The sequence below is a fragment of the Anser anser genome (genome assembly GCF_964211835.1).
Source record: "Anser anser genome assembly, chromosome: 5".
Classification (NCBI taxonomy): Eukaryota; Metazoa; Chordata; class Aves; order Anseriformes; family Anatidae; genus Anser; species Anser anser.
This window is the reverse complement of record NC_139725.1, coordinates 4,432,148-4,493,095: the sequence shown is the minus strand read 5'-3', so window position 1 is coordinate 4,493,095 and position 60,948 is coordinate 4,432,148. Positions and strand designations below refer to the sequence as shown.

The 60,948-nt window shown below is 43.9% G+C and overlaps 2 protein-coding genes and 1 long non-coding RNA gene across 10 annotated transcripts in view; 2 read left to right on the top strand and 1 right to left on the bottom strand.

The window, feature by feature from the left end:
- The first annotated feature begins 3,487 nt into the window (after positions 1 to 3,487).
- Positions 3,488 to 45,326, top strand: RRAS2 (RAS related 2). Of its 2 annotated transcripts, none has more exons than XM_083838198.1 (6): positions 3,488 to 3,839; positions 32,115 to 32,202; positions 32,922 to 33,024; positions 35,359 to 35,467; positions 43,286 to 43,404; positions 43,872 to 45,326. In XM_083838198.1, exons 1-6 carry the CDS (start codon positions 3,735 to 3,737, stop codon positions 43,957 to 43,959), a joined length of 612 nt encoding a protein of 203 aa, XP_083694324.1. In that variant the 5' UTR covers positions 3,488 to 3,734; the 3' UTR covers positions 43,960 to 45,326. The 2 variants fall into 2 exon arrangements, with proteins under 2 accessions (XP_083694324.1, XP_083694325.1); XM_083838199.1 differs by lacking the exon at positions 3,488 to 3,839 and adding an exon at positions 16,755 to 20,882.
- A 7,155-nt stretch (positions 45,327 to 52,481) lies between these two features.
- LOC310900356 overlaps positions 52,482 to 60,948 on the bottom strand; it is an 82,716-nt gene continuing 74,249 nt past the window's right edge. For 2 of the 3 annotated variants that reach the window (XR_014585083.1, XR_014585084.1), the window contains one exon: positions 60,308 to 60,948. This exon is cut by the window's right edge and continues 3,205 nt beyond it. This is a non-coding gene — a long non-coding RNA (uncharacterized lncRNA). Of the gene's footprint in view, positions 55,294 to 60,307 lie in introns of those variants that run through there. The other variant, XR_014585082.1, reaches the window with a different exon arrangement.
- TUB (TUB bipartite transcription factor) overlaps positions 56,300 to 60,948 on the top strand; it is a 142,198-nt gene continuing 137,549 nt past the window's right edge. For 2 of the 5 annotated variants that reach the window (XM_083838194.1, XM_083838181.1), the window contains exon 1: positions 56,301 to 57,352. In XM_083838194.1, the coding sequence (XP_083694320.1) occupies positions 57,297 to 57,352 (56 nt within the window). In that variant the 5' untranslated portion in view covers positions 56,301 to 57,296. Of the gene's footprint in view, positions 57,353 to 60,948 lie in introns of all 5 variants that reach the window. The other 3 variants (XM_083838193.1, XM_083838182.1, XM_083838189.1) reach the window with 3 other exon arrangements.

Genomic DNA, 60,948 nt, shown 5'->3' with positions numbered 1-60,948 from the left:
TAAATGTATATGTAAATATACGTTGGTTTGTTTTGGACAAACTGGTTTTGGACTGGTTGTTTTGCTACAGGATTGCCTGGACATCTGAGCGTGCCAGACCTGACCTGCTCACTAAATGACTGTTGTTGCATTTTCCACTGAAGAAAATTCTCCCACTTGTTCCTTACTCTGTGCAGTTATGTAAGTGTCAGGGAAAACATACAGCATCTCAAATTCCTTGTCTAAAATCCTGGTCTTACTCAGTTACTGTGGGAGACTTTTACTCATTTTTCCTTGGGATGCCATTGTTTTATAATTACCATTGGGTATAGCACATCTGAAGTTCTAAAGGAATCATGTAATTAATAACAATTGTCAAGCCAAACTTACAGAACTTACAGAAAATAAAAAAAAAAAAAAAAAGAAAAAAGACAATTTCAAACCTCAAAGAAAATGACGTATTTTGAAGTGTCTGTGCATGTATATGAGTATTTATACAGAGTTCTTTACTGGAATAGGTAGATACAAAAATACACGAACATTTTATAAAAAGCTGCAGTTACTTGGCTGAAAATAGTTTTACGTCTTACTCAGATAGAAACTGGTATGTGTGCCTGAGAAGAAATACCTTGTCTTTTCTTTTAGTTTCTGGTTGCTGGTAAGTGTAACAAATAGTTCAAGGTTTTTTTTTGTTTGTTTTATTTTGGTTTTGTCTGTTTTTTTTTTAATGCAGGAAAAATATTGCACATTTTATTTTGAATTAAGCCTTCCATTTTTATCCCAAGGAAAATCACATTGTAACACTTGCCCCTAGCTTCTTGTTTTATGACTTTGTGAAGTCCCATCACCTGCCCTTGTATGCTCAGCAGTGGAGTTCTTGATGCGAATTGCAGCACATGGGTTTCATTAGGTTGCGGTGTCCGTACGGTATGAGGGGTGATGCTCAACGCCTGTTTGCACGGGGTAAATAAACAATGCCACCTGTAGGAATGTATGTAATGCTACGCTAATGGTATAACTCAGCGTTACAGTAACCTACCGTGCTGACTCATGTCCCAGAGATTTTGTAACTTTTTTCTGCGGTAAGTCTGTGAACAAGTTCTCTCTTAATTAAGCTGTCATGTTCTCACAGAGCACTTTTTAGCTCTCACTATGTCACTTACTGCATAGATGTCAGCTTGGGAGGTTAGAAGACATCTTTGCCAGGCTGCCAACGTACAATGAAGTTCTGGATTTTCCCCCCAAGCACTTCCTGAAACCTTTTTTTCTGTCATTATATAAAGCACTGTGGTGCTCTATCTTTTAAGCTTGCCATCTGGATGCCATTCTTGATTTTTGTCTCTCTTTAAATACACATATTCAGGCTAGATCTGAAATGATGCAGCTTCTTTCTATGTAACGGTTCTAAAAGCTGTACTTTCTTTCCCAGTCACTTTACTAAAACTTTGGCTACATCTTTGCCATCTCACATCTTGATAGTTCAAGTGCTTCCTCTCTAGTATGAAACTCTGCACTTTCCACCTCCCTATGGATACACTGCTGTTCCCTATGGAGCTGCAAAATTTATTTTCCTGATCTCATGGACCACACAAAACCCTTTTCTAATCATCTTCCCCTGGCACCTTTTATCAGTTACAAGTTTACTGTCTTCACCTTCTACGCACCTCATTTTTCAGCCATTCCTAGGTTAGCCAATCCTGAAATGAATCCTGACTTGTGCTGTGTCCTCATCTCCATGTCTATTCACAGGTAAGCTCTGTGTTTCCGAAAACTAGAGCTCATAGCAAGGGCTGCCAGAGGGAAGACAAGGCACTGAGTCTGTCCCAGGGATCTTTGGATACAGTTACACCCCACAAAAACGTGCTGTTCTTCTGTTGCTGCCCAGCTCTTGTTCTGCGATCGCTGCCTTGTGCTTTGCAAGAATATTGCTTTATTTGTGAAACTGGATTTCATTCCCCAAAATAACAAACACAAAGGATTTAACAGTAATAAGTTTTCACAATAGAGCCTTTGTTAAAGTAATGGATGATTGTGTTAATTGTTTTAATCCTTTATCTGTCAGTGTTAAGGAACTCTTGTTGTTTCTTTAGTGAAATTCACAAGACCGGATAGCCACACCAGCAAAAATAGCTATTTAAAGTGACGTATGATGAAACTGAAACCTTAAAAAAAAAGATAAGGGAAAAATAAAATGTTTGTTTCTATGTATCTCTAGACCAAAGGAACCAAATATCCTGTTGCAATAGTTGGCGTAGAGATTACGGCGTTCTTAGAACTCGTCTGGGCTCGAGTCGGCCTCCACGTCAGTGAGCTGCGAGCAGCCTGCTGGTTCCTGTGCTAGCAGCCAACCACGAAATCCTAACGGGGCTTTTATTGAAAACAAACAAACCCCCCGGTTAAACTAATGCCTAGTAAACTAGCAGCAGTTCAGTTTCTTCTTTTACTTCACGGAGCCAGCACTTTTTTCCTGCAGCTAGGAGCGCAGGAGGAGAGGACTCGGCCTGCTGGCCTCATGTGCTCACCGGCTCCTGGGCCTGGCGGAGGCCAGCGAGTGACTGGTCGGGGAGAGCTCCAGGACCGGGGCACGTGCAAGGTGACTTGTTCCTCCCAGCCAGCCATCTTCAGGCTGCCAGCGTGTTAGAAACCTCCTCAGTCACAGCCATGTCCCTGATCTCTGTGTTTGGTATCTGCTCTATGCCGAATGACTTGGTCTAACCTTCTGTCAGCTCAGTTACAGTTTTGCCTTCCATAGCACCTTGTGGCAGAGTGTTCCTTGCTCCTGTTGTTGTGTCTGTGGGGAAAAAAAACATCCTTTTGTTTCTGTCTGAACTTGTTTCTTCATACTGTCACTGGGTGTCCCTCAATTCTCCCGCTTTGAAACTTTCCCTGTCCGACTTCTCTGTGCTGCTTAGGACTTTACGGACCTCTGCTAGACCGCTCTCTCACTTCTCTTTTCCGAGGTGGGAAATCCTAGGCTATTTGATCTCTCCTGTGCGAGCCGTTCCTTGTTTCTGATCAGCCAGGGCAATAAGGAAATGGACGTGGAGCACTGGCTGATCACTGCAGGAGCACCAAGCCCAGGGTCCTGCCTTTCCTCCTGAGAGCACAGGAGTGACCCCAACACCTCTCACCTCCTTCTTGCAGCTACCCCGTTACCTCACCGGCTGTATTTTTTCTCTGTGTCAAACCCTCTCCCTGCCACCGAGCCAGGACAGCGCCGAGCTGTTACTCGCCGTGCTTTGCTTTCCCTTATTTCTTCCAGCAGGGCTGTCGGGCACGCGAATGGCATGGTTCAGGAGGGCAGCTCGGGGAACGGCACGGCTCGGACAACACACACGCCGCTGCCTGCCCCGGCTGGATGTGGCCTTGGGGGGCTCCCCCTTGGCCCCGCGGTGCCTCCCTGCCCCCAAGGTGCCTCATTGCCCCCGGGGTTAATTGCCCCGCCCCTCCATGCATATGCAGAGCGGCATTACCGTGCCGGCCGGCTGGGCCCGCCCCCCGGCGGCCATTTGTAGCCGCGGCGCCCTGGCTGCGGGGGCGGGCGGCGCTCGCTCGGCTCCCTTCGGCTCGGCTCGGCGCCGCCGCACCGCCCGGCGGGGCACTGCGCGGGGCAGCGGGGCCTGCGGCTGCTCGGCCGGGAGGAGCAGCAGCAGCAGCAGGAGGAAGAGGAGGAAGAGGAGGAAGAGGAAGGCAGGAGGCAGGCGCCGGACCCGGACCCGGCGGCGCTGCCGCGCTCGGCGCCCCCCGGCTCCCCCATGGCCGCGGGCTGCAGGGACGGCCCGGGGCAGGAGAAGTACCGGCTGGTGGTGGTGGGCGGCGGCGGCGTGGGCAAGTCGGCGCTCACCATCCAGTTCATCCAGGTGAGGGCCGGCCGCGACGGGGAGGCTCCGCTCCGCTGCGCGCCGCCCCGCTCCGTGCCGCCCGGCCGGGGCCTGGGCGCTGCCCGCCGTGCGGCGCGGGGGGGCCGGGCCGGGCCGGGCCGTTCGGTGCGGGCAGCCCCGCCGGGGCGGCGCCGTGACCTTGGGGTCCCGCTGGGCGCCCCCCCCCCCCCCCCCCGGGAGGGAGCAGGGAGGGGGCGGCGGCGGCCGCCTCCGTCCCGGCGGTGCCCGCGGCGCCGGGGTGGGGCCGCGCCGGGCCCGGCTCCCGCGGCGCCCCCGCGGGAAGGGGAAAGGGAAGGGGAAGGTGCCGGCCTCGCCCCGCCGGGTCCGGGCCCGCACCCCGGGGAGCCGAGCCGAGCCTCTGCCCGGCCTCCCCCGGAGCGGGGGGCGGCTCGTGCGGCACCCCGCGAGCAGCGCTCCTCGCCCCGGCCCCCGTCCCTTGCCCGCGCCCTCCTGCGTGGGGCCGGCTGGCTCCCGGGGCCGGCCCAGGCTGGCCCCAGCGCCGCTCGCTCGGACGCGGTCCTGTCGCTCGGGGGGCACTGCCCGCCCGGCCCTGCGGGGGCAGCGCTGCGCGCAGCCCGGCGGGGCTCGAGTTCGGCTCCGAAGTGCTGCTGCGTTGGGAAACGTCACCCAGTGGGCTTGTGCTGGCTGCGGGAAAGGCTTTTGGATAATTTTAACATCGCGGCAAAGATGATGCAGATGCTTCTATGAAAGGCAGAAGGAAGGATAGAAAAAAACAAAGTTCATGCTTAATGCCTTGTTACGTGCGTTTGTTTTAATAGCAGTAAGGCTCTGCGGGGTACTGCGTCGTTTCAGTATTTGAGTGCCTGTAGAAATTATTCTTTAAGCTAAGAGCTTGAGTTGCACGCATGTAGAAAGTTTTGGCTCAGGAGCTTCTGCCGACGCTGGTCTTCCAGAGAAGACTTCCAAAAGAGGAGCCTAAGCCTGCTTTGTATCATTTAACAATTTCTTCCAAGTAGTAGCAGTAAAAGAAATGTTTTACTTTAGAAGAGTGGTGTCGGAATAGCAATGTAGCGCTGAGCTGATGTGCAGAAGGTGAATTTTTCAAAATAACTTGTAGTCAGTTTGTATTCAACTACCTGCATCGTTTTGCCCTCTTAGTTGCTTTATCTTGAGATGAAATCTTGCCACCACGGAGTGATCTTTAGCAGACGATTCAGCCTTCTGAACAACCTGAGAAATGGCAGAGAAATCAAGATGTTTTGAGCAGAACCTTAGGTGCCTGGGAGATGAGTTCTGTATTACTACATAGCTACAGACAGCGGGAGGTGAGGCTTGAAGGATTATTTGTACACCACAGAATCTGGAGCGTCTTATGCTCATGATGTTATCAAGTGTGCGTGATGCCATACAACTGCTTCTGTCATTTTTGTGTGGCAAATATATTGCCAAGTATGTTGTTTGTCTTTTAAGACTGCGTAGAAGCCGCTCTGAAGTGTTTTAAAATTGATTACGAGTAAGTCACGTGCTTCATTTTTGGAATTGTTTAGGATTAAGTGACAAACTTGTAGTTGCCTCACTAAAACATGGCTCGGTACGAGATTTGGCCTCATGACAAATCTTGATGTCAGTGAGGGATTTCAATTCTGTTTTGCTTCTCTATTGCTTGTGATAGTGTGGTTGTTGCTGTCTCAGTTCTGAAGCTTAAAAAGGAAAGTTTTTTTTCTTACTGGCACTAGTGAATATTTCCACACTTGGACTTGCTTCCCTATAGCCCTGTGTTTAACTTCCTGTAAAGGAGTACTTCAGTACAGTTACTCTTGCTTCTGCTTCAGTGCTGCTAATGATTTCCCAGTAAACAAGAGTGTTGTGGTGCCGGGCACGCACCTTTATTCACGGTGTCCCTTTGAAAGACTAAAGGGTTTTCATATTTGGAAAGAGGGAGAACTGTTCGTTCATTTCAGCTGGAATAAACGAAGAGGGAACTGGGGATGTAGGGAGGACCAGGTCAGCTGCGTTCTCTTGGCAGCTTTCGGGGATGTGCAGGCAGTGCGTCGCCCTCAGCCTTGCTCAGGTGTTGGCGGGGAAGCCGGAGGCACTCATCCTGATATCGGGACCTGCTGCGGGGGCCAGGCTCTTACTGTGGCACTGATCAGCAGGCAAAGCGCTCCTCTGTGTGAGACTATCGGTTGTGCTAAAATCCGAGCTGAAACAACAATGTCCTTGTAAAGGGGCTGGGTGAACGAACTGGTGTCACGCAAGAAGGCTCTTCCCCGTACTGGGTTTGGCGTCTTCGTGCTGACCAGCGCAGCGGGAGCGGTACATGGGATGCAGCTCTTCGCCTGTGTGGAGCTGCGTGTGAGGCTGGGTTTGCTCTTCAGAGGCTCCTCTTACAACTTGGAGAAATTTTAGCGTACACAGTAACAGATCAAAGCTTTCGGCAGGGAGATGACTACTGTGCTCCTCAAAATCCTTCCTCTGAGGAGATAAACAGAGCTTGATATTAGCGTTGGTGGGACAGGATTTCATCCTGGAAATTTAAAATCATTTCCTTTAAATCAGGATGTGATATATGAACTTCGTGCTCCCTAGTCTGTGCGCTGTTAGACAGGAAGTGGAGAAGTTTTAATAGTAGAGTAGATGGGATCCGTCACAGCTATAAACTTTAGGAAAGCCCCAGCAAATGATAGTTAGATTTTATACCGTGGTCTTTTTAAAACTGTAAGTGCTGGAGCTAAGCATTCCTCCTCTTATTTAAAAAATAAACAAATAATCCATCATGCTGAGATCCCAAAAGAGGCAGAAAACTTTTAAAATAAATTGCAGGCAGTTAACTGGCCTTGTAGCAGGCTGAGGTATTTGGGAGTATGAGCTGTGCAGAGCACACAGCTGTTGCCACAATAGCTTTTCTCCAGCTGTCATGCAGAGGTCTGTCACAAAATACCCCACATTCCCTTCTAACTCAGCCCTTTGTAATGTTCAGGTTTCCTTACTCAAAGGGAGTACAGCCTAGCAAATACTTAATCACCCTCTGCATATTTTGTCCTGCAGTTGCCATTTACTTCATGCTTTTTTTTGATTAAACTGAACTGTGCATAGCTGGTTTCAGCACCGTACAGCAAGAAACCCCCTAACGTTCTGTTCTTTCAAGTATCTGCCCTGCAAAATTGTGGATGCTTTTGATCCAAGTTGTTAAAATTATTTGTTCTGCCCCTTCGTAAAACTAAAGATTCTGCTTTGTGACAAATGCACATGTATGTTTGCATACTGAATAAGACTCTAGTGGGTTACACGGATGTATTAGTTTATAAATGTCACTGGAGGTGGTCTTGAGTGGATGTAGTTCAGTGGGACTGAGTTGAGCTTAGTTTGTTGGTCAACTTAATGTTGAGTGTGGTAATGCACAAACAAGTTTGAGGCTGCTAAAGCACTTAATGTGATACAGAATGTACGTAGGGATTTTTGTGTGTACATACTGAATTCATGCTGTATTTACAAGTGGAAATTTGCTACATAAATATGTCTTCTCCTGCTCTTCCAACTGTCAGTAATGAGTTCTGGTGGGACCCGAGCTGGCTGTGTTACTGAGCAAGTGAGTAAAGCAAATAGGATGTAAATTTGTTGACTCTTTAAGCCTAATATCAGATGTTTCTCTGAAAGCAAGCATATATTACTTAGAGGTGGGTGGTGAGCAACTGATCAGCTATTTTTCTTTTTCCTTTCTTTTCCCCTGCTGCTGCTTTCACCAGGATGTTAGTTCTCACTAACTAGAAATACAGCTGAAGGTGGGTTACTCCAAGCACCTTTTATATCTGATATAGCTGTTGGGCCAGAAAATGGCCTTTCCGAATTTAATGGTACAGCTCTAAAACAGAGTGGTAAAGCAGATGGAAAAGCAACAACTGAAATGCAGCTGGTGTTTGTGCCGGCGCACTGGCTGTTTGGCAGCCCCTGGTGTCTGTCTGTCCGGTACCGCTCCTGCGTGCTGCACTTGGAGGGGCTGCAAATCCCTCTCTTGTTCCTGGGTGCTCTGACGAACCACTGCTGGCCCTCAGAAAGCGCTCTTCAAGTGAGACCATTTTAAAAAAAAAAGGAATAAAATGCCATGAATTCCAGGCTGTGGATTCATGTAGGGCTATGCTTCGAGTGGCGTGCTTACATTTTGATAAAGAGTGGGGCCTTTTTGTGGTAAGTAGTGCGGTGTAACAAAAGATGGCAAAATACAGTTGAGGAGCGTGAGCGGCTTAGCGCCGGCTGGCATCTATCAGGGTTAAAGGTGGCGTGTGCGTATGTTGGGAGAAGGTGGGAAATAAAAATCCTAATCCAAACAAGGCACTTGTGATGCAGTCACCTGGAATAATAAGGGCTGGTTGTTTCACTTCTTGTGAAACTTGAACCCCTTGGCTCCTGGCTTTCCGGAGTACTGCCACCGAGGGAGACTTACGTTGCTCAGTTGTAACCGCCGCAGCTGCCAGGCTGCAGAGCTAACTTCTGGCCTAACTCGCAGGCGAGAAGGAAGGGCTGAAAACGTGCCAAGAGCTGCCAAGAACCTGGTGTGCTACCCTGATGTTGCGCATGTGTGGCAGCTCCTCGCGGCATCCCAGCGGTGCAGCTTTCCAGCCGTGCAGCCGCCTGGTGCCACTGTCAAGGTGTGGTGAGGAGCAGCCCCAGCTGCTGGGCGGTGTGTGGGCCTGGCAGTCTGGAGGCGTGTAGGGACGGCGTTTTAGGCTTTGGGGCTCCAGGGGTGTGCTGCAATGTAACCTGCCCGGCAGGGACGCCGCACGTTAATGGATGCCAGGGGCACGCTGCGAGAACAGCTCTGTAAGAAGCGCCCCGGGTTCAAAAGCGGGCACACGTTTGGAGTAGCACTCCAGTGTTAAGATACTGATCGTTCCAGTTCTGTGGAATTCATGCTCCTTTCCCGAAGTGAAATTCCTTTGAGATAACTTAGAGCACCTTGCCATGTATTAATCCCCGCAGCAGTCGCTGGCGCGGCGAGTCAATATTGACGTACCTTCGGTTATCTGCTGGCTGGTAGCGCCGCTTGCACAAGGAGTGCTGGCACGGCTTCCCGCGCTGCAGGCGGCTGCCCTTTGCGCTGCCTGGGATGTGCGGGCACGGCTGGCACGGAGCCGCATCCCTCCAACTGCAGCCCTGTGCCATGCCGCTGTGGGGAGCCTGGCTGGTGAGCCCTTCTGCAGAGGGAATTTGGGAGGGCCGAGGTGCTCGGGTTTACCCCTAACCTGTTCGTGTTTACCAGGAGCGTTACCCACACTGCAAATGTTGGGGCTGAGCTCCTTGAACTGCTCTGAGATGAATACCAGCTTCCTCAGGGGAAATAGAGCGGCTGTCTGGCAGGCTGGTAGGAAGCTAGGTTTCTGCAGACCTTCCAAAATTAGTCTTTTTTTCAGGTCTAGACTGTGTGACACAGACAGGTAACTTCTCACTTGCTCCTGATGATGAGGCAGTTTAGCTCGCTGCGTTGGTAGTCCTGTGCTCGAATATGGCCATGAGCATGGTTGAAGTAAAAGATAACATCCAGGTAAATGCACCACGCATTATAAATGCGCTCTGTTTCAAGAAATATGTTAAACCAATACTAACTGAAATCACATTTGGAATTGCTCCTCACATCTGGACTTTTCCCTCTGGCTTTGCGTATAACATGTCCAAAAATTTCTGGATGTAACTCAAATCAGCCTAGACAAATTTTTACCAAAAGGGGTGGAGCAAATGGGATACAGATTAGGTAGTTTAATTATAAATAACACCTGTAGGCAATGTTTGCCTGGCAAATGGTTTGCCATATAGAGTTGGTGGAGTTCTGTTTAAAAATGCTGAAAGATAGTAGTGGTAACCCATTGCTAGAAATCTGGGGAATGGAGCTGAATCCTAGATGAATGAATTCTGTATGAGCACTGGCTGAGGCCCTACCTGCTTGTCTTGAACTGTATTTTTCTTTACTAAATGCTGCATGCCCTATGATCTCAAATTTATTTATTTATTTTTTCTCAGTTCTTTTTTACCTTCTCCTCTTTGCTAGTTGTGTGTTCTGTCTCACAGCTTCGTTGTGGTTGCAGCTTGGGTCCAGAATAGCCTCTAAGCCCCTCTGGAGGAATAGGTGATGCGAAAGAAAATATTTCTTTCCTATCTTTATAACTTAATTACTTGGAGTAGATAGCAGAGAAAAAGATGTTTACTTCATCTCTTTGCTTTGCCTTTTCTTACTCGTTTCCGAGGATCCACCATGTATATACCTAAACTAGTCACCTACCAGCGTTGGTGCCAAAGTCAAATGGGTAAACTCCTTGATACGTAGCTCTGTTTCTAGATGGAGCTTCCACAGGGTTTTTTAACCTTTTTTCATAGGTTGCTTGCTTTTGTTAGGTTGCTTTTAAGAGGGCTGGGGTGGAATGCCGTGCAAGGACTGCTCACGGCTCAGTTAAGGAAGGCCAGGTGTTCACGTTTGAAGCACTTGATCTTGTGACGAACTGAGCACCATGTGCAGTGCTGCCCGTCATGAAAGTGGGCTCCCAGTTTCTTATCTGCTGCCAGCGAAGGAAAAGCTTTGGAGCTTGCGCTGTGGCTGTCCTGAAGTGTATGCAGAGCCTTGACCTGAGCTGGGTGGAGGTGGTTGGGGAGGGTTGCAACGTGCTTCTCTAATTACATGGGGAAGTGCCGTAAGGTCTGGTTATGTGTTGAGATCCTGGGTGAGGGTAAGTTCCCTGGTAAACTTTGTGCAACCTACAGATGAGCTGACACGTGGCAAAACCGCTCAAGGAGCTGGTCACTTGGTGCGGATAGAGCAAGGAAGATGTCAGTGACATGAAGTCTTACCTTCGTGCTGATGGAAGCAACAGTAAAAACTTACACAGGACTTGAAAAGAGAAGTTACTCCCCAGAAATGCGGTGGGGAGCGAGCGGTGCATATGTGGACATGAGGGACATACTGAAGACTTCAGCAGGTCGGAGCAGCGTGCTGGTGGTGCAGCTGGAGAGATGGAAGGGCCTTGAAAGTGAGGACAAGTTGTTGTTTGCTTTTTAAAAAGGGACAGGCAGTGGGGAGGAGCAGGGCTGGGAGAACTGTTTTTACTCTTCGAGCCTGAAGAACAGGGTTTTGCTGTAGCTGAGCATTTAATTTGGTAAGCTAGTACTACTGTGAAGGAAAAGCATTCAACGGGTCCCCGTGCTGCCGCAGCGATTGTGCCACTAAGGCTATTTTCTCCATCAAGTTCTCTGAAACTCCTTAAGCGATCAGAGTTAAAAATAACCGGGGAATGTTTCTACCCGGGATCAGTTACCTTGTCTGGTTCGCTGTGCAGCTCTGCAAACAACTTCATCTGGCCGTGGAGCCAGCTTACCCAGACCTGCACCGGCTCGCCAGCTCTGTCAAGGCAGTAAGCTGTAATTTGTGGTGAATGGGGATAGAGCAGTGTGTTAGCGCTTCGGGTGGTGAGAGACTACATAAAAGGACCCCATTAAGCACAGGATAAAGTATTAGCTGCTAGGACCAGCGGGCATTAATAATTAACTAGATGTGAACCCCACACAACAAAATGCTCCGGAGTTACTGTCACACTTCTTTTTTCTTGAACTGAAGATCTTTATGCAGAAGACCTATGCGTAGCTGTACTTCTGAGCAGATAAACCTAAGTCATACATGTTCATGACTGTCTTGTGCGTCACTTTCCTCAACTCTTTCAAGCCAGAAAATAAACTTGAGCTTCCCTAAAACTTACAAGGAAATTACTTTTCCAGTGCTGGTCTGAGTATTCTGCAACTGTAGTGATTTAACATGTTGATTCATTAGTTATATTTGCTAGAAAAAGATGAAATTTTGATTTTAAGATCTCTCCAGTTTCAGGTTTTTCTGGCAAAACTAACTTGCTCAGGTCATGCCACAGAGTGTCTTCAGCATTTCTAATTTAAGCAAATAAGAAATTTGAAAACCTTTAAGTGAAGCTGAATGTTGTGCTTCTTATGTAGTATGTAGACCATGAAATGGTAGGATGTTGGTGGTAAATCTGTGTGAAAAATCTGGAATCTTTGGATGGAAAAGCGATCTGTTAATTATCTTCTGTTATTAGACTTATGTAAGGAAAGTAAATGGGATTACGTTAATATGTGCTGCTTGTAGTAGGATGTTTCCAAACTGCATGTTCCTAGTAGTTTTTCTGTTTGCCTTTCCTTTTAAGAAGGTTCTTTGTAATCATGCAGAAAAAGTAGTTGTTGATAATACACTTGAGTATGTGCTGCCAGCACTACTGCTAAAGAAGGAGATGCTGCTAAAAACGCATGTGACGTTTTCTTCTGCTAGCTCATGCTAATAAGTCTTCATTAGCAAAATAAGTGCTGGTGGTATATTTAAAAGGATTTAGGCTTTGCATGATGCAGCATCACTAAGAAAACAATTGCCAGGGCATTTTTTCTTAGTTTTGTGTTTTCAGTTGCTGCTTAGGGATTCTTTTTCCTAGGGCTTGTCTTCCAGGTCCCCCAGAAGCATACTATCCTTGCATGTCATTCTCCTGCCTCTCCCCAGGCCCCAAATAAAGTTATCTGAGTCTTGACCACGTACTCTGACAGAGATTTCCAAGCTGCAGATGTACGTGCTGAAGCATTTCTGTTTCCCATATGCTGACTTGCCTTCGCCTGGTGCTCCTTGTCCCTGCGAGCCAGCTTCTTGCCTTGCTTTGGAGCTCTCAGCTTGGATATTGTGGGGATGGGGGGGGGGTGGGGAATGTGCTCAGCAGCACTCCTGCAATAAATTTGGAGAATTTTGTAGGTTGTGTGCTGAACTAAACAATTCCAGACCCTCAAGCTTGAAGGTAAACCTACAAGGCCAAAGTCAGCACGTAAGCAAGGTAAAACAACTCCATCTGTGAAGCTAAATGTCTCTCGTCTTGCAGTCTGAGAGCACTAAAATGAGAAGTTCTTAAGTGTGGAAATGGATCTTATTTCCATCTCTCCAGGGTTAGGCTTTTCTGTTGTTTCCAGAAGTGAGGTGTTCTGCCTGCGGCACCAGGGCTCCCCAGGTAGAGCGGGTGGACCGGTTTGAGCATCCTGCCTCGCTGCTTTCGTGCTGCCTCTTACCAGCTTGCCACCGAGCGGCAGTGCTGCCGGCGGCCTGCTCTTGTTCCGATGCTCGTGCTCTGACCTGCTTTGAGGCCAGAAGTCTCTCCCATAAACTAAGGGAAAGGGCACGCTGAACCTCTGTGCAATCTTGTGTATAGCTTAGCTACTTCTATAGCTGCTGGCGCAATGTTATTTTATGCTGTACAGGTGATACCACTGCCTGCCAAAGTACAGCACTTGGAGCTCTCGCCTTGTTTGGCTGTTACAATCAGTGAGCTTGCAAGCTGCCCTGTGTGCCTGGGCTACTGGAGGAGTAATCAGCTCGAGGCACTCTGCAAGGCGAATCGTCCCGAGGGAATTGGGCTGGAACTGTCCTGAGTGTGCTTCAGCTTCAAGCGTCACCTTAAAACGTGCCTCTGTCAGTAAAGATGGGTTGAGGCACTTCTCTCCTGCCAGTTATGTAGCTCAGGACTTCACCTGTTGTGCTGCTGCCGATGGGGTTGTGCTGTGAAACGGCCACAAAAGCCCAGGCACCATCCTCCACAGAGCCTGTGTGGTTCCCCCGGGTGTTAGTGCTGAGAGCGTTGCTTCCTGCAAGGAGGGAGAAATTCGTGACTTGTGTGCGCTGCTCTGAACAAGGATGCTTAAAAACGGAAAAACTTCTGAATTCCTGTATCTGTGGCCTGAATCTGCTAACTATAGAAAATGCATAGAAACTCTCTGGAGTTTCTGCTTTTTCTTTTATCTTGCTGGAAGGTTACATTCAAATGTATTGAAGCATACTCTTTGAATTTAAAAAAGACTCTTCAAAGCTCAGCTTTTGAAGTAGCCAAAATACTTAGACACTTTTTGTTTTGCTGTCTAAAAGGTCTTTTGTGCATTAGGACGGATATAGTATATATCAGGTAGTCAAAGGATTTGATAAGTTTTTTTTTGTGAAACTAATCTTCAGCCATGTATATTCTGTAAATGTTGATAAAATTCACTAATCTTTCTAGGAGTCTAATGTTTGAAATTGTCCAATGTCTGTGTTGGTGCGACTGTATGGGAAAAGAGCCTTAGATCTGAAGTAGTCACCTCCTTTGTCCCAGCATTAGCTGCCTCCCTCCAAGTAGGCCACATTCCACACATTTTTAATGGTGGCTTCCCCTCCTCCATGGCTGCTTTGACTTGTCTGGTGGGAGGCCTTGAATGTTTAGGCTGACCCTCCAGAAGTCTCCTCCAAAAAGGGAACTGATGGTCAAATTGATCATTTTGAGCAGAATTTGAAAATATCTACTCTGTGCTGGCCGATGTTTGTTCAAGTGTAAGTGTGACCTGGGATCTTAAAATGCGGCTGAGCTTGTATAAAGTCAGGGATTTTGCTCACAGTTTAAAGGTTTTTCTAGTTTGAGCCAATGCTGTACCCTGAAATTATTTTCCTAAGAATATCTGTAAATTGAAAAAACACAGAACACAAACAAGCGCTGCATCTCGTGAAGTGATCTGTGTGAGGGGAAGTGGTGATCTGGAAGAATTTGCTCAGTCTGGTTGCAGATGAATAGTTTAAGCTCCAGCCACTTGCCTCAGACTAGATAATTGAGACCTGGTTTCGTGACCACTAAACAGCTTATGTGAAGTATTTGCTGCACTGCATATATGCTAGCAGGCTGTTTTGCAGACGAGTGCTTCCATATCTCAGCTTCCCCCAGTGTAAAGAGTTATAAGATGTTAATGTGATTACCTAATAGTTCAGCTAGGTATTTATCTCTGGAACTTCTTCCTTTAATGGGTTGTGATGCCTCTGGTCTCTCTTCATTCTAGGAAAAGTCATGTCGTTAGTGAGAGGGACTCAATGGTATTTATTCTTCTGGGCAAAATCCCACGTGTGTCCCAAGTTCTCCTCCTGCTGACTGAACACGTCAGGAGCGGAGCTCTAACTTGCAGCTTTTAGACGGGTGGGTACTTTTTAAGTGTACGCTGTCACCAAGCAGTGGCAACCTGCTATCCTAGCAGTTGGCTGGCATGAAGATGCATAGGAAGATACCCCTAGATTTGCTTTTACGTCTTATCTTTGGGATCTGACAGTCATTTCCTAAACCTGAAGCTGGTAGGCTGCCAGTGCTAAAACCTTTCCAAAGAGGACTTTGTAAGAAACAGAGTTACAACAACAGCAGGTTAGTGCAGTCTGGATGGATTGTGCCTGGTGAGTTAGTAATGTATACGGCCAATCTAATCAGTTTTGAGTTCTGGTAATTATGAAAGGTTGCTTTTAATACGAGCACAGGAAATGTGTGTAGAAAACTTATGGTTTAAATTAAAATGATTTCTAATGCTGGAAGAAAGCCTTTAATTGGTAGTATCCTTTCCGCTCTTGTAAATAACCTAACGTTGGCTTTGCTGCTTGCTAGAGGCTGCCAGAGCTCTGTGGCAGTGGTGTTATGCTAGTTAAAGTTATATTCAAACTCAGCTGAGGAAGAGTTAACCAACGAGATAAGGTGTCCTGAGGGCTTTCTTCTTGTTGTACTGATGTACTGGCTGCCCCGGGATTTCACCTGTGGTTACTGGAAGTCTGAATAGCACTGAATAGTCCATTATTCTAACTATGGTGAAGTTGAAGAACCTGTTTCTAATCTATAAAAATGAGAGAAACTAATATGCTTTCCTGTGGTTTCGGTGCAGAAGGCTGGCTGCTTGTGCATTCCACGCTCTGTTTTCTCTTCACTAAATGCCTTTACCACAAGATCACTACTCGGTAGAATATGGGAGCGGAAATAGCAGCAGGTTTTGTTTTTTTTTAAACAACAAAAAAACCTCTGATCAAACCTCATGCATTCTAAAACCTTATTCTAAAAGTAAACAAATGGAAGGTCTTTGCACACTGCTCACACGTTTTAAGACTGCTTAGTACTGCTGCCTCTTTCTACCCTTATGCCGAGGGTTTACCTAAGTTCCTACTTCTTGGAGAAGGCGATGAGATAATGGCATTCTCTGCTTATTTAAGGGCGTAATTAGGTGCGCGTGTAGGATTGGGCAAGAGCATTGCACGTTATTATTTGAATTTGAAATTTTCAGTGTGGATGATTTAATGAAAACAAGTGCTTTTAGGTGGTGGGTAACGATTTCTTCAGGGTGAGGCACTCTGCACTCATTCCCAGGAGGTGTGTAATATAGCTACTGTGTCCAGGTGCTGCTGACCTGGTACCGTGCTGGGGCACTGCCGCGCGTGCTGAGCTCAGCCAATGTGGTGCAGACTTGGCTAGTGGGGTTCCTCCCTTCTGTGCACGTTGGGAGTGGAGCTCGGGTAATTTAGTTTAGTTTCTGCGAACGTGAACCTGCTTGGAGACGAGGACTGGATTTGGTTTACATGTTTTTGTTTGGGGATTTTGTAATTGCTGTATTTCATGCTCCAGAAACTCTTGGATTGCTGTCGTCTTGCACAGGATAGCTGGTTCTCCTGTTGCTGTGCCGTCTGCCCTGTAGCACCAACTGCTGCGTGGATTCTGGCCCCAAAAATGGGTTGGGGAACATGCGGGTTGCTTTGAAGGGGGCTGAAAGGCAACCGAGATGAGAGAGGTTGCATTTCAGAAGTAAGAGCTTCTCTCTTGGAAAATCTTATGGGACTTGACAAGCTGAAAGACTGTAAAATAGTATAGTGTAGCTGACTACAGCACTTGATAGTGTAAGCTTAATTTGTCATCTTAGGATAATGAACAAAAAGGATCTTCCTTCTAAGTTGCTACTACCATCTATAGAAATCTTTCTGTGCTGTTTGTTGGATTCATACCACTATCTTCTTTTCTGACCTTGCTGTCTGCTTTAAGCTACAGAATATTTAAGTAACTTTTTTTTTTTAAAGGCAGAATATCTTAGTGATGAACAAATTACCGAATTTCTTTTTTGGCAGTGGCTGGTCACCAAATCTATCCTGAAGAAGGTACCTTCATTGAAGCTTTGTTTCAAGTTAGTAATCCTAAAAGCAGAGATTCAGAACAGCAGGTAGTGGAACCATCTTGTCTAAAGTGAAGATATATGACTAGCATGATCAAATTTATTTTTCATCATCCCTTTGTCCTTCCTTACTTTGATTATCATGAAATAATTGTGCCTTCATGGTTTAGCTGATACGTTTACTGGTGCTTTTTATGACCTGCGTTCATATGGCTTGCACCTGTGTTTTCCAGATAATGACGCTTTTTTCCTTAACTGATGTCTGTAAAGGAGTACGATCGAGAGAGCTCAGCATGTATCCTCCAATGCAAATTAAGTAGATCATATGCTCCATCTGCTCTGTTCAGACTGACGGTAGCTTATAAGTTTAGAAAACAAGTTTATTTGAGAATTTATGTAAATTTTTGAAAGAATGAGAGCATGTAGGGGACAAAAGGGAAACCACCTTGCTGGAAACCCCCAGAACAAATCTTGACTTACCATATAGTGTTGTAAAGCTGAAGCATCTGAATGTGTATTCGAATCCTTAATTTTTTTTAACTTTACAGCTTTTAAGAGTCTAAAAATTCAGAAGCCTTCCAACCTTGAGATGGGATGATGGACTGGCCAACATGAGTACAGTGTGTGAGAATGCCAAATGCTTTATTTTTTTTAGTGGTGTGTATCTCATCTTCCTTTAGGATGTTAGAGGTACTAAGCCTGTTCAAATACAGGATTGTGCTGTATTCAAAGCAGGACTAGCAGGGTGAGGATAATTGAATCTATTAAAGTGGCATTTGGTAAAGAGCTGTCCTTAAAGGTTAGTGTGGACATAGCTGCATAGCTCTGAAGACTTTGCTGCGTGCCTCTTAATAAGTAAAGCCATTAGAAAAAGGGATTCAAGTGTGATCAAGTAATTATAGAAAGCTACAATGTTGCAAAGGGATGGGGAGGAGAATACTTTGTGGCACTTAACTGCATTCAGCTGAGATCTGTTCTAGGCAAACTGGTGGTGCTTCTGCTTTGTTCCAGCTGAGACAAGGCAGTTCACTAAAATGAAGCCCATGAAAGGATAAGCTGCCATCAACAGAAAGGAAAGGCCTGTATGTGCGAGGGGTCTCCTGAGCTTTGGGACACCAGCAGAAACAGTACTAGAAATGCCCTCTTTGAAAGCTTTCCGTGACTCTGCAATACGGATGGTTCCCATGAGGTTCTTAACGTGAGGGTTAAGCAATGGGCCAGGAAAGGATGTAAAAAGGAGGATGGTGGGGTTTGGGGTTCTCTCAATGACCTTATGTTCTGTAGATTGACTTAATAGACTCCAGAGAGTTCACCGCTCTATTGGAAGACAAGCGTTTTGATGTTAGAGCCCTATTTGCAGTATTAATTTGCTAGTCACTTTGGCAAAGCTGCACGTACAAGGTTTAGATGGTACAATCAAGAGGGGTCAGTGCCTGTCTTGGTCTGCACCATCGTAGCATCTCTTGCTAGGTTAATATTTGAAGCGCTTATGCTTTGAACCACAAAATGAAGCGCCTGTAGTTTCATGAGAAAAGCACCTCCCTGGAGAGCTCAGATTTTGCCTGAGCATCCAGCCCTTTGGAAAAATAAGGGCTGAATAAAGTGCTGCTTCCTTTCGGTGGTGTGTGCGTGTGCTTCTGAATGAGATAAGTTCTGTCCAAGCTGTACAAGCTGATCGTTAACAGTGGGAAGAGAACTATTTTGGGACCTGCTTTAACAGCCTGCATACCTGAACGCTAGGGAAGAAAATACAGGACCTCGCTTTCCCAGTGATCCTAAGGTCAGTGTGACTCTAGCAAGTGTTTCAGGCTTAAACTGAGTTCCCTAAACAATAAGGGACAGTCTGTGGATGTTGTGCTTAATGCAAGCTTTTGTTACTTGCAACCAGCTCCATCACGGGAGGTGATGCTGCTCAGTGTAGAGCTGCTGTCATCTCCCATTTGCTTTCTTGACTGCTACCATAAATGGCTGTACTGTAAAAACATTTGTTGACTGCTTGCGGTGGCTGATTATATAGCGCTTCAGCTGAATGTTTACTTGCAGTTTCTTGATGTGGTTCATAATAGATGTGGCTTTTTGTAACGTGAAAGTAGGTATTTGCACATAAAACTGTAGCTCGTGGCATCGTATAGCGTGAAGCGGATCTGAACGTGAGAACAAGCCTGCTAATGCTTGTCTCTGGCATGTTGTGCTGCTGGGTTTTGTTAAGTGAATGAGGATGGTGCCTTACAGGAGATGTGCTTTTCTGCCTCAGTTATAACAATATTTGGTTGGGAGGTAATTATATTCTCACTTGAGGTAAAGCAGTCCTTGCTATTAAGATCATAAATTCTCTAAAGGTAGAAAAGATACTGCTAACACATACCTGCTTAGGTCCTCTAGCTGAAGGGTCACATGAAATATTCATCTAAAGGTTAATGCCACAGATATTAAGTAACATTGGTTATCTCTCTCTTTTTCTTTTCCAAGCAATGTCTGTGTTAATTCCAGGCAAAAAGTAAGCTCCCTCTGGGTTTCCGATGTGCTTTCCTGCTTTTTCCTGCCCTGTGGTGAGGGTGACACTGACTAAGAGTGGTAGTACACCTGCAGGTGCAGAGACAAAGGGGAAGAAACTCTGTGGTTGGTTTTGGTCTAAGCAAATGTTTTGCTGGTAAATATGCTTTTTTTAGATGGAAATTGTTGCTTGCTTAAATATGTAGACTGAATACTGAAGACAAAAGCTTTTTTAAAATAAAATTCAAGGACGTAAGTATATTTCCATTTGACACTGTTTTTTGACTTTAAAATCTAGAGTTTCTGTGGCTGAAAACTCTGGCACTGTGTAGGAGCACTGAAATTGCACTCACTGGAGCTTGTGGATCTCATCCTCTCCCCTACAAATCAGCTACCAAGCTGAACTTAGCAAGGCAGTGCCTGTAACCAGTTCTACAGTACCAAATCTTGCTCGCATGTCAAGATTAGCAACTGCGTAAAACCACTTGATAGCTGCTGGTTCCTGGAATTAGTGTCTGTATGCATTTCCCTATATGTAAGCTGTGTCGGTGTAAGCAATATAAACTTATAGGACACTGACACAAAACATGGAACAGAAACTTCAGACTTCACAGCCATGAGTCTTTTTTTTTCCTTTTTTTCTTCTGACTATTGAGGGTAAAATTTTCCCTATTACCTCTTGTATTCCTTCTAGGAACGTGAACTATCTGTCTCCAATGTAAAAGTTTCAATGGGCACATTCTGAAAGGTCAGAAGTAAAATGCTGCATTTCCTTTTCTAAACAGTCCTCATGTACTGTCCTGCAACTTCGCACTTAACGAGAAGAGCAGACTGAACGACTGTTGTCAGATGTGAAGGAATAACCTTTGACCTGGAACTCTGCTGCTAATGGTAGTGAGAGGAAAAAGTCACATAATGCCTCTGAAGACATTTTCCAAGGATGTTAAGAGACTTAACTTCAGTGTGACCACAGGTTAGGCTGGAAAGAAAAGCACTGTACTCCACCGGTGTCTGGAAAGTGCTAGGTATTACTCTTCAGCTGGTTAAATGGTTTTGAAAGCTTTGTTTCAGTTGCACAGATCCGTGCTGCAGGTTCCTTGAACGCTGTATATTGGAATTCTGATCTTTTGTTGTTATAGAAACCTGCAGCCTCTGAAATGGCAGTATTACTTTGACCCAGCAGTGCCCATGTCTGTGAGAATTCTGCTTAAAGCACTTGTGCTTTTCCACAGGCATCATGCCTCATCGTGATGTCAGGTTGACCTGTAGCTCCGAAATCTGTGCCAGACATCTCTGCTGAGCAGGGGTAGAATTTCTCTGTCTTACAGGCACGTTCAGGGATGGAGTAACTATCACACTGCTCTGCTCCGTTTGGCTGACAGCGATCAGGTTCAGTCTTTTTTTCCTCTCTGTTAGAATTTGATCCATGAAATGCTGTGTCCAAACAGATGAGAAAAACAAAGACTGCTTGTGTGCCTGGGAGCTTCTGGACATGCTGTCTCTAGTGCTGAAGGGTTTCCACAGCCTGTTCTACCTGACGAAGTCCTCTTCCTTCCTTCTCAGAATCAGGTAGGTTAACCTGATACCTTGGGTTAGAGACGAGGCAGAAAATGCTCTTAAGCTTTGTTGTTTGGCTCTAAAGCCCAAATGAAGCTTATTAATACTTTTCCTTTTATATATGGGTTAAGAAAGTGACGCTGTAACGTCAGTTCCTTGGAGAAACTTTTCTTTGTAGAGAGGACATGAACGTTATGGAGCTTATTGCTGGGCTTGGGTGTGATGGCACATAGGTGCTTCTTTCTCATTTTTGTTCATTTTGTGAGCCTGTGTGCTGGCCCTACCAGGATCTGAAAGTACAGGCGACTGATAATGTTTGTCAACCAGGATAAATCCTCTCTGTGTCTGAGGTTTTACTGCTTAGCTGCAAACTTCAAAGAAACTATTTCAGTAGGCAAAAATGCACACATTCATCTTAGGCTGTGGAGTGATGCCTGATGTGGATGTGCAGAAATAGCTTTTGCTTGGGGCATAGTGGGTGCTCCAGCTGCCAGACCGCTGCAGCCGGCGGCACTGCGGCATGGGGCTCGTACGTGCTGAGGCCTTCAGCCTCACCTGGTATGGCTTGCAAGCTGTGTCGGTGGTGGTGTGAAGAAACTTAGGAAACTGCCTTGTTAAAAGTGTGCGTTCCGTACGTTATCATTATGGTAGCTTCTTAGCATGGTCTTTTTGTCTGTAGCTTGCCACCTGCAAGCTATTCAGATATCCTAGGCAGTTTCCACTTAGAAAAGGGTGTTTTCTTTTGAGTTGATTTTGCTGCACGTATTATAATGGTAAAATGTACGTCATTCAGCTGCGGATGTTGGCACTCCTGAATAATTAACGCACTTTCAAGAAGTCCATGTTTTCATAGGTAGACAACCACTTCTTTCATTATCATTTAAATTTTTCATGACTCAAGAAGATAACTACTTTGTGTATTTTACTTAGCTGGATGAGGATTTTTGGGGAAAGCTAGTAATTATTAGCCTTGCTAATGAAAATAGTTGGCTAAATAACACAGCTGCCATTTCAGCATTCTTGGCACTTCTGGTTATGGCACTTTCAAAACTTAAAGATTACAGTAATTGTCTGTAGTCTGTGAAATGAGTCTAGACAGCCTAGTCTCAGGCCAAAAGGTTGGAGTTAAATAAATACATGATTTGGGCACATAAAGCTAATAGAACAGTGCTTGTCTGACATAATAATTCTTATTAGATTTAAGTACTATTTTATAGCCTTTTTCCTAAATAATTAGCTTCTAATGATCAGTCAATAAGTCTTGGAAAAATAAAATACTCCAGACTTTGCTAATGAAGCTGAATGTTTTCATGTTGGATATTGTCCAAGCTGGTGCTCAAAAATTCTATGGGATTTACTGTAGTAATAGGAAAAAAATACTGGGTGGAGACTAGTGTATTGCTGTCTGTGACTGCAGCGGTCTCATAGTGTACATAAGGTATGTTACCGGCCCTGAAAGTCATCTTCACTTTTAATTAAATATATGCTGATGATTCTGAACCTTTTTTTCTTTTATTAGCAGCACAAGTGGTAAATGGTGAAACCTTCTGGAAGCTTGGACTATTTTGTTTCGGCCCCTGTTTGACAGGTGCACACGCCTATACAAAGTGTGTGTGTGTTCATATAAATCTGTGTGTATACGTAAATATATTTTAAAGGCAGGGTAAAAAGGCCTTTTTTTTTTTTTAGCTCTCCTGAAGTGTCTGGACATTAAAACATGACTTGCAGTTGACTGGTATTTGGGTGGGGTGTTCTTTTGTTGGCAATCTGGACAGTCTGGTCTCCTGATGGATGGTGCTGCGGGCAGCAGGAGGAGGCAGTGTGAGGAGGTGGGAACCACGTGGACGGTCAGGATGGGATGACAAATCTTCCTTTTCCACCGCCAGGAACTTGTTAACGTAGTTCAATTACACGGTGAAATATCATCCTATGAATGTTTAATCCTAATTTGAATCAGTCTAGAAAACTGTAGGTTCTGGTTTTAATGGACTAGTTAACCTGGCTGTATCTCCATGTTAAACCAATTTCTTTAAGAGGAGAACCCAACTTCCTCAGGCTTTCTGCCTGCCTGCTTCCAATGAACTCCGATCCAAGTCCTCATCGGCTTCCAAGCTGTAACAAACGCACACAACTGACAAAAGCACCTGGCATTGTAGAGAATTGAAAAGTGGTAGTAAAGGTAGGAAAAGGCTTTTACTACCTAAAGCAGATTTTTACTTACTGCTTTCAGAATAAGAAAGGTATTAACTTCAGAATGTTTTTTTACCTTAGCTTGTTGCAGAGTCTCAGGGCTCAAACATTTTTCAGGTACTTTAAAGAAAGTAAAATATTAAGTAGGACTTAACGTTACTAAAATGCACTAGACTTGCTGAAGTGAGTTTTTGTTTTACTTGCTATTTTGGGCTAGAAAAACTTCTTACTGTGTTAAAGTAATAATATGAGTCTCAATGTCCATAGTGTAAGCCAGGCAATCTGAGAAGTCCAGTTAACAAGCAATTTGTTTGCAGCTTAAATATATTTTAAAGGCTCTGATTTGATGTGAATACTTGCACTCTCCTCAAGGGTTTATTTTTGCCATGGAGTCAAGTTTTTTCAGTCTACACTCGAGTAGATTTCAGTACTTTCCTCGGAGTTGTGAAGTGTCGTCTTTCTTAAGACTGTAAGTGCCCTAAACGTAGTTTATCACCTCTAATCTGAAGGCCCTTGCTGGCTTAGGTTTAAGATACTGAAGTAATGAGCTATTTTAATTGGTTGTCTTACCCTGTTACTGTACCTAAACTTATAAATCAAAACCTCTTGTTACACAGTACTGTAATTTGAGGTGTTCTGATGATGTCATGTACATGATAAAAGTACATTCCGGTAATTTTACTTGCCCCCCACCCCCAGGGGGATTTTTTGAGTAACATTACTTTCTTTTTACTCACAGCCGTAGTCCTGTTACCTGGTTATACATGTGTCCTAAAGTCAGACATTTAAGTATAAAAAGATGTCAGGCTTCTTGAGGTACAAACTGAGGTTCTCCTGAAGAGCTTGTATGTGCTACTATGCTGAAAACTGTCCAAACCTGATGAAATTTTATAGCTGAAGAGATAGTACTGAATATTTTAAATGTTATTTGAATTGCAAGTGGTTCTTGCACATATTTGCTGTGAAGCAAAAATGAAATTAAATGAAATCAAGACTTGTCTATACTGGCAGGATAGAGCACGTTTTATAATCAGACATGTTTAGGCTTGAAAAATTGCATAGCCTTCTTCAAAGAATGTTGCTGGTGTTTACTGGCATTAAAAGGTATTAATTCTGGGCTTTACAAAGAAGTCTTAAGGGACAGTGAAAGTGAACTTTTCTCTGACTTTGAGTAATGAGAACTGTATCGAAAGTAAGTAGTTGTAGTCCAAAGTTTAAGGTATGTATTGCTTACAACAGGTCTGTGAGAGTGTACTCGGTGTTCAGTATGAAAACGATAAATCAGAGGCGGGTGTTCACAGGCCACTGAACTACCAGTACTGAGTTAGTTAGGCATACTGTGGTTAGCTGTAAACCAGCAATGGGAAAAATGTAAGCATAGCTCAGGTTCTGTTTGAGTTAAAATCTGAAAGTTGTTTTAAGTTTTTTTTTTTAAGGAAGATAGTTTTTAAAAAGATGTTTAAACGTATTTCAGCTCTTAATCGCGGCAAATGATGTTCCTTTCTGCAAGAAAATGCATATTTAAAAAAAACACCCAAAGTAACAAAAAACAAACACCACTTATGTTATGCATGTGTAACTGCTATCCACTCTGTCCATAGTTCAAGTGTTGAGGCTGCATTAACACTTCATGACAGTTATCCTGACAGTTTATGTAATCCAGGCAGGAAGTTAGCGAAAAGGCATGTAATCCTTTTCAATAAAGTAGTTGCAATATTTATTCTTTAAGCCTCTATGACAGGAGCATGCACTCAAAATTTGTCAGAGGCTGCCTCAGTTATGTGTCAGACTTTTCTCCCAGAGAATCTGCTGTGTTTTCATGGATTCTCTTTTTTTTTTTTTTTCCAGAATCTTTTAATTATCTGTTCAGCAGTTAGGAACTCACCAAACTTCGACCTGTGAGCCCAAGCCGTTTTGTAAGTCGCTCCTTGGCACTAGGTTCAAGGGAGAAGAGAAGGGAGATTTCTTTCCTGGGCTGCTGCAGCCCAAGCAGGGTAGGAGAAAGTAAAGCTGCTTTCTTACAAGTAGCAATTAGAAGGACAAAAATTAACAGATGTTGGAACATCTAAAGCACTGGTAGATGTTCCTGTTCAGAGCACGGAAATCAGTTTCATTTCAGCCTTTCATCTTCCTGAGCTCTGCTCTGCTGTCTGACCTGCACAAACTGAGGCTCCAGAACCATCGTGGCTCTTAAATCCTGCCGTGAGCCAGTCCTGCTGAACCATGGATACAAATGTGGAACTTCTTAGTGTACAGCTATCTAGAGAAATATATCACAAGTGAGTACGTTTATGGGTATGAAGTTCAAGTGTTCACTTAGGGAATTCAAGAATTGACAGGTGCATATCCAGGATTCAGATACACATGTATTCGTCTTCAAACCAAGGACAGTTTATCCTGTGTCCCCTTGCGCCCCCTGTCCTACCTTATGCTTCCCAATGCCTGCGGGGGAAGAAAAGTTGTTTTTGTTTTTAGGTACTTTGGGTAGGGACTGCTGCAGAGTTTTCTTTACAGAAAAGAGCTGTAGTATGTATGGCTATGTGCATTAAGTACCTCCGTGTACTGAACACAGATTACTTTTTTTTTTCTGAAGTGCTTGTTCAGTGATTGCTGCATATGGAGGAGCAGGGAGCAGAGAGAGGGAGAGATGTAAGAATAAGTGGCTGTATAGTAGGACTAACTTGTGCTTTCAGTGTTTCCAAACAAAGCACAAGCTTTTGACAATCCTTGTGTGCTGTGTATATATTTTTTATATATATATCCTCAGGGGAAGACTTAGTTATACGTAACCAAGTCAGATGTTTATTGTTGTATTCCCACCATATCTTCTTCAAAATTTAAGGTTTGCACCCCTGTCTGTGAAGTCCATGTTGTGGGATAGTCTAGTGGATGTGCTCTTAGACAATTCTGGATAACGTAAGAACAGTGCATTCTCTGAGGTTTGAGTAAGCATGAGCTTAATCATAAATACGAGTATTTTATGTACATGTAGTTCTCGTTCTTCAGGAACAGATAAAAAGAACTTCTCATCTTGATAAAAGCAGCCTTGTTGTTTCTGCCAAATGTTGAGAAGGGGCAATAAGAATCAAAGAAGGTGCTCAGATTGTAGTCCCCCTGCAAAGGGGTTGCTCTGTGTATGGCTCATGGCATCTTTCTTTCACTGTAACTTTCTTCAGTTCTGTTATTGTCCCTGTTTTCACTGTTAGTGAAATTATCAAGGGTTTCACACCACGTGGTAATTATGGTAATTGTAGTAACAAATGGCATCTGTTTCCCTGGGTGGCCATAACAGTGTTGGCAGTAGACATTAGGACAGCGGGAAGTACTGTAAATTGAGGGAAGCATCACTGATTGCTTTGAAGCACAGACTGTGTTTTAATGTCTCTTTTTTCAGAAGAAAGGAACGGGTGCTGTTAATCTTTCTAGAAGTAAAAGTGACTCTTAGGGATTTGTGTGAGTACGGGATGACTGGAGAAGGACACACCTGTCCTTCTGTAGTATGATCTGGTGTTTTGGTAGCTGTCTGCTGTCTGGTCTGTCTTTGATGTAATTCTAGACTTTGTTCCACATTCTCCGCGATCTGCAACACCACAGAAAACTTGTGTAGTTCTGCAAAGCGACTGTTTATGCCAGCAAAGCATGCTCCGTGCTGCCTTGAGCACTTCTGTTTAAAAATGACGCTGGGTTGGCATGGGTAGCTCCTGCAGTTCTCCTGGTGTCTCTGTGCAGGGCCCGAGCCCTCTGCAGACGGCAGTCCCTGTCCTGGCCCCGCCGCAGCTCCTGCTCCCCAGGCCGCAGCCCGCCTGGCCCGTCCCGAAGTGCTGAGCCCTAGGGCATCGCGTAGTCGTGGGGTGGCTGAGTGCTCGGCAGCTCTGTCAAAGGCTCCTGATCAGCTCTGGGTTTTATTCTTTTCTGTGACGTGGGGGTCTATGAAGTGGTAACTCTGTTTTGCTGTATTTGTTCCGTCGGTTTAGTTCCACCCCCCCACACACACACATTTTCCAGCCAGCCAACTCGCATATCTCTCAAGGAATTAGCTCAGGAGCCTCCTTTGGAGGCTCATCAGGAGGTTCTTCCGCTCATCTCTTCCAGGGCATCAGCCCTGGTGGACGCTTTGCCTTGTGAGCGGTTCTGCTGGGCAGCGCAGCTCTAGGCCCGAGCCAGGCCTGCGACGGCGGGCTGCGGCTGGTGTGTGTCCCTGGGGACTGAGCCGTGTTTGTGCCCCTCGAGGGGCAGGGACACCAAAGCTCCATGAAACAGCCGCTAAGTGCTCCTGCAGTCTGAAGAAGGGTAAAATACCACATTGTGTTTGTTAGCGTGGGTTTTGCTGCTGTGTTGCGTTTGTAGGTAGCAGAAACTGTAAGGCTACAGTGGGCTGCTAAGCAGTGATAGTTACAAACATCTATGCAGCCACTCATTTAGATCTTAATTCATAGTCTGAGAAAGCTTCTGTGGCATAGCCCAGGACCTGAGACAGAAGGGTGGCCGCCTGTGTTCCTACAGACTAGCCAAGGGCACTGTAGTTGGGACAAACACCAGAAATACTGATTTAAATGAAGGAAGATGTTTAGAAGATAACTTGGTCAGGTTTTTCTCTTTTTCTGGGTTCAGTATTTCTGATACAATCACTGTGATGTGTGTTAGGGCTATAGCAGGTACTGTTTTTTCTGTGCCCGTGGTGTAAAGGCATGCTACAGGTCTGTTGAGTGGGGCAGGAGCAGACTGATGTTCTTGGTGAAATGCAGAGGAAGAAGCTAGAGAAGAGGTGACAGCATTGGGGATAGTCGGAGGAGAAGCTCCAAAAGAAATCATGTAGCACAGCTGGGGTAATGTCTTGGGATCATATGCTTTAGGTATCTGTGAATGTACTTGAGTCTAAAGCTGAACCTTTGGTGTGTAACATTCACCAACGTGTTTGTTTCAAGTCTGAACTTACAAATTTTAGCTGGGAAGGATTTTGGGGCTATTTGCAATGTTGAAATTGTGGGTGTTATTTAAACCCAGAGACGGTCTGTAACTTCAGCTGGAGGGTGGAAACCCTTCTATTTCCTTGCCTTCACTAGGCTGAAACCAAAAATTTAAACATGTGGAAAAAATTTAAATAAGCAGCTAGCAGCTCTTTGAAACGTTAAGCGTATATTTAGTAAATACAAATGGAGATTATAGACACAGCAAGGATAAATATGTATCTTGGCATGTGGTGCCCCTTTAACCTAGTCATGGTGGTGCTATTGCTGTGCTGGGCTGCCCTTCTTTGCATGCCCTTCAGGCTTTGCATGAAGATGAAAGAAGCACATCGTGCAGCCGGCCTCCAGACTGCAGCATGTAGCAGCACCCCCCTGGTAGTGTCTGACTTCTCTTTCGTCCCAGAGCTTAGATTTTGGTGCAAAAGTATCCGATGGTTTTTCAGCTTGCAGACTATTCATGGCCTAATGAAGAGTAATTAAAAAAAGCTACACAAAAAATGTGAAACTTCTCTGTGGGTCTGCATCTTTATGTGTAAGATGTCTTCGCTCTGCTAATTGCTTTTATTAATTTATGGAGAGGGAGTACTGAGACTGTGAGTGAGTCCAGCTAATGGAGGAAGTCCCCTTTGTGTATTAAAGGCAGCATAACGAGCGGGGGAGATAATAAACCAAAAGCAGATTTTCACACATTCTCCCTGCCAAAAGACTTGAGTGATTGAAACAATGATTTGGAGTTACTCTTACCTTAAGTGGAGGAAGACCGTGAGAACAGTGGTCAGTATGGTAATGTCGTAATTCCAGAGTGCTACAAGTAGGACCTCCTGGGAAGGTCAGGAAATGGTGTTTGAAATGCAGTTGGCGAGGCCACGTGTGTGTACAGGAAGGGACGCTGGCGGTGGGCTGCCCAGTTGCAAGTGATGTAGCTGTTGCAGGAATGACTTTTTTTTTCCACAGAAGGGCTTGCATCCTTGGCAGGTTTTCTCATCTCTGGACTTGATTGCCTCAGCAGTCTTAGAAAGAGGAAACCTAGAAAACTTGTTGCATAATATTTTGGGTAAATTGAATGGTTGATGAGCCTACTGGGCTTGGCTGCTTGTTTCCCTTCTAGGAAGTGGGTGGAAAAGTGCCTTGATTTCATTAGCGATTAAGGGAGTGGTGTAACAGTAGAGCATGTTCAAGTTACTATCTTCATAGAAGTTTCCTCTAATTATTTCCTGCAGGCAGTGGCCAGCTGCAGTGGAGCCAATTGAATGAGACTTAGCTCTTCAAGTTCATCATTAAAAACTTAATTACATTTGGGAGACATCTGAGAACTGCGTCCCTGTAGGGTGACCCATCGCAGTACCACTGGAGAGTGGTTCTGTGTGGTTTGTACCAGCTGGTATCGGAGACACTTGCTGTAGCTCACTGGCATTTTGCAGTTCAGCGGAGCAGCTGCGTTGAAGCGTTAAGGCTGGTACATACCACTTCTGTGAAGCAGGCAGCAGAAAGCTGGCCCGGCTCTCTGGACACCGGCATGGACAGCACTGCTGTGCTGAGCATCTGCGCGCCCTGCTGATCTGCCTGGACTCAGCATCAGTGTAAAACCAGTAGGGTGGCAGCGTTTAACAGGAGCACAAACAGATGCAAGTCCTTTAAGCAGTTCTGGCCAAACTCCTTGACCTTCTCTGCAAAAAGACTCAAGTCTTGGGCTTGCTGGGTGTATGGGCACCTTCTCACTGTTGCAGGACAGGATTTGAAGGTAGAGGTGCAACCCCTGGGAATATTTCAGGGGGTGCTGTGTCATCCCGTAATTCTTTAAACACTGTCTGTATGGCAGCAGTAAGGTCCGTTTCTGCTCAGACTGATACATGTTGTATCTGCTACATCTAATTTTCATAAATCAATCCTGACTGAATAAGGCCTGTGAGCTGTGGTTAATGCTCCCTGTGGCAAATAGTCCCAGTGCAATTTGGGAAGACTCCTTCAAAACCAGCAGCTATTTCAGGCACATTAGCTTTGTCTACTGCCTGGAGGTAAACCACAACACTAATTGCCTTGCAAACCTCTCCTAGAGTGGCTGTGACAGCAGATTTGGCAGTGTACCTCCACGGGAGGGAAGAAATTGCTCTTATGAGGTTTGTTAAATGGGGGAGCTCTGGCTTGTGCTCAATCTGAATTTGAGATGCAGCCGATGCTGGGTTGGGACAATTTCTCTTCTGAGGGAGGAAAAGTGCTCCGTGCATGTGTACCATGTCTGATGCTCTCAGTTTGTGGTTTTCTTTTTTTAGAAAAAAAAAAAAAGTTGGAGGATTTGGGGAGAAGGGAAGGGTACAGAAATGGATATTGCAGAACTTGCTGAACTGCAGAACTTGGACCTTGGAGGGATAATAAGGAAAATATGAAGAATCCCTCTGAGATGATGACAATTTTCTGACTTCTCTCGGTGAAAAATATTGCACTTGTTGGATGTAAACGTGGTGCTTTAGGTGGTCTACTAATATCCATTCAGGAGTGAAATAAGCTGATTCCAAATTCTCCCTTTTATTTAAAAAAAAGGCTTTTTTAATTTTACACTTTTTCTGTTTCCTTAATGAAACATTGAACTTCTCTTCCTTGTGATCTTCCTTCTAAAGTCAGATTCTGTAAATAACTTGGTTTACACATTGGTATGGTCACATAAATGATTTTTTCTTCCTTCCTTCAAAGTTTGTTAAAGGTCACAGAGGACTTGAGACAATTTATTAAAAAGTCAGTTTTTAAGCTTCTGGATAAAACTAAGTCATGGATATAGGTAAAAGAAAATGAGAATGATTTTGAAGGATTTATTTTTCTGTTTTAAATCTTCAGAGAAGGTAAAGGGATGACTTGTACTCCGAACATCATCTGGGTTCCTGTTCTGTAGTGAGACGTTCTGCTGACTGCAAATAAGCATCCTTCTGCTGTAAAAGTTGTGCTCCTCTTACTATCCCATACCTGTTTTGTGTGTGTGTGTGTTGGAATTATTTAGCCTGGTCAAATATTCTAAAAAGGGAGTGGGGAGGACAGTTTCTTAACAGCTGCTTGTCCAGAAACAACATTAGACACTGAGAAAGGTGTGAAGGACAGCATTTCATACTTCACAGGTATCTCCAGTGGGACAGATCGCTAGGATTCTACCCTTTCCAGAGAGGAGCATGGTTGTTTTAATTTCATTGTTACCTGTAGGTAGCTTGGTTGTACCATGATACTGTTGAGGCAAAGCTACTGAGAGTGCCGTGTATGTGTACCCCGAGAGGACGGTTAACTGACCTCTAACCAAACGCAGAGGAGATGTGCGGAGTGGGTTGATCTCTCTGGTCTAGGCTGGGGGGTCAACAGTTTTCTGGTATGATGCCAAATCTAAATGAGTAGATCAGCAGCAACCTATGCATACTCTTCCTGTAGCCACCTGCGAGATGGCCAGGTTGTGGTGTATGAGCACAGGTGTAGTTTATAGAGAATATACACAGCTGGTAAAGTGGAGGGGGGATTGTGGTTAAAGCCATTAGAAATGCTAACCCTAGGAGGGAAATCCTAGGAGCAAGGATGATTTGTTAAACTCCTTTGAGCTTAAAAACAGAATGCTGCTTGTTCTGCATGGAGCCCTTGCTAGAAATAATTATAAATCTGCTCCAGAATTCTACGAATTGCTGGGAAAATCCTAGTGCTTCTTACAAATTACTTGAGGGGGGAGGGAAGCAAATCCTGGAAACGTATGAGAATTGCTGAAAATATCTACACCCTACCAGATGTTCAGAGAGACTTAGCAGTTCCTGGAGGCCTAAAAAGCCACTAGAAACTTCTTAGCTTCTAGTAATTCCTGCTGGGAAATTCTAGGGATTACTAGAAGCTAGAAATCCTGTAGGAATCCAGCAAATTCAGTAAGTCTGCTAGTAATTTGTGTGACTTATGAGCATCTACGAGAAATAGAAATGCTGCTGTCTTTTTGAGTTAAGTGACAATTCGTTGTACATGGATATCAACCTGCTCATCTTCACTAAGCCATGGAGCGCCCAGCCTTAGCATCTTACTCGGTGGGTGTCCTGTATGTGCTTGTCTTATACATGTGCTATTTTTTTTCCTGCAGTCCTATTTTGTTACGGATTATGACCCAACGATCGAAGACTCCTACACCAAACAATGTGTGATAGACGAAAGAGCTGCGCGCTTGGACAGTAAGTAGCCAAACAAAAACAAATACGAAGCAGCTGTAGCTGTCAGTGCCCGTGTTTGCATCTGTATGCATAAATTTAACATGGCTGAACTGTGCAGCACGGGGTTTTATGTCAGTTTGTGGCTGATAAAAGCTATCTTTGAATTCTGGGTATCACATTAATAAAACAAGATACTTATGTCTCACGTAAATGCCTCTCTTGCAGTAGATTGGACATTTTCTAAGGATTATTCCCAAAGTTTTAGTACCCATATAAACTAGGAGAACTTACAGAACTCCAGTCAGTGACCTGGGTGATGTGGTGGAATGAAACCTGCATCAATGGGCTGTCACGTGCTGCCTCTCCAATCTAGCTGTTTTGCTATAAAAGTTTCAGTTCCCCCTAGTCAATGATTTCTTTAAGGACAAAACAGCACCACTCCCAACACCCTTCCCCTGCAGCCTCTCTGTACATTCTACAGCTGCATCAGCTGGTCCCAAATTCGGAAAAGTGTGCCAGACTGTTTCTCAGTTTGCTTCATAGATCTGGAATTGTTCAATCAGTCCAAGGATGCATTGGGAATCTTAGTAGAAATCTAGTAGAATCTGTAAAAAGAGATTTCTGCTTAGCTACCGATATATAGGACAGGCTTTCACAATCTCCTATTAGGAAGGATTTTTATTCTCAGTCTGTATTCTAAGAACATGAACTGTAGTAACTAATATTTTGCTTATATTCAGTTCTGGATACAGCAGGACAAGAAGAATTTGGAGCCATGCGTGAACAGTACATGAGGACAGGGGAGGGTTTTCTGCTTGTTTTCTCAGTCACTGACAGAGGAAGGTAAGCCTGATGTCAAGCTAATGTAACAAAATCTATCTTGCTAGTAACTAATCTGAAATGGCTACTCATCCTTTCTTGAAATAACCTCTAACAGAATGCATTCACTTACATTCTGCAATGTAATATGTCTTCAGCGCTGACAAAAACCCGTTTGAAATGGATCACATAAATGAAAGTATCTCCCTCTTACAGTAGGTGATTTGAAAACAAAAACAAGAACAACAACAAAAAGCCAACTCTGTTCAGGCACTTCATTATAGTCCGGAATACTAGTTTCCTGTAGGTGACAGATTTAAAGGGTTGCTCACTATTATGTTTTCTTTTTTAAACAAACAAAAAAAAAGCTATCCCCTTGCTGTGTGCTTGTCAGCATCCTGTGGCTGGCTCTGGATTTCTGAGCATGTGTGCCCAGTTCAGGCTCGTGCTCTCACTCTTCTGCAGGCAGATGCTTGCTCTGCCGATTTGCATGAATTGACTGGAACCTGCATAACTCATTTATGGCAGAGTTCAGGTGAAACGTGCATTTTTGGAAGCTCAGACAGCTCGGTGAGGTAGATCCTGATTATTGTAAGAGTAGAAAAATGCCATGCATGTACAGAAAGTCCCTTAATGTTTTGTCTGTGGTCTTCCCCTGTTGAACTTACCAGGTATGTAGAGATAAAGGAGAAGAGGTCGGGGAGCTGCCTGTCTACTTGCTTTGAGTTGTAAAGAAGAGCAATAAAATGGGGGGGGGGGGGTAATCTTTGCAATATCTTTTCCTTGCAGATTCAGTCTGTGATCTGATAATTTACTTCTGATCTTACAATATCTGTCTATAATGAGAATTAAAATAAATATTCTATGGAGCGTGTGCATGTTCAATTGGATCTGTACCTTACACTTAAGAATGCTGCTAGACGTACAGCTTCATCTTGACGTACTGTCAAAAGAGACTTTTACACTTCTGTTAGAGGTCTGTGTCTATGCTTTTTTAGGACACATTGAGCACTTACGTTAACAAATATTTTTGTAACAGAGGACTGTACATTTTAAAAGTCGTCATGTGAACTCCTTTGCTTTTCTAAAAACCTTAAGTCTTTCTTAAGCAGAACTTGACGTGTTAATCCTGCATATCACTTTCCCTCTAAAATCCTTAAGAGACTGCTGATGAGCAGGGTGTTTTCATTTTTGTTCTGTTATCCATATAATTCAAGACTTGCCTTGCCTATCCATGAAGTATGTATCTTTCAAGGGTATCTGTCTTGTGTGGTGGAAGGATTCTGAACCAAGAAGTCTGGATGAAGAAGTTGGTCACTTTCAACTCTTTTCCTTCAGTTGCTACAGACATCTGAGCAGAGTATTAAAAATGCATATGTAAATGGAGGTCCAAGTATGCATTGTGGCATTCCTTCTTTCTAATTCACACTTCTTATGGTTGTTTTATAAGAATGAGCTGTATTGGTATTATCATGTCTACGTATTTTTTGATGAAACTTTCTTACTGATGATCATCTTGCTTTTAAATTTTAGTTTACAAATATAAGTGTAAATGACTTCATACTATATGCCCAGACTTAAATATAGTGGTTGGGATGTCTCTGATCTAAAGGCAATGCAATTGTCTACCAGTATCAGTGCTGGAGCTCCATATGCATTGACATAGCTTTAACAGTGCTTACTGAAAGCAGTGCATTTTTTTTCTCTCCAAAAATCATTGTCTAGGGCAGAATTAGCTTCTCGAATATACTGCCTTTGGGGGAGATTTTTGCCTTGCTCACCTTTAAGCGCTGCTGAAATATTTCTTAATGCCTAAACAGCATCACTACCTGATATAACTTACTTGGTAACTGGAAAGCTTTCTGCTGATTTATCCCAGCTGTTTTTCTCCAAGAAATAATTTTCCCACTTCCACCAAAATTCCTGGAAGTAGCTGTGGAGGCAGCTAGCTGAAACATTGATCACTAGTGTCTCCAGACTGTCGTTTCAATACTCTAAGTAGAGTTGAACTCCAAAATCAAAGTTTATAAAGAGGACTGTGGTTGCTTGGTTCTATTCAACTAATCGGCATCCTGGTCCCTCTAGAATTAAACAGAACAAGGGTTTTACTTACCTTGCTGTCCAAACTGAGTCCAGTCCAGTGCTAGCTTGAGTCAGGATTTTTTTTAGTTTGAGTATTGAATGATTCTCTAATCAGTCATGCTATGACAGTGAACTCTTTGACAGAGTGCCTGCAGCTGTCTGTGCTTGTGTGGTGTGGCAGGGCAAGTCCAAATAGGTGATTCATTGTTCCTGAACTTCTACAGAACTTGAGAATCTATGAATTAGTACACTGATGTTCTACTTTTCTTTTTACAGTTTTGAAGAAATCTATAAGTTTCAGCGACAAATTCTTAGAGTGAAAGATCGTGATGAGTTTCCTATGATTCTAGTTGGTAATAAAGCAGATCTGGACCACCAAAGACAGGTAACTAATTTATTGCTAGTTACTGCTTACTTTCTTATAGAAACATCACTATTTTCCTCCCAAAAATAGTGGGAACAAAAAACAAATGAAAAAAGTCATATTAGCTAATTGCAATGCAAAAAACAACAGTCAGGGTCTTTGCTTGAAGAATCTTAGAAGTATGATGGCATTCTACATAGAGCAGATCTTCAGTCTGACTCACTTGGATGATGTTGAGACCAAATCTATTCACATACAGAGGTTGAGAGCTATCTGTCATGACTCAAGCATGAATGTGTGTAATTTTTCCTTTCTGTTACTCACTATAGCGCGCTATGCCAAGCAGAGTGCATTCCAGCACTAGCTCTAATGATCCTGACAATTCCTTGCTTTTACTGCTCACTGCTGTTATGTATGAATGAGTAGCCATTTGTCTTTTTCCATTTAACCACTTACCTTCTGTACAGCTAACTTAACAGCTTTAGAAGTTGGAAGTACAGCAACACAATGTCTTCCTTACTCATGTACCTTAACATTAAAATTTTGGAAGCAGTAGATTTTATTCTCACCTGTAGTTGAAAGATAGCTTGAAATATTTGATTTAGAATGATTTAAAGAAGGAGCTTACATGTGTTTTCCATGTTTACTTTATTGATTTTCGTTAATCAAATTGGTGGTTCAAACTGGAATGGGAATAATCGTACTACAGCAGCAAGAGAGAAGCGGGTGTCAAATTTGTGTTCTTCAACGTGTTTCAGAATTCTAGTGTTTTTTCATGAGACAGCGAGATGACTCTTAAAGTTTTACTGGCAAACATAAAAGTAACCTGAAAGTAAACTAAATGCTACCAGAAGTTCTGTAATTTTGAGATTAACAAAGAGAAGTCATCTTTATATGATAAGATATTCTCAGATTTATTTACCTGACTTAGTATCTGTCCACAACTGCTTACATAAATACTGCTCTTGGCTAAACAAAATCTTGTCTTATGTCAAGAACCAGTGGATGGAACATGAGAAAAATAGGCTTGAAGCAAATAATGTTAATACTTCAGTGGTTTATTTAGTTTCTCCAATAGTACCTGAAGCCTTTAGTACAAAATAGTTGTTGTCAAATATGCTCCCTTGATTGCTGCATCCTCTTTACCCAGAACATGAGTAGGAAGGTCATTACAAAACTAAAACCTGTGCTGAAAGATAGTGTCTCAAAAGTTGTACTCAATGAGCCTTGCAGGTCCCTTCCAGCTTGGGATGTTCTTGTCTAAGAGAACTTTTCGTAGAAGTCCCTCAGAGGCTCATCAGAAGTTACTTCATGTGTTCCCACGTGCACAGAACTATCTGGCCTGTCCCTGAGACAAAAGTGGAATGTGTTCACACATCATACCCCCATCAAAATTCCTAGATTTAACCTTGCAAGTCCTGGAACGTGATGTACTTTAATGCACACATGTTGCCATGGAAACCACGTAGGTAAAACTGAGCTGTTCTGCAGACTTTCAACAGCTGAAGGACAAATATATGAATGCTTTGAGAGGGAAATAACATCTCTGTCAAACCCAATTCTCAGAGGATTCCTACAAACGTAAATGGTAATCCTATAGATCTATTTCTAGAAATACTTAGGGTCTTTGTTCTGCCTCCTTCACCCTCCTAATGTTATTACACAGGCTGTAACTCACCTGTTTCTCTGCTCAAAGAAGAGGTGCCCATCGTTTTTCTCCTGCTAGTCCCTCCATATTCAATTCCTATTTTCTTTTTCAGATTGTGATAGGCTGATAAAAGTGTAAGCTTAAAGCAGCTGCTTCCAAAATTAAGGGAAGTTGCTTAACATCTGAACACAAATAAAAGCATATGTCCCCAGAAGCTTTTTGGTGTTGTTTTGGCTTGTCTAATTGATTAATTACTGGCAAGCATGACTTCTGGTATTGCCGTGCACATAATTGATGTGCTAATTAGTGGATTTGTCACTTCCACAATAGGGCAGGGCTTAAACAGCCTTCGTTAAGCTGGATGTTTGCACAAGTTAAGTTCTAGGTTTGCTGAAACAGGTGCTTTTTAACTCTTCCCTGCCCCTTCCCCCATCACATGGTGGGGGCTCAGCTGGTCTTAAGTCAGTCTAAAGGAATGGTTTTGGGATGCTGAGCTGACATAAGAGGTCCCCAGAAGGGAGAGGCCTCCCATCCCTCTTGACTTCACGTTTGCACTCTTTCCTGTGCTGGCTCTAGCACTCATCTGAAGCACTTTGTAAGCTGAATCATCTCTCAAGACAGGGAGAAAAACAGGCAAGCTGGAATGGCTCTGATACATGTGCGAGTTAAATCAGCTCCTGGAGAGATGGAGTGAGTGCCAGAGCTCGAAGCATGGGAAGGGGTGGGACTGTGGCTCTGAGCAGAGCAAGGAGGAGCTGGGGTGGGGGGAAGAAAGTGAGACCTCGCCTTTTGGCAGCAGTCAGCAGTTAGATGTTATCGGCTGGATGTTAAACAGCAGCCAGAGCCTCTGCTCTGTCACGTGAACTCTCACTGCAGGCATCCATTCAGAGTTGGATCAGCTTGCCGACCTGGCTGAAAACGAGTCCTGCCACCACATCTTCCCAAGTATGGAAAACTTCAGCCTGCCAGGCAGGGTTGTCCCTCACTGGTTGCACAGGCAGCTGCGAGGGAGCTCCGGGGAGGAAGGCAGAGCTCTCCCTCACCCAGCCCGGAGCCCTGTGCTAGCGAGGTGTCTCGGGGCTGTGACTTGTGGGCAAACATGAGAGCAGTGCTAGTCCTCTGCGTTTTGTGTTCTCGGTCTGCTGGTGTGTCAGGCTTCTCTCCTACCACGTCAGCCAGACTCCTTTTTCATACGAGGCAGTCCTGCAGGAAGTCATCTTGCTCTTTTAAACTTGTTCCATTAGAAAGGTATGTTTTTCAGCTTCAGAATTTAGCACTTTTTGGAAATTCAGGAGGCTGGTTATAAGGTTTTAGAACAAAACTGCTTGTATTAGACATCTTCCTTTTTCCTAAAGACAGGAGGCAAACCAGGGAACTAATAGTGAACATGTGCTCTGAGAACGTAAAACTAAGTTAAAGTCATTTAGCATACGTTTTGATCAGCGATTGATACTCAATAGAATTAACACACAGATCTTCCTGGATCCTGAAAGAGTTAAATGTATGAAAGTGGTGTGGGTGTCTCAAGGGTCCGACCACACCTTTATGCAAGTAACTGTAATTTGTAGTTGAACACAGTGTAGAGTGCTGTCATTACGATACCATAAATCTGGAAGTAAATAATGTGTAACTGACAATCCTGATGCAATGGCAAATGTTTCTCAGGAAATACAGGAGCTGCCTGGTACTGCAGAAGTGCACAACCTGTAGTATGATTTTTATGAAATGTCAGTGGCATACTGAAAGTGCAGCCTAAAGTAGTGGTGGTTGTAGTAACTACAGGTCAACTTGTGTGGTTTTGTAAGAAAAGAGATGAAATGGAAGTTTGAAATAGCAATTCAGTAATAATTGTAGATAAATGAAATTAGGCAGACTTCATGTAATTCTCCTGTGTAGCATGGGAGGCAAAGTCCTGAATAGTCATGCATTAGGTTGGCAAAGAGAACCGATTCATTAGAGGAAGAGCAAGTGTTCATCTTTTGAATTTCCTTCTATGGTAAGAATACAGTTACCAATAATTCCAGATACCCCAATCAGTCAGGATTTGTGACCGACCACAAAGCCAAAGTTGAAGCACTTTCTCTCATTGCTCTTTCCATAAAGTAAATGCCATGTGGTAGTCTCTCTCTTAAATGGGTTGATTCTGTGCAACGCAGACAACGCTGGATATCTCTACAGTAAGGCAATTCAGTAGAGCACCTGATATTTTGGTAATAACTGCTACTAACAGGGGAGTAGGCTTGTCAGGGCACGATATGTATGATTTTTTGAAAGTAACTGCTAGCTTAAGTTAGATCAAGTCCGATCATTCCCCAGATGGCAGGGGTTCAAGGAAAATCCAAGTTGCAACAGGGAAGTGCTTGAATTTCATTAAATGATAGTTTTTTCCTTTTGCTTTACTACTGAACGAATACAGTGACCTGGTGCTAAGACCATCTACGTTGCTAGATACCTTTAAAACAAGGTTTTAAAAGAGAGGTGAGGTCCTTGTGGCTTCTAATTATGCCTAGGCAGTTAATGATCCCGGGCGGGCAGGCAGTCTTGTGGTTTGATCTTGCTCAGCATCAGCCTGGATGCCAGCAAAAGCGGTTAGTAGGGTGGTTGTGCTGTTTCACAAATGGCTTGGCCTGAGATGTCTTGTTACGGCCCCTTACAGTGATGTCTGCTCTCACGGATGGGTTGTACCTTCAGGTTTTCCCATGGCTTGCTTGATTTATTGAACTCTGTAGATAATGAGCAATCAGCCATCTGATACAGGAGTTGAGTACTGCAGGTCAGCCTGTTTAAATACATCGGTTCTTCATAACCATGGCTTGTGTGTGCCAGAGGGACCTTTGAAATCAGAACGTGGACAAAATACAGTGCATGAATAGCGGACCAGGCGTATGAAGGTAATGCTGCCTGGTATAAGCCAGAGGTGGCAGCATCTATAGGTGACAAAGCTGCTCTTCAGGAATGATGGGGGTCTCCCCAGGAGTGGGAACACATTGCTGTGTAGGGAGCGCTGCGGAATGACCACAAGGAGATAGAAATGAAGTGCTTCCTCGAGGTGGAGAGGAACCACCTGTCACCTTCTGACATGAGTACGCCATAGCCTTTAGTCTGTGTAAGTATAGAGGCAAAATATGCACACAGTGTTTAACTGAAAATGAGTCTATAAAGCAGCAGAGCATTGTAGCATTTCTCTAGGTGCAGGAAAGTACAGAAAGTTCAGAAATGAATGTATTTCTGACAATTCTCAGATAAAATATGGAAGAAGGAAGGCAATCTGAGATGTTCAGAGGATTCTTCTGCAGATACTCAAATGGAAACTTCTTCAGAAAGAAGCCTGTTACTTAGGGAGTTGGGGAATAAGTTTTTCCATGTTTGACTTGCTCATTTACATCCATTACAGTGGACATTACATTACATGTATGTAACGTACATACAATGGGACATAATCCATTACATTAATTTGAGAAACTTTTACCAAATATTGAACAGTGTGAATGAACAATATCTGAAAACAATGGTAAAATGCCCTAAAACAAGGGATAAGCATTGCAACTGATGCCCATTCATATTCACCCTTCATTTTACCAAAACTAAGACTTTTCAAAGCAGAACCAACACATACAGTTGATCAGAAACTCTGTGGTTCCGTTTAGTTCTATCAAAATAAGTGTTCTTTGAAGAAAAAATGTGTAATTTTTATTTTGCTGTAATTTTTATAATTTTATTTTTAATAAGCCATCCTTACTGAAATTTGTCATGACACACAGGGTGGTTGTACATATTTAGGGAGAAGGGAGAATGTCATGATGTAAATTCATATTTTTGTTTTCTAGTATTTCTGTTTGTCCTTCCAACATTCCCCTTGGCTTTGAAAACAGAACTGGTCTGCTGTGGCTTCTAATTTACTGTTTGAGCACTGCAAATGTTTCTGTAGTGTGTCCAAAACCAAGATTTTTTGTTGCTTTTTTTGTTGTTGTTTTTAAACTGACTTTGTGGTCACTGGCATTGACCGCAAGCTACTTCAGGAAATACTGGTAAAATTAGACAAAATGATGGATTGAATTGAGCAATTACAGATAATCTAGCAAAAGCAGTAAGGGCTCTGATGTTATATCTATAATTTTTTTAATGCAGAATATTGTGAAAGTGTAGCTTAACTTTATTACAGTGTTAGCTCCCTACAAAACAAATGTAGCTGTATCTCTAACATGCTTTAGATACAATAGTGAAGAAAATAATAATCAAGTGCCTGTAAAGACTGCATAGAGTTTATCCTCGCTGTCATGCTGTCTTTCCCAGTTATTTATTTTTATTAGACTTTAATCTCTCACTTTCTGGGGCTGCAGTAACTATGCAGGGATGAAGGAAAATAAAGGGGGCTGGTTTTGCAACTGCTACCATATTACTGATAGTTTAGCTTATTTTTGTCTGGTGAATGAGGCAGAGAGGCATAAAAGGTTCTGAAAGTCCTCATACAACCTTTGTGGGATTATGCCATGTCACTAACCTGCCAGCTATGAACGTTTCTTAAATGCAGCCTTCATAAGCTTTGGAACAAGGACATTTCCACATTTCGGGTTGGAGGGGAAGATGAAAGTGGGGTGATTGTAGCTACTGGAGCAGAAAACTTGAATATCATTCAGTTTTCAGACAATAATGGAGAAATGAAGGATCCCAGTCATTCTCACTTTGTGCCTGGTTATTAAAAATGCAGCTCCAGTAAGTTATCTTGGTTGTGTAGGTTTTTTTTGTTTTGTTTTGTTTTCTGGCTTCAGCAGATGGTGATAACACTGAAATAAATGTAGCTTCAGTGAGTGTTTGAGATCAGCGGATGCATCCTGAGTTACTCTAGCTGTAATGGCACAAGGTGCTGCGGGGGCTCCTTGGAGAGGGTTTAGTGAGAGCAGCTCTCAGTTCAGCAATAAGTGTATAAATACAGTACAAGTGGGGGTGCTAGTGACAGAGGAGTCAAGTGTGTTGAGATGCTGTGCAAGAAGGCTCTCAGACCATGTGTATAGCTGTAGGAAAGTATTTTGTAAGTTAAAAAGTAAAACTTTAACTTAAAACTTCTACATCTTGCACTGTGCTGAATGCTTGCAATGATGTTTTTCTATTTCCATTTCTGTGTAGTTTCTTAATCTCAGTGTGCATCTGACTGCCTTTTCAAAAACAAACTAAAAATAAACCCTTAGGGTTTTTTGTTCTCATGATATCAGTCCCGTATGTGCCGGTGTAACATTTTTCTGTGAAAGCAGTGTAATCTTTGACATTTCTGCCACTAGCCGCTGTCTTGGCAAGATCTGTCGTACTTCCTTTTATCACTGAAAGCTGCCCTTTCCTCCCTGTGCTGGGGGTAAGCTTCCTGTTGAAGTCTTTTTCATGTTTTGCACTGCTCAAGGTGGCCTTCTGTCATCTGACCTCACTGCTTTTGGCTCATCCAAAAGCATGTAGCCGTCTCCTTTGGTTTTGCCCTGTGACCAACTTATTCCTCCTTCCTGTATTGGAAGCTTCCTGCCTTCTGCTTCATCATTTTAAATTTTATTCCAGCTCTTCATGGTGCTCATTATTTCCTCTTAATCTCCCTTTTCTCGTTTGCCCCAAGGAGACAAGGGGTAAGACAATGTCTCATTAATATTTAAGAGGGGAGACTTCACGGTGTTTTTTACATCTCTTGCGATTTAGGCTACATTTAAAATTGGCTGTCTTAACATTTTGCTATGTCATAAATATATTTCTTATGATTTTAATAAAGATTCAGAAGCTAAACATCACTTCTCGTTTTAAAAGAAGTAATCTTTATTTTTTCTCTAGATTTAGCTGGGCCAGGAAGAGGGTGAATTTAGCAATAGAATTCAGAGTGTTCTTAGTAATCCATCACGTTTTGACTCAGGCACTTGCTTTGAGGACCTCCTGTCTGCTTAGGAAGAAAACTCTGGTCTTGTCATTGCAGAAATGAGGTGAATGGCAGGCAGCTGCAGTGGAGGAAATCCATATGCTTAACAAACAACCAATTTGTATGTTGTAGCACATGGGTTTGTTTTCCAGTTGTATTATGTAGACAGTGCAGGAACTAGTTTAGGGTAAAATAAGCATTATTGTTGGAGGGGAGTAGATCCTTAGGTTAATGGTATTTGCAGTGTCTTCTGATACAAATGTGCCTGCGCGACATTTAGCTTAACGATTGATTTCACTTACAGGTGACACAAGAGGAAGGTCAGCAGCTAGCGCGACAACTTAAAGTAACGTACATGGAAGCCTCAGCAAAAATCCGATTGAATGTAGACCAAGCTTTTCATGAACTTGTCAGAGTTATAAGGTACAGTAACTGAAGTCCAAATAATTGATGTCCCTGTATTAATGGGTAGCTCCAGCAAATATATTGAAATGCAGTGGGAGATCACCAAAAAAATCCTGTCTGCTGTTATCAGTGAACTTCAACCAATGCTCTGTTCTAAAATTTTCCTGTGTATTGGCAAAAAGGCTCACGTGAATGTTACATGTATTTGAAACAGAACTTCTTCACCTTACTATTTCAGATTCTATTGATTACCCAGTAAGCCAAACAGATAAAATAAATTTGAATATTGGCCTTCTGTAAAAAGAGGGGTTTCTTAAAAAAAAAAAAAAAAAGCAAAATCAAAATACCATCACTCATTTTTTAAGTAGTTTGAGCATCAAAAGTAAGTCCATCTTCTATAAAGGTGTAAAAACAGTAAATTCAAATACAGTATTTATTTTAGTGAAAATAAGTCTATGAATTTAACTTGAAATATCTGTTTCCAGGAAATTTCAAGAACAAGAGTGCCCTCCTTCACCAGAGCCAACACGGAAAGAGAAAGACAAGAAAGGCTGCCATTGTGTTATTTTCTGAGAATCCCAAGAACCAAGCTATCAACTGCCAGATTATTTTTTTTTCTTTCCATCATTTTACATCACTTCTGGTATTGGTCTAGCCTTATATGTGCATGTCCTAAAAGTGGTCACCAGAATAGCCTTAGTCCAAGAAGCTGGCAGAATAGTTCTTGAAGAAGACTGTCATCTTGGGGCAGACTTCAAAGCAAAACACTAAGGCTGCTTCTTTAATACCACAGTTCCCTCCTCTCTCTTAAGAGCTTGCACCTTGTGGAGTTTTATTCGCAAAGGAGATGAAACAAAACCGTGTAGGACAAGGTGTTGAAGTCATGCATAAGTTGTCTCTTGTGAATTAATTTATTTTTACTTCTGACGTTTCATTAGCTATTACAAAGACCTATATTGAAGCATAGAGAATACTTTTAAAAAGGGGTGGATTGGCTTTTTTGCCCTCAGCTAAATTAGACTTGAGTATTCAGCTAGCCTTAAGAAACCTACACTGAATTTCATTGTCAGCAAAAATTTTCATCTCTTGTTTATGCTGCAGTTTTATTTCAGTGGCCAAAACAGTCTACTGTATTTATTTTATGAATCCAGAACAGCTACAGGACGATTACTACTACTATTAGAATATGGCCAAATACCTGAGCTCATTCTGGATTGAGGCATTTCAGCTTAATATGAAATTTCACATCATTGTTTGGAAACAAAAAAAAAAAAAAGTGTCTTCCTTTGTATTTCTGGGTAAGGGATTAAGGAAAACTAAAATTGTAGCTGTTTTTGTTTCATGTGATATAAAAATGAATTTGATCTTTCCATTGTCAGAGATGATTAAATGTTTTTGCTATATACTTTTATACATTATTTTCTTATCAAACTAGTTAACAAGTATTTTTATATGTTTGTAAGCAAATATGCTTTCACAGCATAACTTGTGTATATGTAAAGATGAGTATTTAATTCTCACAGTTCACTTTTAACTGACAAAATGTGGGATTTGCCAAACTGTGGTAAACTTCTCCTTACTCCTCTGGTTATACCCAAGAATGGCCAATTATGTGCCTGCCCAACACACCTGTAGAGTAAAATCTAGTGTTGTGTTTTAATCAATTGCAGTATCCCTTACTAAAGACTGACCATTATGTGAATTATTAAACCGTAAGACTTTTAACTGATTGTTTAGTTAAACTGTGGATGGTTGTTTAATTTTGAGTTCTGTGGATTGTGTTTAAACAATTCAAGAGTATGTTCCCTGATATTGAAATACTGAGTGGTATTGCACAGTTGTCACCTTACTGAATGTGTCCAACAGTTCTTTGAAACTTGATTATTAAGCAAACCCTTGTATAACTTCAGGTGCTAGAATTAAAGATGATCTAACCGTTATTGGGGGTAAGCATATTGCCTCTTTCTGACTCTTCTAAAACCTATGGTTTTTTTGGAGGGTGGGGGGAAGAAGAGGGTGATGGAACTTAGGAGGTAATGTGCATATCTGCATGACTTTCCTTCAAGCTTGAAAGTAAAGTCTACTTAAATCATGATAGATGGTAAAAGCTGATGTTTATTTTGATTTAAAATATGTAGTCAGTGGGCCACTCAACAATTCCTTTGTGCTTACAGGCTGTGCCATGAATCTGTAAATGTCTGCTGAGAAAAAATATTTAAGCAAGTTCTAGTTACATTTACTGCAGCAAAGCTATTAGAAGAAACTAGAAGAAACACTAGTGCCATGCATAGCAGAGGAATGCAAAGTTGTTTGTTTTTTGTTTTTTTTACATAACTTAGATTAGGTTCTGTAATTCTGAATTTGAGGGAGTGAGTGGCTCCTCCTTCCCACCTTTAAATAAAGTTATTGGTTGATGAAAGGCTACTTATGAATAATGCCTAAAAAATTCAAAATAGAAGTTATGATGAAAGTGCATTTGGGAGATGGATTATATTTTTCAAGTCAAATGTAAGAAATTACAGCCTGTAGCAAAGATCTTCTGTTTTATTGTCTTAAATGTGACAAGGCCTCTGGAGTTAAGTCACTAAATGTGTGGCATTAGAGTGAGCATGCACATCTGAGATAAAATCTGTGAGGTGTGCATATGCTTATTGTTTCATTTTTTTCATTTTTGACTGTTCACTCATAATAAATTGATCCTAAAATAACTGTTACACAGATAGGTATTCTAATATGTAACTCTGTAATTCATAGAAAAGGTGGAGAGCACCCCACCCTTGCATTTCCTCATTTGTAAAGCAAAGTTGCTTTGAGGTGGTTGATGCTAAGCAGCCTACTGCTAAGCCACATTGTAAACATGGTAAACTTTTTCAACAAGTTAAACAAGTGGGACCACCGGGTGCTGCCATGGAAATCTGCTTTAAGTTTATTAATGAATAAAGTATATTCCCCTGCACATGTTTTCAAGGCTTCTGCAGGAGAGGAACATGCAGGGAAATCTTCAAATGTAACATTAGGGAGATTCAAGGATCTGACCCTCCTGTCAATGTTGTTTTGCTTTCATTTCTTCAATAATACATTTGCCCTGTCCTGCCATGTGCAGGACGCGAGGTGCAATGCACGTGGCAGTGCTCTCCCTCTTCCTACAACAAAAGGAAAGGTTGCTCGCCCCTCACTTGCTACTTTGATTGTTCCTGTTGGCTGTGTCGAAGTGCTCTGTGTGTACGCTGTTGGGCAGGAGGCGGTGAGATAAATGTCCTAAGCAAGCCTGGCTAGCGCAGTGTGGGAGCATGTAACAAGACGAGCTGTTGTATGACGGTTAATAAAGTGAAATATAGTTGGAAGGAGTTAACACCCACTAATGCCAAGGAAAACTCTGACTTTATACGTGGCCTTGTGGTTAGTTGTCAGTGATAAAGCTGAATCCTGGATTCAAACAAAATTACGAGCTTAACTCTCTTCTGACATCAGCTTATGCAGCACTTCACCTGTGGCGTAGCTGTGGCCATCACTGACTGGAGTTCCCACATAATCTTGTTAGTGCTTTAATGAGCTTATCTCAAACAAGATTCTCAGTGTCAGTCACTAGACAAAGCGCTGCCAGAAGTTATCTGGACTTATTGTTTGAAGTTTGTTGCCTGGAAAAGCTCAGGAATCTGCTAAGCAGCTTGTTCACTTGTGAAGCATTTGTTCACTTGATTTAGGCGTAAGTTGTGGTAGTTGGTTACCCTCATATGCTGAAACCCTGATGAAACACTCAAAATGAATTTACAAAAACACACAACTGGAAATCCAGGGGCATTGCCTTGTTTTCACTGTTAACCAGCTGGCCCACTGCAGAGCAGTAGTCTTCATTAAAACTTGAAATCTTAACAATTTTAAGATATTCTCTTGCTCAGAGCATCCCGAGGGGTAAATGCAGTGCTTGCCGCTTTGTAAACAGCTCTTCTGCCATGCTCACCAGGTTATACCAGAGAGCTGAGCTAAAGTTGTAGTCCTGAAGCAGATTCTGGGTTTTAAGTGGGAGTAAGTATAAGTATTTTCGAGATCTTAAGACCTGTGTTGTGTGGTACATGATGCTAGGCCAGAAAACTTGTGAAGGTTCTGGATATTTAGATTTTCTCATAGTACTCTAACCATGGAAATAACTGGTTGAAAGGGATTGACTTTTTCCTTAAAACTGTGTGGCTGTCTAGTAATGGTAACACACAGAAGGTGAGGAAAACAGCCTTGGTACTTTCCTATGCAGCTGATCAGGTGCAGAAATGAGGATAGGTAGGGCTGTCATAGCAGCCTTCAGCTGGGAAGAAAAAGAGCTCTAAGTGAGCAGCAGCAGATGTTGAAGAGGCAACGGATTAAACTGCAAGGAGAGCATCATACCCGAAAACAGCATTGGGAATGCATGCTATATCTGCTCTGTGTAGCCATGCTGGACTTTTACAGTAAGACCACAATTATTTTGGAGAGTTTGAGAGATTTTTTATGGATTGAACATAAAGGGCAGATGATGTCCCACGCAAAAGCTAAATTGGATTAATGTATGTAATGTAATTAGTGATGTTCCTGAGCCAGCCAGCAAGCAGAACTAAATGCATCTTGCTGCTGGAAAGCACGTACTGATCTGTGCAGCTACTTAAATTGGGTCCTGTGAACTGTAATAGGCTACACAGAGCATTTGGTACTCATTAATTAGTAGTCAGCACTTCATAAATTACTGCATTCTTTAAAAATGTCTCTGACAAAGTAGTGTAGAGAGGGCATGGCAAATTAACGTGGCAAAGTACAGGCACCTGAAATGCAAGTAGAGGCAATGAGAACACCTTTTAGTTTCTCACCTAGGAGTCCTGGGCGTGAATTAATTTGTACCTGAGAAAGCTGTCATGTCAGCTGAACCTGACTGCCGAAGAGCGGCAGCAGGGTACAAATCCTTCTCTGAATGTGTCCCACATTTCTCATGACATGTAAAAGTGAGCTCACTCCAGTGATATGAATAGCTTTCATTCCTTAAAGAGTATTTGGTAACGTAATGCTTTGAGGCCTATCTTGGACCATACGTCCAGCCTGCTACACAAACAAGTTCGTCCTCACTGTGGAAAGCTGCGACCCAGGAGCAAGTGGTCAGCTACCTTCGTGTTGTGAAGGTGCTTGGGAAACCCGGCAGCTGGGCAGCGCTCACCCAGGGCTGCCTGGGGCTGGAGGGATCCCCCAAGTGCCAACGCTGCATGAGACCACCCTCTGGAACCACAGGGTGTCGCCTGGGGTGGGCGTGCACCTGACTTCCAGAGGCTCCAAGCACCGCCTTTGCACTGAGACTGAGTTAAAGTTCTTACAAGCAGAACACGAATGAAATACAAGAAACAGAACAAAGCGGTCAACACGTGACTAAACAGGGGTGCTATTTCAGAGTATTTTGTTCTGTAAACTCTATAAACTCTAAAATCTTTTTTTTTTTTTTTGTAGCTAGGGCAAAAAATGTGATTTATAAGGAGTCGTTCTGAAGAAATTCCCAGGAAAAGAAGGAAGGATGTTTGTGATCTAAAATAGTAAAGGCAGCTTAAAATAGAGTACAAATTCTTAATTTCTGTACAGTTTGCCAAACTTTCATAGTCGCCAGCTGTATCGGAATACAGGAGCCCATCATTAGCTACGTGTACAGTTTGCAGTCAGGAAGTTATGCATAAACACCCACTGCTCAGCTAAATAAGAGATCTAAATGAGGCTTGCTGTTAGCAGGAGGTAAATGCTGTCGCTTGTCTAGGTGCTAGGTGTGACACCTTGAGTGGGGAAATCTTTTGAATGCAGTACCAACCCTTGAAAGTGAAACAAAATTTGAGTGTTTTTTCCTTCCTGCTGCAAGACTTTGTGTTTTCACACAAAAAACATCTGTGCTTTAATATCTCTCATACAATCCGTAAAACATTTCTGTCTGTCATTGCTTCACAGAATTCCTCCACCATTGGTTTTTTGTTTCATTTTAAAAGTCATTCATTCCTATTCATTTTCTTGGGAGACTAACCCATTCTGCGTCTCAGGATGATTTTTAGTATCTACAAAATAATCAAGTGTCGTAATGAACTTTTGAAGGGCTGACTTTGAGTCATTCTGAAGATTATGTTTTCAAGGTTGTAGAATGTACTGCTTCCTTATGTAACTTTCTCTTCTTTCCTCACACCGCTTCCTAAATAGCTGTTCATCCAGCTGGATTTCCTGGCAGGAGTTGAGAGTACCTGGTGAATTCTGAATGTTTGGGCACGTCTTTTTCTTTGTCTTGTAGATTCCTAAGGTGCAAGTTGCACACTGAAGTTGCTCACCTCGCCAGTGCAGTTGTCTTTATGAACTTCTTAACTTCTTGATCCTTTTTTTTTTTTCTTTTAATATAATTAAAAGGAAGTTAGACCTATCCTGTTTATCTTTCCCTTAACCAACTTAGATCATCAAATCCTCCTTACAATAGCCAGCTTCATGATGCTGTCAACATCTGCCAGGGTCTAATTCTACTTTTTGTTGGTTTTACAAGATGTCTGGCAAGGCATCTATCACTGTTGAGTCCTGAGAGCTGGGCTGTGCCATTGCTGATCTCGTTAAGCAGCCTGCTGCCAAGAGCTGCTCTGTTTTGACTGTCATCTCTAATGTCTTTGGAGGGCTCTGGATATGCAAAGGGCGAATAGACACCCACTTCCCACTCAGCACAGAGCACTCCCTTAGCATGGGCTGCTGCTGTTTGACTTATTACTTGGGCTGGTTCATATTGCTAGGACTAGGTTGGCTACTGGCAAGAGGCAGCTTGGTGTGACAGGGAAACAAAAGGCATTTTGCAGCTCAGGTTCAGACCTTTTAAGTGAATGGTGAAACAGGTGATATAGCTGGTGCGTCAAAGTGATGCATTGGTCTGTCATTGTGAGACACTGCTCATGAACTGGAAATCACCCTGTTAAAAGGCCCTGTTAAAAGGCTTTTGCTTTAGTTCCCAGCTGATCACCTGACAAAAATTCTGCTGCTTAATGCTTAACACCCAGAGGTGGGTCCTCAGAAGGCAAGGCCTGCGTAAGAGTGACTCTGTCACAATATTCTGGTATAGTGAAGGATTTTGCAATTAAAAGCTCTTTTCAGCCAGAACAAGATCAACTTAAGTGACTTTCTGTCATATCTGGATGTTATGTTACTCATTTCAGAATTATACTAAAAAGCTGTAGGTACAGTACCTGTGTTTTCCACCATGAAATCTGTGATTGTCTTGTACAAGGAAAAACTGAGATGTGGTAGGTCTGGCAGATGTGTGGAGCTGTATTCACTTTTTGTTGGTTCTCCCAAAGATAGCATTTGTTTAAGGCGAGGCGGCCATGTCACCTCTGACTTGTGCCACAGCACTGACGTGACAAAGCTTGTGCTGTCCCTGCAAGGGGGCAGCCTGAAGTGTGCACGCGGGCACATGTCCCTCCCGGAGGCCATTGCAAAAGCTCAAATTAACTTTTTTATATTTTTATGTACTTCAGGTTCTGCAGTTTAATTTTCTTCCTAAAGTATTCCCAGTTTCCCAAGACACTTACCTAATGTTGACTTTTGCTTTTTTAAGCTTTATAAATTCATTTTAAAAGGGTGAGTGGGGTATTTTTGTAGTTGGTGGTGGTTGGTTTGTTTCGCATCCTGACCTAAAAAGACTGAGCAGGAACCATGCTTTAGTGCTCCTGGTACTGAGTTACTTCTCTAGCAGGATGTACAGTTGCTTAAAAATTCCAGTATTAGAAGCCAGCCAGAGAGTGTCCCTGTTAGTGCATTGCTTTGCAGACAGGCCTGCCTTGCTGTCTAATTTGCCTCCTGTCTGTAGTAGTTACAGAAACCTGCAGGAGCATCAGTAGTCACGTGCAAAAACATGACCAAAGGAAGTATTAACAGTTCACTGCTGAATCACGAAGCCTGCAGAAGCTCTGGAGGAATAGCAAGGGGAATTACATGGATAATGCAGGGTGGAGATGTCAACACCTTTTGGCTGCAGGACGCAGTTCTGCTCTGGGACCAATGCCGTCGTTCCTACGGGATCCAGGGTTCAATGGGTGTCTGGTTCAGCATCTCGCAGAGCCCAGCCAGGCACTGCCGAGAGCTGACACCATCCCTTACCTAGAACCTGTCTTTCAGTCTTAATCTTGCTGCTTGATGCTGTGGGTGCTCATTCGCCTCCTATTTGGAGCTCAGTCACAGCAGTGAAGACAGTATCTGGTGTAATTTTTTGGAAGGAAAGCTAGAAACAACATTCACAGATAACCAGGATGTTGGTCCCCAGGAATGAATGTAATATAAAAATCCTCCAGCAGATGGGGACTGGAATCGAGCTAATTTTTTTTCTAGTTGTTTTTTTCTTTCTGCATCCCTCCCTGCCCAGGTTCTTTTTACGTGGGAAAACTCACCAGGATTTTTGCACTGGCAGTGAATGGGAAAGTTTACTTTAAAAAGACACAGTGGAGTGAATATTACGATTTACCAGAGTAAGTGGTACACTGTACAGAGACGAGAGCTGGAGAGGTCTGGCCTCAGTTCCTAGTTCTGATTAAATTCGTTGATTCACTTTTTTTTTTAGGTGACTTCTAAAATTATTCCTCCCTTATCACTCTTCAGTTTGCAGCTCCAACTGAACTACAAGATGCACAGCAGAGTGTTGTTTTCCCTAATAGCACACCTGTGTTAAATTTAGCACTGTTAGGGTCTCTGAGCAATAGAAGACGACTTTTGGAAGGGCTGTGGTTGGATGTAGCATGGGTCGCCTCCAGTATTGTTGCGCTAGTGACTCCTAGCCTCTCCTGGGTCCTTTCCTTGTTGTGTTGGGCTTGCACTTTGCCACCAGCGAGCCCACCATGGTGGTGGTCAGTGACAGAGCAGTCAGCTTGGGACATGCCTTTAGGAAGAGCTGGAAGATACCGTACTTTGCTCACCGTCTGATGAGCTTTGGTGGGAGACCCAAAAGGTTGTGCAGGTAGAGAAAGTTTTCGTGGCAAAGTCACACTGGAGGGAGATGCCACTAGAAGTGTTGTCCAGCAGGACTTGCTCTAAAAGGAAATCTCCCTGTCCTTGCATGGTTGAGTGGCTTTGCTGCCCAGTTCTGGTGGCTCTGGTGTCAGTTGCTGCAGCCTCTAGGTCAGCCTTCCTAACCAGGGGCTGCCTCCACGCCTTGATTAAGCCCAAGGAACACTCCAAATAGCCCAAACAATTTTTTTATTTCACTTCCAATCTGTGTTAACAAAGCAATAATTTGCTGAAGGCCACTATAGCTGTCCATAGGCACAATCTTGAGTTTGATGTATGACAGTTTCTGTAAATATGAGAAATTAGCCAATATTGCAGGGAGGAGCAGGGGGTGAAAAGAGCTAAAAAGCTAGTAAGAGATTGCTCTAGTGATTAGAATTGCACAAATGGACAAAAGCAGCATGCAATTCTCTCATAATGTGCTCTGTGAGGAGTGCACAGTCTGCTGAAAAACAAAGATCAGCACCCATGCTATTATAGACTTTCTGGTTTAGTAATTATGGTATTTTCTATAGAGTTAAAATAGCATGCATATAGCACATATCGTAAATATAGTATTGTTAATCACTTATAAGGAAAAAAGAAGTTGAGCTGTTTGTGAGTGCAGCACCAGTCGATCTAGTAGCAGCAGTGTGTCTAGTAGCAAAGCCAGTCCAAAAGAGGGACTTTGAAATAAGCATGGGTTGCACAGCCAGCAAAAATAAAGACATGTTTCTAAACACTTCCAGACAAGAGATTATTGCAGGGTCAGTGTTGTCCTGTGCCTGTGCAGGACTTGGAGGCATTGCAATGCACAGGGTGCTGCAGTGGGAGGCCTACAGTCAGTATGTACGTCTGCTCCTTGTTTCTTGGTGGTTGTGGGGAAAGTCATTATGCTCTGATTTCTTTTCTGTAAGATGTAAGTAATGATGCTGACTCCTTTGCAGAGTGTTTGGAGACTGACAGATGAAGTTGTTTATTATACTGGGAGCAAACTAAAATTGTAATGACTCTAACAGGGATTTTTTAGAAGCAGTATTATCCTTTGAAAGGAGGATTAAATACAGAGATATGATGGATACATTGGTTTCAAGCTCTTACGGATGTAAGTACCCTATTTTCAGAGAAAATCATTAAGCCAAATTTTATGAGCTTTGTTTTGGCAGAGTAGTACGAGGGCACATGTAACAACAAAGGAGCAGCATTCCTCCTTCCTATTTCCCCAATATAGAACATTGTATTGTTCAAGGCTCACTAGTCCCTGGCACAGACGTTAGGTACCTGGAGCCTCTTCTGCACATCCCAGGGGCACGTACTTCTTCTCCTTAAGGCTAGCTGCTCTTCAGCAGCTCACATGCTTTCATGCTGCTTTCCTCAGCTGTGTTAGGACATAACGTACCTCACAGCCTGCCTTTGTGTTTTTCACATAAATCATGCAGCGTTACTTCACAGGCCGTCTCCTCCTTCTTTTAAGGCAGCAAATGGGTAAGGAGGCAGGCTCGGCGGTGGCCCTCACCTGCCACCACAGGTATGCAGCACCTCACACTGCTTCTGGTCAAGCACCATTAGGTGCAGGAACAAGGAGCGGTGCACACGAATGATTGAAGCTTTCAGTTCCTAAACCTGTGAGGAGAGGCCTGAGCAGCTCTCAGGCTCAGCTTACCTGCTGTAGGGCCCTCTCTTGGTGGCACACTGAAACCCGGGCAGCAGCTCTGGGTGCACTTGGGTGGAAACCCAGGTACCTTCCTGAATGAAGGAACCTGAACACGAGGTTTTGCTGGAAAATATGCTGTCTGGGGGTGCCTGAAATGTACACTTACACCTCATGTTGTTTCAAGGATACCTAACCTGAAGTTGTTCTGTGCTGTTGACTTTCCATTGTTAAAAATGTTACGCATCATCTGGTGACTCAGCAGGTACTTTTCCACTCATTTGCAGCTTGGTATACGCCAGCATGAAAATGCAGGGACACTGACTGGCTGCTGCAGCTCTGTAGACAGTTTAATTTCTATGGTATTGCAATAGCTCAAGCCAATATTCCAGATCCTCTGGACTCAACTGTCTGAATTACAAAGTGGGCCTAATTTGTGTCTGTTCTTTGCACGTGCTTACCAGTGGCCTGGCTTTCCCGTCAAAGCTGTTTTAGAAATGTGAAGTTTATAGCAATGCTGCCAGTAGTGCAGGTTGTTCGGTCAGATGGCAGACACGAAGCCTTGCATAAGAAAGCAGCGTGGCACAGCCATCTCCAGATGTGAGAGCTCCCCCGGCTCTCTGAGGGCCTGGGGGATGGTGCTGGCCTGGCTGCAGCAGGAGGATGGGGTGAACACAGCTGCTGGCCCCAGTGTTGGGAGGGGAGGCACCAGCTGATGTTCTCCTGCCCAGAGCTCCAAGCCTGGATGAACAAGGAGGAGCCCGAGACGCTGTTGGGCTACGTGTCAGGTGAGGCATGTGGAAAGCAGAGCCCATGCTGCGGCAGCTGAACAGCGCTCAGCACCTCAAAGGGTTTGTTTCTGGTGGAGGATGCAAGGCATGGGATTTCTTGGGAGGCAGGAACTAGTCAGGGTGAATTTCAGCTGCTCCACTGTGGAAGGCGGTGGTTGGTCTGAATAGTTTAATGGCAAAGCAAATGGTCACTTTTCAGTTTGCCCACTTACAATTCTGTTAGCAGATCAACGGAAACGTGCTACCTGCGTGGAACATCCAGAACGGCATTTGTCGACAGACGTTGCGGTTAGAAGCTCACAGGACATATGCAGTTGCAAGGAGCAATGCTTGGGCTCAGCTCACAGCTGTGGGCTCCTGCTGGCAGGGCAGCAAGCCCTGAGGCTGTGGCACAGACGCTTCCTCCTTACCGTCGTGGGCACAGAGCAAGGGGGCCTCTTCCACGCTCTGTCTGAGAGGGGGGACCAGGTGCTGAAAATGAGGAATTCCTTACTGTTGGCTGTCAAAGAACACTCAGCAAACATTTGATATGGATTAAAACTGGAGCATGAACAACTCTTGGGCTGCTTCTGCCTATCCTGCCATGAAGGGATTAAGGGTGTGGCCAATTCACCATCCCAAAATAATGACTGGAAATAAAAGTATTGATGGCAGGTATTCAGGAGAAAGAGGGTTTAACCTGAACTCAAGGAACTGAACAGTGTGTATCAGATGTCAGTGAATGCTTTTGAGCTGGAAGCAGACAGGTTTCTGTCTGTCTACAGGGTGAAGCTGTAGGAGCTTCCTCTACCTTCTGGAGCACTTGGAGCTTCCAGGAGCTCCCCGCTGCTGCTGGTCTCTGGATCCTAAGCCTGAAACCACCTAGTAGGTATGGTTCTTTGGGAGAGGAGGGACTAGGCACTTCCTGAGAGACAAACGGTGTGCCTGGCTACACCTGGCCCTGCAAATGTGCTCCTCAACCAGGGAGCATCTACCAAACATCAGTAATAAGGCTAGCTTCTGAGATCTGCTGTGCAAACCAAAGCCTTTGGTGCCAGCTGTGAAGGGTGCCCTGTTCTCCTTGTCATGGTCAGAGGGACATGGCCCAGTTGTCTCCATTTTCCTGTCGTTGCACAGTGTGCATCACAACCACCACATTCACAAATGCATGGCACTGGGAAGCTGATGGTGAGCAAATATTTTAAGAAAATAAAATTAAAAAAATAATAATAATTTTAAAAGACCAGGTGCAGGTTGGAGGGAGCTTGGCCACCCTGACTCCTTTGCTCCTATCCAGGTGCTGCCCTGGTGCCGTTCATGTGTTATTTTTGTGCAGCTCCATGTGCTGTGACCGCATCCTTCCAACATCGTGCTGAAACCACTGCTTTCATCCTGCTGCCCTCCATGCAGCCCTGGCAGGAGGTTTGTTCTGAAGGAAAAGCATTTTGGACTTGGGTGTTTATAACACCCGAGGTGGTCCCCTTTATTTCTGGGTTCCCAGATCAGGTGCTGAAACAGGCTGCAAAACCCTTAATAACAAAATGCAAAATGATGGTATCCAGACCACATGAAACAGCATGGAGCATTTAAAATGGGTGTGAAAGTGGGTGTTTTGATTCAGAGGAGAAATAAGGTAAAATCCTTGACCATTGGAGACAACCACACAGCGGTCCTTGCTGCCCCCTCTGTTGTAGCTCACAACACACTGGGTACCAGTGGATGGGGTTTGCTCCCCGTGGCGCTCACCCTGAAGCGCAGCGAGTCCTGAGGCAGGGACTTCAGTGCGTGAAAAAACACAGTTCATGCCTGGTTTCCACATGGCAATAAATCGTGTGCAGCCAGAAATTGGGGCCTTGCTGATCCCTGTTCAAGTACAGCACATTTTAACAAATACGGTAATTACAGGAGAGGAGAGGAGGCAATCCTGCAGAGCTGGCTGACTGCGGCCATCCCAGCACTGCCTCTGCATGCCGAGGGTTTAATTATTGCCTGCCTGAACGATCGTGTTGGAAAGACCCAGGGACCCGCTGTGGGGTGGGAGATGGCTGATGTCAGAGCGATGGACCCGTATCTGTGGCAACCAGAATAAATAAATTAAAAAAAAAAAAAAAGCGTGTGCTGGAGCAGGAGGCGTGCAAGCTGCTGCTCCTGAGCACAGCTTCGCCGAATATCTCTTAAGCGGCTTAGCACTGCCGCTCCGGTTTATTACCTGAGCGCCTTTGTGCGTGCTGGGCGGCTCGGAGCATCCTGCCCGTGGGCAGGGACCCCAGGAGCCCCCCGCGTCCCTGCCCGCGTCCCTCCCCTGTGCGGGCAGTGGTTTGCTCCGGGCACCTGCGGCTCGACGCGGAGCCCCCGCTGAATCGTGGCCCCGCTGTGCAAGGCCGGAGGCAGCCGCCTGTGGGGGCCCGTCCTCGGGCAGGTGCTTGCTTTCCAAGGCCAGCAGCCGGCGCCTGCGGGGAGCGAGGGATGCTGGAAGCGCAGTAGCTGAGCCAGAGATGGATGGAGTCGGCAGCAACAGGACCATGTCTTACAGCAGATGGAGTTACAACAGGTATCGTCTATCTTGATTTGCTTTGTTTGGCTTTTTTGCTGGTGGTGGTGTTTTTGTTTGTTTTTTTTTTTTTTTCCCCTTTTCTTCCTGCCTGATACTGTAAATACTGGCAAGATGTTTGTATTGACCAAGGCGGAGAGCCCTCTTCAGGAAAGCATAAACCTTCGCCGATGCTGCTTTTACAGCCTGACGGAGACTTCAGGCGCACCAGTTTCTCAGTCACTCAGGCAGTGGCATTCACTGCTGTTTGGGAGGTGTTTGTCTGGAAATCGGGGTGTTTTTCCTTCCCTTCGCTTTGGCAGGACCAGGGCTATTACCAGCCCCGTGCAACAGGGGATGAACATTTCTCTCTTCCCTGAACAGTTCAGTTTACGTGCAGTGATTAACTGAGCAGGTGCTGAGACGTGCAGAAAGGTGGTCTCTAGTAACTGCCGTTCAGAGCTGGCACCTGGACATTTGTGTGAATCTGAACAAACAATTGGGAAGGGAAGGGGCCAGGGACCCTGACAGTGGATAAAAAGTGGTATTTTCAAACCAAAGCTGTTAGGAATGCTGCATACAGTCCATAACACAGAGTTCAAAGGGCTGAAATGGTTGCAACAGTGAGACAGGTGAAATATTTGCTCTGTGCTTTGTATCAAGATGCAACTGTATTTCCTCTTCTGGGAAATGTGTAATGGAAAATTATTGTACCATTAGTTTCACCTTTATGTGATTTACAGTTGCGATTGACAGCTTCTTTGAGCCCAGATTGGATAAAAAAAAAAAAGGTACAAACTACAAACTTAATACTCTTTTTTTTTCCTTTTTCTTTTTTTCTTTCTGTTTGTGCAAACGGTACACCTGAAATACAGTCAGATGCATTATTAGCATCTGACTGAATCACTACCACAAGCCACCAAAATATTCTGAAGAAATAACCTTTGGAAGTGGTTTTCCTTGCTTAAACACATACTCAGCATCGCCCACGCTCCCCGGGTGTGTGGATTTATATGGTTTATACATGCATCCAGGGAGTTTCACTTGTTTTCTGTACATTTCTGTACATCGCCTCAACAAAATATATGTACAGGTGCACTCAGTGGTGGCAGTGGGGATGGTACCTTCTTTAAAATCATGTGCACACTTATGTGTATGCACAGCTGAGTTATACAACAAGCCATGATTTGATGCATGTATTCTCCCCCACAGAGGATGTTTCTCATCTGATGCCATGTCCTCAGTAACAGCAGCGTCAGTGCCCTGTTGTGCTCAGAGCTATCCCATGCCAGCCAAGTTCGCTGCAGTTAGGGTATCTTAACCCTACAATAAACAAACCAGATATGTCATGAGAACTCCTCTTGGATGCTTTATCCCAGTGCTGTCACCTCTTGAGTTAACCCTGTTTACTGCTTGAGATCTCTTTCTCCCATTTTCAGTCTTCATTACTGTGACAAAGAACTCTCTGATTGCTGTTTATTACTGTTGCACTGGGAAAGCTGCACTTGTTTGTCTGCCCTGTTGGGGCTTTGCACTGCATCTGAGGGAGAAATGCAGTATTTCAGTCTCCAGCATGGCTTCTCGGTGGCTAGTTCCCAGATTATGATTTTTTTTTTTGGCAACAAATCCAAGCTACATCAACCAATGTCTGTATAATAAATGTTTTTCAGTTGTCTGTTCTGGGAGGCTGAGAAATGAACGGCTTATTTTCCTCACGGTCTTCCCTTGCTGAAAAATGGTGCAGAGTTGTTCTTGCACATCAGCACTGTCCTCCCACACCCCCTCATGCCCAGGCCAATGACAGGAGGAGGAAGTAACCCTTTTTGTCTGAAACCCTGGTTGTTGCTGTTTGCATTTGGAGCAGGATCACTGCCTCATCTTTGGTCTCGCTGAGAAATGACAGAAAAAAAAATGTTTGGGGGAACTTTCTGTTGGCAGAACTGCACTTTGGTAACAGTGAGAGCTCCTTGTGATTTAGCAGCACTACCACGTATGCAGGGACTATCCTGTCTTACAGATGATATTGTCTTTCTCAATGTTGCGAGCACATTACTCTCAGGCTGGGTGGATGACATGCGAAGAAATTCTCCCTGCAGACTCTTGCTGCTTCCCTGCTGCTCAACAGAGCGGGGAACGCAGTGGCAGCAGGCACGATCTGCTCAGTGTTTTGTACAAATTTCCCCCCATTTAATGAGCTGCGTGTTCTGTGGTATCCCCAGAGCTCCCAGGTGCCCCAGGCCTGTGAGATGTGAGGAGAACAAGATGTGTGGGCACTTCCCCAAGGCGAGCCGGTGCCTTCCTCACCTGGGGGCTCTTGTGGAATTTCTGCTGTGACCCATGGGGTTTTACTGCAAACACAAAGTTACTGCCAGATTTTGTGGAAGTTGCACTCAGGTATAGTGAGTTGTAGGAGCTTTGCTAGTCAAGTCAAATTAGTGTTATTTGCCTCTTCCTCAGGGGAAGCTTGCAACCCTGGGCAAGAAACGTTCCTGCCCATAAAGCAGGATTAGTGATGCTTACCTTATTTACAACGTCCCACAAACTCAGATAGTAATGCTGGGTTTATTATTCCTCAGGTAAGGTGGGAGAGTGCGTCATGGTGCTTCTGCAGCTTGTCTTGTGTCCTAGTTTCAGTTAGGACAGAGTTAATTTTCCTCCTAGTAGCTGGTAGGGTGCTATGTTTTGGATTAGGATGAGAAGAGCGCTGATAACATGCTGATGTTTTAATTGTTGCAGAGCAGTGTTTACACCAGGCCAAGGACTTTTCGGCTTCTCGCTCTGTCCTGCCAGCGAGCAGGCTGGGGGTGCAGCAGGAGCTGGGAGGGGACAGACCCAGGACAGCTGACCCAAACTGGCCAAAGGGGTATTCCATACCATCTGGCGTCATGCTAAACAATATATAGGGGTGGCTGGCCGGGGTGGGGGGCCGGCTGCTCGGGGATAGGCTGGGCATCGGTCAACGGGTGGTGAGCAATTGCACTGTGCATCACTTGTTTTTTACACATTATTATTATTAGTAGTAGTATCATTATTATTATTATTATTGTTATTATTATTTTCCTGTCTTAATAAACTGTCTTTATCTCAACTCACCGGCTTCACTTTCCCGTTTCTCTCCCCCATCCCAGAGAGGGAGGGGGGAGGGTGAGCGAACGGCTGTGTGGTGTTTAGCTGCTGGCCGGGTTAAACCACAACACCCTGCTGGAGTCCTGGTCAGCTGGATGGACAGAGCCAATGGAGCAGGCACTGGCTCCCATAAATTGTGTCTATCATTTAAAAAATGTTTGTAGTTAACTAAACTGGGCGAAGAGGAATGCACAGAGCTTTTGGCCTCTGGGCTTGGTAAGTTGCACGATGGCAGAAACTCATAGGAAAAGAAGGGAATTGCTGCGTCCCTTCCTTCTGAGGACACAAAAACACTGTGTACAACACACAGGCTTCTTTTGTAGTGCAAGTCTATCCAACATTTGTGATGTTTCTCAGAATTTGATCCTGTGACTGTAGTTTTCCCCTTTACTTTCTGTGCGGGATTTCGCTGTGGGAAAAATGTGGCTCCTTCCTGCAGGTGCTTTGTGCAAGGAGGAGAAAGTCCAAACGCTGACTGTGAAACCTGAGGG

What these genes read in the sequence shown, in the direction of transcription:
- RRAS2 (XM_083838198.1), top strand. Translation starts at nt 3,735, where the DNA reads ATGGCCGCGGGCTGCAGGGACGGCCCGGGGCAGGAGAAGTACCGGCTG. An exon ending in TCACCATCCAGTTCATCCAG is followed by an intron (nt 3,840 to 32,114) that starts GTGAGGGCCGGC and finishes TTTTTCCTGCAG; the next exon opens with TCCTATTTTGTTACGGATTA. An exon ending in GAACTTGTCAGAGTTATAAG is followed by an intron (nt 43,405 to 43,871) that starts GTACAGTAACTG and finishes ATCTGTTTCCAG; the next exon opens with GAAATTTCAAGAACAAGAGT.